Here is a 72,089-nt window from a genome sequence, read left to right on the forward strand (position 1 = left end):
CCTCCAGTGCTGTGAGGTACTGACATCATTTGTGGGAGGGGTTTCACCGCAATATCAGCCATACAGAGCCTCCTGATGATCCGTTTGAGAAAAGATAAAGATTTCTCATGGGAAAGGGGTATCAGCTACTGACTGGGATGAAGTTCAGTTCTTGGTTATGGTTTCTCTTTAACTGCACCTAGTGCCTAATCTGAATGCCAGATATAGTTAACGGTCTGAGCCTACTTATGTAGTTGTGTCTGCTTTTCAGTTACAAATTAATGCTACAGATGCTGGAAAGCGAACAGAAGCGGACACAACTGCGTCAGTGGGCTCAGGATCTAAAGGGCGGTGGAGGGACTGGCGCAGATAGCAGCGATGGGGGTAAGTTATAAGGTGTATGTGTTAGCCATAGGTTGGGGGGGGGCGGTGTTTGGAGTAGGTAGGAATAGAGTAGTGTTAGGAGTAGTTTAGTGTTAGGTTTAGGTATTGGGGGGGTTAGTGTGACAAGGTAAAGTGATTGTAGAATATCTGCAAATTTACCGATATTTTACTATCTGCATTATCCAGCACCCAATAGTAAAATATTGGCAGTATTTTTTTTTTAGTTTTAAATGTTCAGAGATCTGCATATGTAAAGTCCCTGCGTTTCCCTGCCAGCCAATCTCAACAGTACAAAGCAAAGACATGGCAATAGCTATGAAGCAGAGGGGGCTCGGGTGGTACTTGATGTATTCACCATTAACTTTTTTTGTAATCCTCCACCCAATGAATTTGTCTAAGTGCCCATTAACTATGCAGTGTAGATCAAATGGGAATTTAAATTGCCCAATTAACTCATATCCATAGGGTAGGGGCATCTGGCATTGCTTAAGAATGCCTACATATGAGGGCCCCATAATCTTTAGCTATGCCACTGGTACAAAGCTGTGAAGGTGCTCTTCATGTAATGCTCTTCAATCCATAGATTTAACCACGTAAGTCTATCTGGACGGATATACCAGCTTCCGCCGCCCTCCGTTAGCTCCCATTCATTGATCTATGTTCCCATTCATTGATCTCGGGGCTAAGTCCCCCGGCAGAAAAAAACGACAGTCTCTTATCAGAGGCTGCGGTCTTTGTGCGGAAAAAACGTTTCCCGTCCTCTGTATGCTTCCTGGAAGTGAGAACGTTCGCTTCCAGGACTTAGTAGTAAAACTACACCCACATAATTTTATTTTTTTTTAAATAAACACATATTGCATTTAAAATTAACTGTTTCCCTCCCACACCAAAAATTGCCCAGATACGCCCCTGGATGGACGCAAATTGAAAAAAATGCACCTTTATTTCCAAATAAAATATCGGCGCAATAAATTGTGATAGGGACATAATTTAAACGGTCTAATAACCGGGACAAATGTCCAAATAAAATACATGGGTTTTAATTACGGTAGCATGTATTAATTTCAAACTATAATGGCCAAAATCTGAGAAATAATGATTTTTTTTCCATTTCTTTCTTAATCTTCCTGTTAAAATGGATTGAGAATAAAATAATTCTTAGCAGAATGTACCACCCAAAGAAAGCCTAAATGGTGGCGGAAAAAAACAAGATTTAGATAATTTCAATGTGATAAGTAGTGATAAAATTATTTGCAAATGAATGGGAGGTGAAAGTTGCTCGGATGCATAAGGTGAAACAACACTGTAGGCTGAAGTGGTTAATGTCTATAATGAATTATCTTCTGATCTAATAAAAAATGTCACAGAACCCTTTTTCTACTGGTTGTCATGATGTTTGAGAGAATTAAGTTAGCTGAAAGGCAATTGTTTCCTGCAAGGAAAACATAAGAACAACCTCCCCAGGGTATTGGAACTCCCTCCGCCAGCTCCTCCTGGGTCCATGGATTGCACAAGGGCTCTGGGGGGCAGCTCGGCTATCCCTTTCTTCCAGAGCTCCCCCATACCATGGACCAGGTGGACTGTGTCAGGAACCGGCCCCGTGGCAATCCTACAAAGACATTTCCTGATGGGGTTTGACCAAGATAGAGAAGGAGCAGTCCTATTTAAAGGACAACTGTAGTGAGAAATATACGGAGGTTGCCATAGTTATTTCTTTTTAAACTATACCAGTTTGATCCTGCTAATCCTCTGCCTCTAATACTTTTAGCCATAGACCCTGAACAAGCATGCAGCAGATCAGGTGTCTCTGACATTATTGTCAGATCTGACAAGATTAGCTGCATGCTTGTTTCTGGTGTGATTCAGAACCCGCTGCAGGCAAATAGATCAGCAGGGCTGCCAAGCAACTGGTATTGTTTAAAAGGAAATGAATATGGCAGCCTCCATATAACATTCACTATAGTTGTCCTTTAAACTAAAACAAGGCTCTCGCCTTCAGCCACACTCTGCAAGACTCAGCCACCACTAGCTACTGCTGGAAAAACCATACACACACAGATTCCTGTACCGAAGGAGATCTGCCACTGTCTATGGCACGCATGACAATTTCATGCTCTACTGCCAAGCTGCACACTCAGGCTGGCGTCATGTATCTTGGTTTAGCCTCGGGCTTTAGGCCAAAGTACAAGATGCCACACTTGCGCACACACACAATGCAATCTCACACAGTAGCAATAAACAATCAGAGCATACAATCAGGCACTGAACTGTAACACAATACACTGCAGTCTCTCGCTAGGAGATGTCAGTTTTCTGCTTTAGTACACAGAAGTTAGCTTATTAAATAAGGATTTAATATTCCCAAAAGGGGGACAAAGCAGAAGGAAATAGATGCAATAATATTTACAAAAAACAAGTAAAAAACGTATAAATACATTCGCTTATCAAAATAAAAGGAATAAATTAGAGATTGAACGTTACCAACATAAGATCCAACGCAACGTTTAGTGCAGGAGAACGTGATTCTGACAATAGATCAGTGCACTCCTAGTGTGTTGCTAACTCCTGGGATGTACCATTTCTGAATTTTGAAGGCTGATTCTTATAGGCCAGAATGTACCCTAGGGCTACCCAAACTCCTGATCCAAAAAGAATCAAATTTCCTCCTTGGTACATCCAGGCCTAACTCTTTCATGCAAAGAGTTTTATCCTGGGAGATCATTTTTAATCTTCTCTTTTAATGCGGACTGGAACTCAGAAGTATTCTCTGCTCTAAAAGATACACAACAACATAATAACCTTTAAGCAAAAAACATTTCTTTGTTACAGCTGATACAAATCTCACAATAAATCTGCAGTTTCTACTTCCTGATTCATGGAAGCAAACATATTGTTAGCATCCAGTGCTTTCAAATGGGCTGATCTGCCATCTCTGCCTATAGCAGTCATGTGACACCGGAGAGATCAGGTTACAATTTGTGATTAGACACAAATGTGGGGGAATTAGGCTAAACTCTCTAAATACATACAGGGTGAATTTCTGTATGTTTTTCTTCAGTCCTGTGCAAGAGTTGAGGTCCACTTTAAATAACTTTTCAGCACATTGCAAATGACAAGTACCAAAAAGTAGGTGAAGTACCCACAAGATTATTCTGAGTAATTTCTTTCTTGCTGGTGGTTTAAAATGCATTTTATTGACAAGTTATGAAAATTTCACGTCAGAGTAAAAGCTCATTGTATATGGCCAGGGTCTTTTCACAATTTTGCTTTACCATGTTCCTACTAATCTCACTAACATTAATGGTAAATTTGGTTTTATTAACCGCAGAAGTCATCACTATTTGGCAACCTGCGCTAACCTCTTGGAACACCGGCGCAAGAGCCCGCAGCACACCGTGCCCAAGCTTTTATGCATTGGTGAATGGAAATGTAGATCTTGGAAAGCTATAGGTGTAGTGTACTTGGGCTTTGCAAAGGCTTTTGACACTATTCCCCACAATAGTCTGGTGCAAAAGGTGAGGCTACAGGGACTAGGATAAAATGTGTGTCTGTGGATAGAGAATTGGTTAAGGGATAGAAGTCAAAGAGTGGTGGTAAATGTAACATACTCAAAATGGGAAACTGTTAGCAGTGGGGTACCGCAGGGGTCAGTACTTGGTCTAATTCTTTTCAATTTATTTATTAATGATCTACTACACGGAATACAGAGTAATGTAGCCATCTTTGCAGATGATAAAAAATTATGCAAAATTATCAACAGTAAGACTGATAGCGACATATTACAACAGGACCTTTTTGGCAGATGAAATTTTACATTTATAAACATTGTCATGCACCTTGGACCTATAAATGGTAGATCATCATATAAAATAAATGGCATACAACTGGGATCAGACTTGGAGAAGGATGTAGGAAGACTGGTTGATAACAAGTTAGGTAATCGTATACAATGCCAGGCAGTGATAGCTAAAGCAAATAAAATTCTGGGATGCATAAAAAGGGAAATCATATCTCACGATGCTAGTATACTACTCCCTCTGTATAAATCACTTGTGAGGTCACATATGGAGTATGGAATACAGTTTTGGGCACCACGCTATAGAAAGGACATTGACCTTCTGGAACAGGTACAAAGACGTGCAACTAAATTAATCAGAGGGATGGAAGATCTCGCTTACCAAAAAAGGTTGGACAAACTGGGCTTATTTAGCTTGGAAAAAAAGACGACTGAGAGGTGACCTGATTAACATGTATAAATATATCAGAGGGCAATACAAAAGCTTAGCAGATGAGGTTTTCATCCCTAGGGTTGTACAACAGACAAGGGGACATGATTTGCGTGTGGAGGAAAAAAAAGGTTTTGCCATCTTCTTAGAAAGGGTTCCTCGGCAGTAAGAGTGGTTCAAATCTGGAACATCTTTCCTAAGGAAGTAGCTATGGCAAACTTGATATCTGCATTTAAAGAGGGCTTGGATTGAAGCGCATCCACAGCTATAATTATATTAGGTAAGTCTTATGTATTTTTTTCTTCTGGTTGGACTTGATAGACAAATGTCTTTTTTCAACCATACTAACTATGTAACTAAAATACAGACAATTTTAATAGCACATCCAAGAAGACCAATATGACTGCTGATGCGTTTCAGACACAAGGTTTTTATCCATAGCTCACTAAGTACAAAGGGAAAATTACGTTTATACAAAAGATCCCTCCCATTTGAGACACCCACAGCTTTACAAAAAACTGGACTGGAGTCCTTACTACACATTTAAAATCAATATAAATCACTAATCAATTAAAACTGGATGTGTGTATGCACCCTTAGCAACTGTAGTTTCCCATGATGCATCACTTCCGAATATGTAAACCATATACTTATGCCCCTGAAAGCAAGACTGCCTGTAGCTAATTAAGGGCAACATCAATCCAACATAGATACAGCTTGTTTCAAGCTTTTGCTCCTCATCAGTGCATGGTATGGATTGATATGGCAAGGCTGCATACCCAGAACAGCTGGTGTATAGTGAGCCTGTGGCTAATAAATTGGTCTCTTTATATCCTTAATAACCTCTATGTGGTTCTGTGCCACCATGAACTGTCTGGGTATTCTTTAGTACTGGCCAAAGCCCTATACCATAGTGCCCTATCAAGCCATACCATGCAATGATGAGGACCAAAAAGATCAAAACAGGCTGCATATATGTAGGATTCATGTGGCTCTGTAAAATATATAAGCTACAGGCTTACTATACGTGGTTCAGGGTGTGCAGCCTGTCTTTCAGGGGCATAAAGAGACTGTTTACATATCTGGGAGTGATGCATCATGGGAACCCACAATTGTTCTTTTACAGCTAAATTATCACAAATACATTCCGTTTTAAGAAGGCAAAATTACATTAAGCATTGCTTTTTAATAGAGGGATTTTTGGTCTCTTTAAAGCGTGCATGAACTCTAGCACAGGAGAGAAGGAAAATGCAGATAAATCCACCCTGTTTGAGTTTACGGAGAACAGCCTGTCTAAGGGCCCATTTCTATGAGCAGTTGAAAACACTGGTAACTGCTTGCTGCCTGATAACTGCTCGCTAAGCATACAGTTTAACTGCCCATGGAAAAGGGCCCATATTCTACCTTCTCAGCGAGTAATTAGCCAGTGTAATTTGAGCTGTCAACTGTCTGCCCAGTTGGGAGCTAACACGTAAACACAGGAGGTTAACCCTTTCTGTGCTCACAGGATACCAGAAAGTATTCACACTGCAGCATCTCTGTAGGAGCTCCAAAAGCTGTAGCAAGGAAATGTTTTCCTTTAAAGGTTATTATGCTGTTCTTTATCTTTTAGGGCAAAGAGGAAGTTCTGAGTTCAGGTCTGCTTAAAACCCTATAGATCAGTGATGGCTAACCTTGGCACTCCAGCTGTGGTGGAACTACAAGTCCCATGAGGCATTGCAATACTCTGACAGCTCTAAGCATAACTCGGGGAGGCAGAGGCATGATGGGATTTGTAGTTTTGTCACAGCTGGAGTGCCAAGGTTAGCCATCACTGATCTATAGGGTTTTAGCACTGCTATAGATTGTTCTGGGTTACCATGAGCTGTCTGGGTATTCGTTGGAGGGAAACGTTTGAGGTACACTGGGACTTTGACATCTTCTTTCTTTTCTTTTTTTTTTTTTTCTTTTAGGAAACGAGCAAGGCTCATATTTAAAGGGACTCCGAGAAGTGCAGAAACTATGGAAAGATGCATATCATGTTAAAGCTCTTTTTCTCCTCTTTCCAATGATATATAAACCGCCACCCTACGCCTTTTAGTTTTCGCTATTGAAATTGCCGCGGCCGCGATTTCAATCGCGAAAATAGAGAAAACTAAAAGGCGTAGGGCAACGATTTGGGTGTCTCCAGAAAGAGGAGAAAGAGAGCTTTATAAATGATATCCATCTTTCCATAGTTACTTGTATTACACAGGACGACACTTTCCCCAGTGTCAGCAGCTCTATTCAGCAGAATGGAGCTGCTGACTTTAGGAAAAAGTCGCCCTGTGTAATACAATGTAACTATGGAAAGATGGATATCATTTTAAAGCTCTCTTTCTCCTCTTTCTGGCGACACCTAAATCGTCGCTCTACGTCTTTTAGGGCCCTTTTCCACTAGCAATCGCTAGCGTTCACGCTGAACGCTAGCGATTGCTGAATCGCAATTACCGGCGATTCCCCGACGTTCGCGGCCGCGATTTTGCTATGCTATGCACTGCATAGCAAAATCGCGGCAATAATCGCTCCGCCGCGCGATCGCGATCCGGTCAAAAACGAATCGCGGTAGTGGAAATGACCTACCGCGATTCCTATGCTAAAAGCAAACTGTAGCGATTTGACAAATCACTAGCGGTTTGCGGTTTTGCGATTAAGCAATCGCAAACGCTGTAGTGGAAAAGGGCCCTACGTTTTCTCTATTTTCGCGATTGAAATCGCGGCCGCGGCAAATTCAATCGCGAAAATAGCAAAAACTAAAAGGCGTAGGGCGGCGGTTTATATATCATTGGAAAGAGGAGAAAGAGAACTTTAAAATGACATGCATCTTCCCATAGTTTCTGCACTACTCGGAGTCCCTTTAATTCACTTTTTTTTTTTGCCAACATTTTCTCCTAGATGTTATTTTCACACCTTATCAGTAAAATGCCTTTTAAGCCACCAACAAGCAATAAAATGCCAGCACGTGTCCTGCTGCATTAGTGATTATTTCACAGACATACACAAAAATAAAGGGTGCATTTATGAAAGAAATTATTAAATTTCTCAAATCTACATACGGTAATCCATTTGTGGGCATTACTGCATGTAACGGTGTTCAATAATTATTTCACATAACCACATTCGAATATAATGTGCGCCTTTTATAAAAATGAGAAAAAATAATCAATTTGACCTATCTATCTGACAAGAAATTGCATGGTGTGTACCAAGCATAATGCTAGGTACACACCATATAATTGTCTGGCAGATTTACCTTCTATGGAAATCGATCGAAATTCAGATCGGACGTGTTGGAAATAATCGATCTGGCAGGTAAATGTGCCAGAAAATGTTATCGTGTTTATTTAGCATAAGCACCAGTGATTTGAAATGCTCTCGCTAATCTAGTGTAATGTGTGTATTGTCACTTGTGAAAAGCTCTTGCTAATGCAATGCTATTGTCCATCACTGACAAAAGATTAGTGGCAACTAAAGGCCCATACACACGTCGGATTTCCGTGAACGACAGGTCGTTTGAACGTCCCGTTGTTCACCCGCTAAATCGGGCGTGTGTACAGACTGTCGTTCGCTTGATAAGAGTGAGTTTGAGCGATCCGCCCGCAAACTCTTATCAAGCAAACGACAGTCTGTACACACGCCAGATTTAGTGGGCGAACGACTGAACGACGGGACGTTCAAACGACCCGTCGTTCACGGAAATCCGACGTGTGTATGGGCCTTTAGGCATCAATTCACGGAGCTTTATCAAACACTTTATCAAACGTTTGATAATTTACCTCATGGGTAAAATCTAATTTTGAGTTCACTAAGGTGTTATATATTTATTGAACATTTTATCGGTAAAACATTCGATAAATATATAACACCTTATTTAATTCGAAATTTACATTTTACCCATGAGGTAAATTATCAAACGTTTGATAAAGTGTTTGATAAAGCTCCGTGAATTGAGGCCTTAGTGTCATTTTACTCAGTACACAGTGCATTATACCAGAATATTTTTCAAAATAGAATATTCTTGTATAACATACCATTCTGTGTGCTAACCTACTTGAGTACTGTCTTACACTTATATGTGAAAGAAAAACATAGCTGAGCGACACCACATTAAATATTTTATTCAAAAACCAAACAGTTACCTTGGGTTGTGATGAAACGTCCTCTGCCACAAACAGCAAATCAGAGCAGCCAGACCTCTTTGGCACCAAACAACGCAGGCCCAGGGAAAGCAGGCAGACCCCTCTGACAGCAAGACACATAGGCCCATATACTAATACAAATACTTTTTCTTCTGCGTTTTCTCCTGGGAGATAATTGTTCATCATTAAAATAATAAATGCCAAAAAGTAAGTTAAAAGCACTATCAAAATTATTTTGAGTATTATCTTGCTTGCCGGTGGTGTAAAAGGCATTTTATTCAGAAGATGTGAAAGTATCACCTAGGAGAATACTTAGGAGCAAAAGTAAACTGAATTAGGCCAATACTGCGGCAGTGTTCCCCCAAAAATGCGTTTTCACCTCCTTGGCGGTAACCCCGTGTGTGACACGGGGTAAGCCGCCGGAGGGTGCTGCTCAGGCCCTGATGGGCCCGATTTACATAATTGTTTTTTTCAAACACGCAGCTAGCACTTTGCTAGCTGCGTGTTTGGTCTGATCGCCGCTGCCCGCCGCCAATGCGCCGCTACCCGCCGCGGATACAGGCCCCCCCCCCCCCGCATACCCCTTGCGCAGCCTGGCCAATCGCCGCCAGGCTGCGCTATGGGGTGGATCGGGACTCCCTGTGACGTCATGACGTCGATGACGTCACTCTGGTCGTCGCCATGGCGAGGGGGGAAGTCCTCAAGGAAATCCCGTTCAGAACGGGATTTCATTATGGGCAAGCGGCGCCGGCGGCGATCGGAGGGGACGGGTGGACGCCGCGGGGAGGGGGGAAGCATGTAGCTAGCGCTAGGCTAGCTACATGCTAAAAAAAAAGGTGAAAAAAATCCTCCCGCGGCTCCGCAGCCGCGGGAATTATACCGCCAGGGGGGTTAACCTTCCTGGCGGTAAGCCCGAGCTGAGCTCGGGCTATGCCGCCGGAAGGCACCGCTCAGGCCCCGCTGGGCCGATTTGCATATTTTTTTTTTGCTGCACGCAGCTAGCACTTTGCTAGCTGTGTGCAGTGCCCGATCGCCGCCGCTACCCGCCGATCCGCCGCTATCCGTTGCGCCGCAGCCCCCCCCCCCAGACCCCGTGCGCTGCCTGGCCAATCAGTGCCAGGCAGCTCTATGGGGTGGATCGGAATCCCCTTTGACGTCACGACGTCGGTGACGCCATGGCGACGGGGGAAGCCCTCCAGGAGATCCCGTTCTTTGAACGGGATCTCCTGATCGCCAATTGCCGGAGGCGATCGGAGGGGCTGGGGGGATGCCGCTGAGCAGCGGCTATCATGTAGTGAGACTTTGTCTCGCTACATGAAAAAACAAAAAAAAAATAAAAAAAAAAAGATTTGCTGCCCCCTGGCGATTTTTTAGCAAACCGCCAGGAGGGTTAATGTGCAGCGCATCCCCCTCAATACACATAGTGCGGCAGCATTTCCTCCAAATACATGATGTGCAGCATTTATCATAAAATACAAATAATGCAGAAGCATTTCTTATAAAAACACACAATGTGGAAAACAAAGCAGAGCTAATGATCCTTTGAACTTTCCTGCAATAAAACCTTATCTCATGCTGTCTCTCGCTGTTTTTTGGCTGTTTAGCTATTTAGAAAGCAGGACTGAGTTTGGCTGAATAGCCAAGTGTTTTAACTCTTCCTGCACTGGAAAACAACATGAGACTTTTTTTATTTGCTAATAGTGTTCTATTTGTTATCTGTACAACACATACAATTCATTATCTCATAAGTTTATTTTTGCTTCACTTATTTTTTTCACTTATTTTTTTGATAGTCTTTCAATTACAAAGCGCTGAAATGTTATTTTTCACCAGAAGATTAAAACTTATCTCCTATGAGAAAAAGTTAATTGCATATGGGCCTAAATGTTTATTTAAAAATATCAATAACAATGCATCTTAAATTTTGTATTTTATAAAACTCTCCCAGTTGAAGTTCCAAACAGAATGTTGCATTCTTTACCAAAAGATTGCCTGGGGCCGGTTTTACACTTGACCATTGTGTTTGCGGTGTGCTGCTCCACCCCATCGCATCGCACCAGCATGTTCCTGCCAAACCACAGTCCTTCCTGCCATTTCTCCTCTCACACCAAGCTCTCTGTCTTGTGCCTCTTCCTCTTTATCCCCCCTCCTTCTATGCAATCCCTCTTTTGTATGTCCCCCTTTTCTGACTGTCCTCTGAGGAGCTCACAATCGAATCATACCATAGTCTGATGTCCTGCCATATAATTATTATGTATTTATATAGCACTGACATTTTCTGCAGCACTGTATAGCATTTCATAATGGTTAGCTCTGTCCACATCCTGATGACTCCTTTTCCCTCAAAATCCCCCAAAATTTGCAGCAACATGCTCGGCACCCCAACCCATCAACCCTTCATCAAAACAATTGGTTGTTTGGGGGTGGGGGCTGGGTTGCCTGTAAATAGTCAGCACCGGGTGTCAAATTCCCCAGGTACACCATTGATTATTTATTGTATTTGTAAAGCACCAATATATTATGCAGCGCTGGACAATAAATACATGCAATGATACAAAGGATGACAGATGTAACAGGGTTATACAACATAGGATAAAGTAATACAAGGCAGTCAGGGTGCAAGATGTGATTTGGGGCTGGTTAGGTAGGTCCAGTAATACAAGTATGAGGCGGTCATTGGAAAGAAGCACAATGATGAGGGCACGAGATCATAAAAAATACACTAGGGAAGGGAGGGCACTGTGAAAATTAGCATTGTTATGGACTCCTTTTGACTTAGCAATGGCATAGTTTATATTGTTTATAGACTTGTAAGAGAGTGTTTATGTTGTAGTCATTGTTTTCTGCTTCTGGATGTCTAATGCTACGTACACACATGCGACAACGATCGTTCGTTAAGAACGACGAACGAACTTTTAATTGATGAAAGAACGACCTAAGTAAAGGTAGTTTTAAAATGTGTGTAACGATCTGATCGTTAGAACGAACGTTACATCACAGAAAGCAACTATTGCGCCTGCGCATAAAAATGAGAAGTTCCATGGAGAAATAGTGAAATGCGCATGTCAAGCCTAGTACGAACGATCGTTTCCAACGATGTACTACTTTTGCAAACAATCGTCGTTGGTTTAAATCCGCCGAGACAGAACTTTCTTTTGTAGCGATTTGGCTCGTTCGTCGTTTGCCTTAATAGTCGGTGGTTCGTTTTTTGTAACGATCGTCGTTGGTAAAGATCGGGGAACGATCGTTACAAACGACTATAGTCGCATGTGTGTACGCACCTTATGTCTCCTCCTGGGTGTAACCATTAACAATGAGGATCCTTAGTGGTTTCTGTAAGCTATTGTTCTCTAGTTACAGCTTTGATTCAGGATACTGAATCAATACTTTATATTTTTAAGAATTTATACTGGTTGAACTCGATGGACGTATGTCTTTTTTCAACCAAAATAACTATGTAACTATGTAAGGATGTTGATTTAGTCCAGTCCTGAATATATTACCCTTATCAAAGTGCAATGCTTATTAGAAATCTCATTGATTTGAAACAATTTTCAAAGTGCCTCAGGTGAGATGACAGTGGAGACGATGGCCTGTATTCAAATCAGTTTTTTTTTCAATTTTTTTCTCATAGGTGATGTTTTTTTCACAACTTAAATGCCCTTTAAGCCACCAGCAAACAAGAAAATACTTTTTCATTGACTTTTTCATATTTTTTCAATTGCGGAGTGCCGAAAAGTTATTTTAACTACTTATCGGTAATGGGGTAGTATATCTACACCCTGCAGAACTTTATCTAATGTCCCAGATCTTGTATGAGCAGCACACATGTGTGCACTCCACCTTGCCCCCAATTTCTCCCTGTCCCCTGCTGATAGATCTTAGATTGAAGAATGGGAACATATGTTCCCAAACCCAATCAAAGTGCATATAAATCATGAACGACCAGTGCTGTAATGAACAGCACTGATCATTCAATGAAAGTACGTGTTCACTTTCGGGTTTTTTTTCACAGTCTGAGTACTGAAGATGCAGATAAGCTTGCCTGTGTGTAATGTTAACAAACAACATGGCTGCTGTCATCGTATCACAGGAAGAAATAATCATAGTCTGTTGAAGCTGTTTGCAGCTAGATTTACTGTGTAAACTAAACTTTAGATAAGATATATAGACATGTTACTTGTTATAGTTAGTTTTTCATCTCGGATCCGCTTTAAAGTAATCCTGAAGTGGAAAAAAAACCCCAAAAACCTCATGAATCGTGTTTGTAGTACGGATAACAAATAGTAAATTAGCAGTAAATAAAAGGGTCTCATATTTTAATTTTCAGTTACAGAGCTTTTTTTGTGTGTGTAACATTGCATTATTTTGTATATTTGCAGTTTAGAAACAACACTCAGTCTTTTAAGCTATAAAACAAAGCAGAAATAATGACCCTTTGAACAGTCCTGCAGTAAAACCTTATCTCAAACTGTTTCTCACTTTTTCTTGGCTGCTTAAAGAAACACTGACGTCTCCAAAAATTCAGCTTTGTATTGCAAAAACCTGTTCAACATTATTGCCCTAACTAAAACGCTGCATCCCTGCGACTGAACTCTAACTAAATCCCCCCAAACTCCCCTCGCAAAAGCCACAACTTTGTTGGTCGTGGATTTTGCTGCCCCGGGAGGCAGAGTTTTCAGCTGCAGCTCTGCCTCCATGCTCGGCAATCCGCGCGTATCCCCACCTCTCCCCCGCCCCTCTCAGTGAAGGAAGACTGAGAGGGGCGGGCGGAGGCGGAGATACGCACTGATAGATGTGCATAGAGGCAGAGCTGCAGCTGAAAGCTCTGCCACTCACAGAAGCGCTCCCCGCACTGTGCCCTGGGGAGTTTGGGGGGATTTAGTTAGATTTCAGCGGCGGGGATGCAGCGTTTTAGTTAGGGTAATAATATTGAACAGGTTTTTGCAATAAAAAGCTGAATTTTCGGAGACTTCAGAGTCTCTTTAAGGCCCGATGCACACCAAAACCCGCTACCAGATCTACAAAATGCCAGCAGATTTTGAAACGCTTTTTCTTATTTTTCTGTAGCGTTTCACCTAGCATTTTCCGTTTTTGGGAAGCGTTTTTTGGTGTAGTAGATTTCATATATTGTTACAGTAAAGCTGTTACTGAACAGCTTCTGTAACAAAAACGCCTGCAAAACCGCTCTGAACTGCAGTTTTTCAGAGCGATTTGCGTTTTTCCTATACTTAACATTGGAGGCAGAAACGCCTCCGCATTTTTCAAAACCATTTTTATCTGAAACATGTTGGCCCATATTCTTATAGTTTTTCTCTTGAGTTTTCTCTTAACAGATATTTTCAAACCTTATCAGTAAAAAGCTACCACCAAGCACGAAAATATTTCAAATAAGATTGATATTATATTTTAACCTTATTTTTAGTGTTTTTCCAGTGGCTAAAGAGAGATTAAAAATGATGTCCTAGGATAAAACACAGGAGAAAAAGTGAATGAAATAAGGGCCCTTTAATCTTCAAAATACATGCGTTCTCACATGACAAGATATTGCGTGAAAAGATGCTGCTAAAATAAAAACAGTGCTTACACGTTGATTATGTGTTGGTGCAAAACTTGTGACTAAAAGGGAATCTGAAGTGAAAATAAAATTACAATATAATGAATTGTATGTGTAGTGCAGCTAAAAAATAAAAATTTAGTAGCAAATAATTGAGTCTCATATTGTTTCCAGTACAGGAAGAGTTAAGAAACTTCAGTTGCTATCTATGCAAAAGAGCTTCTCTGAGCTCTCTGACCCAACTTTTCTGAAGCTCTTATACATCAAAGAAACAGTCAGAGACACAGCTTCAGATAAGGTTTTACTGCAGGGGAGTTCACAGGGTCATTAGCTCTGCTCTGTTTCATAGTTTAAAATACAGTGTATGGTTATTAATTGCAAATATGACAGAATTATACAATGTTATTTAAAGAAAAGCGATATAACTGAAAATAAAAAGATGAGACTATTTTCTTTGCTACTAATGTTCTATTAATTATCTGTACCACACACACAAATCATGATATCATAAGTTTATTTTTCGCTTTAGTGTCACTTTAATTAAAAATAATCCTGCCATTACTATCAGCTGTGACAGGATGCTGCGAGAGCAGAGGGGAAGTAGAAGGTGTTCTAGAGAGATTATTTGGATATCCTGTAAATTTCCACTTTAATTAGTCCAGTCTTCATTTTTTTTAGTATGTAGGATAGTAAATTTTCATAAACCAGTACAGGACTCCCTGTACTGTGCATGGATACAGTACAGGGCGTGGGCATCCCTGACATTGCAGCAGGTTGGAGGTTTGTATTGGCAGGCGTTCACAAGTCAGGAACTCCCTGCTTTTGGACTATAAGACGCAGTGTCTTTTTTCCCAACTTTTGGGGAAGAAAAAGTGAGTCTTATAGTCCAAAAAATACAGTACTTTCTTTTGGCACTATATATGTTGAAAGTACCTGGCCGACTAGGTCCTGTACTTCCTTTTGATGTGTAGAAGACGATGTTATTGGACACATCAAGTCTTTGGTGGCTTTACAAACTCCCCTCCCATCCCATAATCGTCCACATGAAACAGGAAGGTTCTGGGAAGGGGCACCATGTGATCAATGATATTTTGGTTTGTAAATATAAATTAATGTATGTTGTATGCATCATTATTTCACTTTGCAGACTTTTTGCTGTTTTCTACTTCAAGTTGTAAATGCCATAATACTACCGGAAAAGACATAATGCAAGAAAAAAATTAATTTTCAGTTGCCTAAGTTTACTATTAAAGTGCATTACCGTTGTAAACTGTAGATTTACCAATTTGTGGATTACAGTCTGCAGAATGTTATTTGTGCTCGCCTATTGTGCTCCATGCTTTGCCACTGGAATTCAAATGCTAACTAATTGTGAGTTTTCAGGGGGTGTTGCCAGGATAAAAAGGCTATTATTATGTAAATAGCGGCGAAAGTATATAGAGAGGCAGCCGCTCAAAAGGCCACATGATGCCACCTCCACTTGTGAGACCACTTCCTGATCAGTAAGCCAAGCAGTAGTTGATCAGCTGACTTTGAAGGCTTGCAGAGGACACATCTTCGCAGACAGCTGCTGGAGAACTTTGGTGAGTTTTTCTTGCGATAGTTATATTTTATTATAGCTGAGTTTCTGAAAAACCTAACAAAATTGCCTGGAGATCTTGTTTGACTTGTGTGGTTGGTGGTGGAGTAGATGTGCATTAAACCTTGGAAACCATACATACAGTTGAGGGCCCATATGCAATTCACTTTAATTCAATTTAACCTAAGTTTTCTTCTAGGAGATTCCATAATTTTTCATCTTCTGTTTAAAATAACTTTTAAGTGCTCTGCAACTGAAAGAAAACCAAAAGTAGGTGAAAAAGTACTGTCAAAATGATATATGAGTATTTTCTTGCTATGGGAAAATATCACTTAGGAGAAAACTCAGGAGAAAAAGTAAATTGCATATGGGCCCAGGGGTCTAATATTAAATTTCACATTAAATTACATTTATTTCTTAAATCTGAGAGCAATGGAAACAACCAAATTAACTTTGTAGTATTAGGACCTCAAATTATATCCACTAAAAACCACAGAGGAGTGCAACTTCATTTGTATAATGAAATCATAATTCCAGATAGATTGGCTGTGTTGTGCTTGCTCTGGTCTCCTCTCCACATCTACATATTTAATGTATGAATGGATATTTAGTGTATGCGTGAATGTTATTCTCATATGATACTACTGATTTGTACTTCTAGAGCTGTGTTTAGTTGATGTGGAGGTTTTGAACTCCTCTAGAACTATTGGGAAAGCTTGTGAGTCAGACAATGGCCCCTTCCATCAGACTGGTAGTCAACTTAAAGTGAACCTGAACTCTTGCAAAGGACATAAGGAAAACAGAGAGAAATGAATCCTGTGTGTTTTTAGTGAGAAGAGCTTGTCTCATTCCCCCTTATCTTCAAGTAATCACAAGTGTATTTTGATCTCTCAGCTGTGTCAGCACAGAAATTCGGCAGTCCTCGGCAAACACAGCTAATATGTAAACACAGAATGTTAACCCTTTGCCTGCTTCCATAAAAGCAGGAAGTAGACACCCTGCAGATTTATTGCAGGAGTTATGTAAGCTGTAACAAAGAAGTGTTTTTCATTAAAGATTATTATGCTACTGTTTATCTTTTAGAGCAGAGAGGAAGTTCTGAGTTCAGGTCCGCTTTAATGTGAGATTCCATATAGCAGGAATAGAGTAACACACGTATGATTTTGATTTGTTGATTTGCCTATATAGACGATGGAAGATACATTAGACTTATGGATTGATTTTGTAGACATAATACTGTTGAAGTAATATTTGCTTATTTACTTTTCTATCTTTAGGTGTGAAGCAGAACAATGAAGCACTCGGAGACCCTCCCTGTCACCCCTAAATTGTCTCCTTCAGTTTCAAGCCACATAAGAAAACACGTTTCTATCTGTGAGTAATTTTTTTTTTATTTGTCAGTTAATTTCATGATAAAGGAACATTCAGCTGTAGAACTATAACAATGTCTAGCAGTGTAGTAGACAGAGAGCCTAGCCCCGCTCCCCCCTGAACCTGTGCCAGTGGTCCCCAGTAGCCGGCACTGTCTACTGTCATGGAGTGCTTAGAATATGTCTGGTTTCCTTCCATAAATGCTACTTGCCTATTCCACTTAATTCAGCCTCCCTTTAAATTCATAAAGTAAAAATATCTTCCAAGTATGTGCAACTAATGAAAGACTGACTTGTAACCTAATGTATAGGCTGCTTGGACTGCAGACCAGCCCAATATTGTTGCTGTACTGGCTTGCAGCTACAGTTTCTACGTGCTTTGAGATACCTTTCCACTGCAATCGGTCTTAATTACCTACAGATCATATTTCGCCTCCTACAACCATATACTCCAATTTCCTATGATTAAACTGCACCCGATTAAAAAAATAATAATCTGTAAAATGTGTCCTGTGTTCTAATGTGGCAAAATACTTGAATACTTGCAGAGATTCAGATTGTATGGTGATAATTTGCATTGTTATGGACCTTTTTTGACTTAGTTTTTACAATGACATTGTTTTGTTTATATTGTCTGTAGAAATGTGAGAGCTTTCATTTTGTAGTTCTTGTTTCCTGTTGGAGGTCTGTGGCTCCTCCTGGGCGTTGCCATTAATACAGGACAATCCATAGTAGTTTCTGTAAGGTGGAACTATTGTTCCCTATTGACATCCAGGCAAGGTTAATGTTTACATAGTCCAGTCCTGAGTATATTACTCATGGCAATGTACAATGCTTGTTGATTGACTTGGAGCACTTTTCAAATGTAAATGCTCCACAGGTGTAATGTATACACAACTTATGTACACAAATAACACAGGAGACAATAGGTTCAGTGAGTTAAAGGGGAGCTTGTCTAGTGACATGTGACAGGATGAGATAGACACCTACTGATGGGCTGAAGAAGATCAAGGTGCAGTCAAAAGGGAGGAATACAATATTTGAGCAGTGCATTTTCCAGCAGATCTGTATCAATTTGATATATCAATTTGATTTGAATAAATTGCATTTTTTACCTTTAGGGCCCATTCACACTGGGGCCCTTTTCCACATTTTTGAAAGCTACTTTTCTAAGCTTTTGTCTCTGTTATTGTAAATAACAATAAATATTGTCTCTGTTCAATGACACATGCATTAAAGCATGTCAGAGCTACCATCTATGAATTATTGACCCTTTTTATCTCTTTCCTGCTTTCAGAAGCCATTTTTTTGCCATGAAAGTGTTTTCTGGCTGTAATTCCTTGTCAGTGAAGGTTACTCTATAGCAGTGATGGCTAACCTTGGCACTCCAGCTTTGGTGGAACTACAAGTCCCATGAGGCATTGCAATACTCTGACCGCTTTAAGCATAACTTGGGGAGGCAGAGGCATGATGGGATTTGTAGTTTTGTCACAGCTGGAGTGCCAAGGTTAGCCATCACTGCTCTATAGTCTGACCCAGTCCTGACCCAAACACAAACTGTCACTTGCATACCTGATTTTAAACTCTTTCAGGCAGAGAAAAAAACCCAGCATAGTTATTTGTGTGTTTGGCACTGTAAATACACGTCTATCTCATCATGACACCTTGTGTATCCTTTAAGATTTGCAGAAATCACAAACGCGCTGCATGTAGCATTTTTGGAACTATTGTGATGGGTTTCTCCTTCACAATATTTATGCAATCTTTTGCTTCCCCCATTGTACTTCTGAATGGTGATGAATTCCTTTTTTCCGATGTGTACAGCATGTTCTGAAGGGTCTGAACACACTACCCTCATGGTCAGTACTAATAAGACCAGCACATATTGATCTGCACGAATGCTGGTGTGATTAAATAACTGACCAATTTTCTGTCTCTTGCAGGTGAAACAAAAGAGTTCTGGCAAACGCAGCGTGTGGAGGGCAAAGTTGATTTCATATTTAAACAAATACAAGAGAGATTGAATCTGCTGTGCAAGAAAATCAAAGCTGGATCGGCGACAGACAGAGGTATGCTGGCAGATCGCAGCCAGTAAAATGCTGCTTTGTCCATTTATTTTGTCTCAATGTCCATAATATGCTAAAGCCAATAGACCTGCTAATACCATTTACAAATATGTATAGGAAGCTACTCATATTTGCACAGAATGGTATATGTCTAAACATGCCTCTAAGTACTCTATTATGTAAGCTGGCCATACAAAGGACTCCACCCTTTAGAAGCCAATTTATTTAAAAGCTTGAAAGTGCTCCAGGCCAATGGATTTTAGCACATATTTTTGTTTCCTATTTGTTTGCTACTAAATAGTACTGCTGTAATGTGTATTTATGACCACTTGTCTTTAGGGGGCAGTGTGAGACAACAGGAGTGGATTTCTGCTTTCAGATTCTGCATTTTATGTTAGCAGGGAGAGAGCAAATCATTCCAAGATATTTACAGCACAATTGGTTCTGCTGACTAAGGTCAGAAGCACTTATCTAAAATGAGATAACTCTATTGAAGCTGCTAAGTGCTAATGGGATAATAACCATTACAGGTTCAGAGAGATCATAGTTTCATTTCTGAGTGCCACCTCTTTTCTACACAATGTTCTATGGCATCAATCTCCTGTGCCTGTTATAAGTCCTTATAGGTTATAGAAAATTTGAAAAAGAGCAGTCGGTTGGTAGGGGGAGAGTTAATCAGTTGCTCTCAGCTATAACTGAAAGAAAACAGATTTTCAAAGTAATGCCCATGTTATCCTATAGCACAGTTTCAACTTAACGTGTTTTAACTGAAATCTTTTTTTACAATGCACTGCTATGGAAAAAACACGGGCTCTAAGGAGTACACTCCCACACAGAAGTTTTGTGCACACAGTTGTGATTATGCATAATGACTCTAAAAGGCACATTTTGGGATTCTAAAATAGAATCTAAACCAGACTTGGGCAAACTCGGCCCTCCAGCTGTTACGGAACTACAAGTCCCACAATGCATTGAAGGAGTCGGACAGCCAAAGTCATAACTCATAAAGGCAAATGCATTGTGGGACTTGTAGTTCCATAACAGCTGGAGGGCCGAGTTTGCCCATACCTGACAGGGCCGGCGCTACCATTAAGGCAAAGGAGGCAGCTGCCCCAGGGCCCCAGAGCTTGTAGGGGCCCCCAGTGGCTACAAGAGGAAAAAAAATTTCAAATCGGCCTTATAGTTTTTGAGAAAATCGATTTTAAAGTTTCAAAGGGAAAAAAAAAAACATTTAAAAACCTGCCGACTTTAATGGTTAATAGCAAATCCACCTTAAATGCTAGAAACCCTAAATTTGCAGGATATGTTAAGCAGATCATTAGGAATAAGAGGAAAAAACAATTTTTCAAAAAGACCTTATAGTTTTTGAGAAAATCGATTTTAAAGTTTAGAAGGAAAAAAGTATAGTTTTAAATGCGGTAAATGTAACTTTTAGTAGCAAACCTAACGGTAGTGTAATTTTACATGCATCAAACGAAAGCACAATAAATTTTCTGACGGGGTTTCCAGGGGTCTATACGCAGCCGCAGCGCTTTGGCCAGGGATCGCTATACAGCCGCAATATGGCTGTATGAAGATCCCTGGCATTTTTTCCTATTTTTCCATTTTTTTTTTATGTTTAGAGTGTGGGAATTAAAAAAAAAAAATTATGTGGGGTCCCCTCTCCTGAAACTTTTAAACCCCCTTGTCCCCCATGCAGGCTGGGATAGCCAGAATGTGGAGCTCTGACCGATTGGGACTTCACACCCTGACTATACCAGCTGCAAAAAAGGTCCCCTAATGCCGATTTTTGTTCCGAGGTATATGTTGGGGGGGCCCCCTAGGTTTATTTTGCCCTGGGGCCCCATTGTTGCTTAAACCGGCCCTGATGCCTGATCTATACTCTATTTGCTTTTACAGTGAGCCAGATACACAGAAATATTTTAGAAAGAGAAATATCTAAAGTGGAATTTCACTTTTAACATTTGATAGAGAAATCTTTCACCCTTCTGAAAATGAGTTTTGCCTGAGCTTATACCACAGTGGTGACAGAAAATGTTGGCACTCCATAGGTACGTATGTTTTTATTGGCAATTTAGGGAAATTTGGAGGCCCAATAATACAGCAGGCGCCAGGGCCACCTGCTATGCAAGCTGTGGATACAAATAGCAAGCCCACCCGCTATTTGTAGTCGCAGTTAGCATACGCCAGCTATTGTATTGGGCGTCCAAATTTCCCTCAATTGGTGATAATATCATGGGTGCTTTTGGGTCACCCAAACTTCTGTAGCGGACGATATTTGTTCTCTACAGCGGTGAAGGCAGTGCGATTATTTACACTCTACGGTTAGGGCTAGGCATTGTGGGGGGTAGGTTACGCATCAGTGGGGATGGGGGTCAGTTAGGGTTAGGTGTCAGTGGGGATCAGTTAAGGTTAGGTATTGGTGTGGGGGGGTGAGTCGGTTAGGGTTACGCATCATGGGGGGATCAGTAAGAGTTAGGCATTGTGGGGGGGGGGAGGGGTTCGGTTAGGGTTAGGCATTGGTAGTGGCAGGGCTTTTACTGTATGGGAATAGGGTTAGGTTTAGTGATAGTATATTATTGGTAAAATGTACCAGTATCTTGCTAGCAGCTATTTCTGCTCCCAAATTTTTTCAGCGCTGATTTTGCATGAATGCTACTAGAGTCCGACTAAACCAAACCTGATCCATACTACAAGCGAATCTTTCTGCTCCGCAGTACATTCCTAGATTGTCCAGTGCTGAGACAAACCACTTTACTTTTCGTTGTTCTGTTTTTATTTTGTTTTGCCCTCATGCATAAAGATTGTGATGATCTGTGTTTTTATCTGTTTAGAATACAGAAGTGCTTTCCTGTTGGCAAATGAAGATTTACAAAGCAAAGCCTCCAACAAGAGCAGTAAGTAAAATAATAAGCATTGAGTAAACATTTACTAAGCATATCTATGGTATCTGTGCCTATGTCCACATCAAATGGCACTGCTGTATATTGTATATTCAAATGTGTATTCATGCCCACTCTTTTCCTAGTATGCATGCATATGGGGTTACATACTCCAGGGACTAGCAGCCACCACCCCCCTGTGGTGATGTCATGACATGCAGCCACTGGCTATGTACAGTATTGACATGTTTGTCCTGTTGCAAAGTAAAGATAAGATGTCTTCATGAGAACAATAGGTCCGCAAGTCCACAGACTTGGCTTTTGCAATGAATGACTTCTTCCATGCAAAGTAACTAAAGTGTCACCGTTACCTAGGCCTCATCCCCACTTGTGTGACACTAGTCTCATTCTCAGCAATGCAGTGTGTGCCACATGCAAAGACTAGAAAAAATAAAAACACTGCTACACAATAAAGCATTTTTAGTTACATTATTTCCTTACCAGTAAATTTGCTTAATGTAAACTCTATTTTTATGGTATATTGATGGAACATACTGTATATTACAACAATACAAGCCATATAACAAAATAAAATGACCTTTTCCTTAAAAAGGAGCTGTCAGCCATACTATCTCAGAAAAAAAATACCTCACATATATAAGTAGATAAATTACATAACATTTGTATTGCACTATCCACGTTTTGATATTAGTGATTTTTCTACAGTAAAAAAAGAGAAAATCCTTCTTAGGATTCTCCATTTTAACTGTGTCTATTTTGAAGCCAATCCTGATGTCATTTCCTCCCTTACTCTTCTCTGCCTGATTGTGTATGCATTGCCCGCCCTCCTCCCAGTCTTCAGGCACCCAGCTCTGCAATAGAAAGTGCATTGCATGAGAAATATTGGCCAATCAGAAAGGAACAGAGGTGTGGGAGGGGAAAACAGGAGGGAAAGAGGCTTCAGCCAATCAGGCTGCATTAGTTCAGTCTGAGGGGAAAGTAGAGAATCAAAAAAGGACATTTCAGCATGCCCTGCAACTTCCTTTGTGCAGCAATGTACCAAATAAGAGTCAGGTAAACTGGGGAATGATCATTTATCTACAAGAAAATAATAGTGATATTTAACTTTTGGATTGCCTGGTTAGCATCCTTATTACTTGTTTACCAGATAAAAATAAAGAATTGATTTTATGCTCAACAGTTACACAGTGTCCTTTCCACCTCTGGCATTAGTTCTTTATGTATAAATAAGATGTCCTAGCATTCTTACTTCCTGCTCCAGTATTTCTCTTACTGCTTTTCTACAAGCTCTGCATACATAGATCTTGATATCAAATTGTCAGCATACCTTAAAATAGGAGTTTCACCTATGCTGAGATACAGAGTGACTCGCAGCAGGAGGGATGCTGAGGGTTCTTGTTACAACACTGGGGCCTGTCCAGCAGATATACCTTAAGGCTAGGCAGTAGGCAGGTATAGATATGCATATCTATATCCTAGAACTTAGGTGAGTGAGGATGTGGGCTGCATGGTTGTGTAGTGGTTACTACTCATGCCTTTCGGTATTAGTTTGAATCCTAGCCAGAGCACTATCTGCAAAGAGTTTGTATGTTCTTCCAGTGTCTGCAGGTAGTGATGGTCATGCTTATGAGAACTCATGGGGAACCATGTGATTTGTTTGATCAGCTGGTTTGCAACGTTCTGATTTGCTGTGCTCACATCATGCTTTTGCACATGACCATGGCTAGCAAATCAGAGACTTGCATATCTCCAGTTTCCTCCCACACCGCACCACATCCCAAAAAACATACAAATAAGTTAATTGGCTTTCCCCTAAAAATTGTCCCTAGACTACAATGGACATATAACTATGGGATGGATTAGATTGTGAGCCCTTGTGATATAACTATATGCTGCAAAAGATGTCAGTGCTATATAAATAATAATAAAAGTTTGCTGTAAACCTTGAAATGTATATAGTTGTTCCAATACGACCAATGTATTGTTCTTCTCAAGAAATCCAGAGCTTAACCTATTCATGCTCCTTGTGTTTTTTTCATACAGGTAAAGATGTTAAGCTGCCGAAAGGAAAAGATCAAACACTCAAAACGAAAGAAAAGCCATCAGCCAGCATCTATGACTTGTAAGTATAAATTGTCTTTATTTAGCTGTTTATTTATAATGTTTAACATGTTTCTTTTAATTGAGTGTCTATTGTGCCATTTAATATATAAACCTAGTCTAGTTCAGCACCTCAAGGCCACAATTGTAGCAAATGAATTACAGTAAAGTCACTATCTTGAAGATAATATCGAAGCAGTTAATTTTACAACCAGAAGCGCTGCAGTAAAATAGCTATGAGTAGCGCACAAGTTAACACTTATAGCTGCTACTTGTGGCTATTTACATTGGTGCCTATGGCGGCGCACAAAGTACCCCTTAGTAGTCGTAGGGTTAGTTATCATTTTGGGGGTAAGTTAAGGTTAGTAATAGGTTTGAGAGGTCCTTTAGGTTGAGACATAGGTTCGGGTATCTTTTAAGGTTAGGCATAAATTAGGGGGTCCTTTAGGGTTATGGATAGGTTAAGGTTAGGCATAGGATGGGGGGTTGGTTAGGGTTAAGTGCGGGAGGGGAGTGGTTTGGTTTAGGCATCGGTAGAGGGAGGGCTCTGTGTCAGAAAAAAAGGTTAGGTTTGGCTGTAGTCAAATATTGGTGAAAATTACCAATATATTATTATTGGAATAGCACGCTGATCCATATTAGAACATCATCAATTTACTGATACTCTACTTGCCGCTATTCCTGGTGCCCATTTTAAATGTATGTACGTGGTAATGTAACTGGTGTGGTCACGCTCTGTTAATCTAGATGTACATTAATCGTGTGATTTTTAGAAAACAATTTTATTTCTTATAAGATCCTTCAGATAGAAAAAAAGATCATACTTAATCAATCCAACTTGTGAAAGTATCTAAACCAGTTACAATAGCATCTGTGAAAAAATCCACCATGCCAATAGCTTTAAAAAAATGATTGATAATGTGATCCTTCAGGATCAGTTGTGCCTACCAGCTTTAATAAAAAACGAACTGAAAAAATGTGGTCGAAAATATGATGATTCACTAAATATTGCACCTTTAGGGTTGGCTCACATGAGCTTCTGCAGGCGTCTGTCCTTGTTGCCAGGATCGACCAACACCTGCATTGAGATGAATGGGAACTCTGCATGTTGCATTCGGTAATTGCTCCCCCCCATGAGTCTCAATATGCGATGCAACGACAGAACGATAGGAACCAATGCCAAACCCTTTTCTGCTCCATTGCAGAAAAGCATTTTAGCATCGGCTAAACATGCCACCCGCAGAAGCCCATTTAAACCAACTTAGGCTAACTGACATGTGTAAACGCCATAATAAATTCAACAACTTTTGTTTTAGTTGAGATTTTGAGTTTATCTGTATTTCCATACTCACTAATGTCAGTCAGGTATGTTTATACTGTACGCTCACATGTTTGTGTTGTTCTCCTTTGCAGTGGAAAAGAGGTGATCCGTCCCATCCCTGACATGCATAGGAATTTATGCGCCATTATAGAGAGTGGTCGTCATGAAGAGCACATATGTGGACCAAAGTGCCTGTCTGGAATCGACCTATATTTCAGCAGAGATGGAAATCCACTGAAATACCCAATCCTGTGTCACTTTAAGCGTTTGCCTGCCAACTCTGACCTTTCCTCTAGGATGCTGAATATCAAATACAAAGCCCCCTGTGGAAAGACCCTGCGGGACTTTAAGGATGTCCGCTCGTACCTCTTCCAGACCAAATGCAACTTTTTATTTCTGGATCATTTTTCATTCAGCAGTTATATTCAGCTGGACAGAAACTATAGAATTCTATTGAAGAGCTCATCTGTGGTGCAGGAAGCTGATATAAGCAGAGAAGTGGAGAACATACCAGTCTCCTTCTGCAATGAAATCGATAACACCAGACCATCTCCTTTTAAATACAGAGAGGCCCCCTGGCCACGTGGATACGCTCTAGATAATTTCACGGATCTCTTTAAAGGATGCTGTGACTGTACCGATGGCTGCCTCGATGTGTAAGAATTTCTCATATTATCATTGAGGTTCCTTTTTCTTTGAAGCTGGGATGTATGCAAAGTGGATGAACATTGAGTTTTGGAAGAAGGAGCTTGTTTTTAAATTACGATAGTGGAATAGAATTAGTGGGTGGACCTAAATGTATGTAAGGTATATAGAGAGAGTCAGGGGCGCCTCTAGCCATTTTGTCACTCCAGGCGAGAAAATCTGTGGCGCCCCCACCCCATGGCACCCTTCCATGAAAATAATCGTAATGCAGCAGCGTTTCACCAGGAAATAATCATAATGCGGCAGCATTTTTCTTCAGAAAATTTGCAATGCGTGCAGTGTTTCACCAGAAAATACACGTAATGTAAGGCTGCAGAAGTGAGCTTACGGGCTGCAGGCCAGTGAACTGATGCGGCGTCTATTAGATGCCACAAAGCTGTTTACCACCTGGGGACACATCATCTGGCGGGGGGGGGGGGGGGGATGACCACTGTCCCCCCTGCACAGCACTCATGACCGACTGGTCGGCCTGGCACCCTCTACAATAGGTCAGAATGAGGCACAAAGGGGGACAGAAGGAGTCACAGGGGGACAGAAGGAGGCACGAAAGGGGAACAGAAGGAGGCAGAGGGGGACAGAGGAAGGCACAGGGGACAAAGGTGGCACATGGGGACTGAGGAGGCACATGGAGACAGAAGGAGGCACAAAGGAATACAGAAGGAGGCACAGGAGAACAGAAGGAGGCAGAGTGGGACTGAAGGAGGAACAGGAGGGCAGAGGTAGCACAAGGGGACAAATAAAGACAAAGGAGACATAAGGAGGCACAGGGGGACAGAAGGAGGCACAAAGGGCACAGAAGGAGGCAGAGATGGCACAAAGGATGAAAGAAGGATGCACAAGGCACAGAAGTGTCAGCTGCCTGCAACTTACGCTAAGTAGATGCAGCATAAGCAAGAAATAGAACACCCACAGGGGTGTGGCTTAATTTTGGGTGGGGCTTAATCCAGCAACATGGCACCCCCCAGGACCAATGGCACTCCAGGCAATGGCCTGTACTGCCTATGCCTAGAGGCGCCCCTGGAGAGAGTTCTTTAAACAGTTGTAAAGGCTTGGCTTCTGCCCACTTTAAATTAAAAAAGGGTGAACAGTAGGGATGGCAATGCTTAGCCTTAGGAGAACTCATGCGGAAGCAAGTATGTGATCACTGTGATCAGCTGATAGATTTGTAAGCCTCTGATTTGTTGGTCATGATCATGCGTTAAACCAGGAAGTCCTCACAGCAAATCAGAGCCTTACAAATCTATCAGCTGATCAAACTGATCACATGCTTCTCCATAGCATTACCATCTCTGGTGAGTAGGCAAGGTCTGGTGCCCTATCTTGAAGGAAAATTGCACAAATGCTGGGTAGCCAAAGCTCCTTAGAAATTGTAGCTACAGTAGCTCCCAACGTTTAAGTTTTTTTCTGTAACCGTAGTCAATGGAAGTGATTTCTTTCTGGTTTGTGAAATAATATGTTTGAGTACTGTTTGGTTATTATACCTCATAATTTTTCCTTTTCTTACTTTATTTTATTTTTTTTAGATCCAAATGTGCGTGCCTGCAGCTGACAGCCCAAGGATATAATCAAAAGATTTCGCCAAATCAAAAAGGAACACCTGGTTATAAGTACAGGCGGCTTCAGAATCCAATCCCCACTGGGTAAGTAGCTGAGCTGACATAGCGGTATATAACATTTTTTTTTTTTTTGCGATAGTGGTCCTTTCAAGAGGAACTCCAGTGAAAATAATGTAATAAAAAAAGTGCTTCATTTTTACAATAATTATGTATAAATGATTTAGTCAGTGTAGCATTGTAAAATCTTTCCTCTCCCTGATTTACATTCAGACATTTACCACATGGTGACATTTTTACTGCTGGCAGGTGATGTCAGTGGAGGGAGATGCTGCTTACTTTTTTGGAAGTTAGACCCAGCTGTAAACAGCTGTTATTTCCCACAATGCAATGAGGTTCACAGACAGCAAACTGTCAGAACCATGGTCCTGACATCACACTGTGGGAGGGTTTCACCCCAATATCAGCCATACAGCGCCCCCTGATGATCCATTTGTGAAAAGGAATAGATTTCTCATGGGAAAGGGGGTATCAGCTACTGATTGGGATGAAGTTCAATTCTTGGTCACGGTTTCTCTTTAACAAAATAAAGGCTTATCATTTAGTATTTTGCATTTTTCACAAATCTCTTTTTATTTTAGTTAGCTGAGCAAACGCACTAGCAAAACAGCCAGAAACATTTCTGCATTTCAATCGCTTAGGTATGTTTCCTGTCACTGAACATTCTGCTTTATTATAGGCTCTATGAATGTAACGTGAGCTGTAGATGCAATCGAACGATGTGTCAGAACCGGGTTGTGCAGCAAGGCCTTCAGGTGAGGCTTCAGGTGTACAAAACCAAAGAGAAAGGCTGGGGAGTGCGCTGCCTGGATGATCTGGACAAAGGCACCTTCGTGTGCATCTATGCAGGTAAGGTCCATCTGTACAAACATCACAATTTCCTTGTATTATCTGCTCTGTGTGAGAGGAGGAAAGAGAGAAAAACATATTTCCTCATTGTTGTGTCCCCTGGCCCTGAGTAGTTTGATGAAAATGTTCACGTTTCCTTATAGGTCGTGTAATGATGAAAGCTGTGGATGCAGGGACACAACAACATACCATTCCATGCCGGATGCCCACTACTGATGATAAACCCAGCTCTGCTTGCTCTAAGAGGAAGCGGCATGCTTCTCATTCAGATTCTGAGATCTCTATCGTCCCACTGACTTCTGCCAACAATCGGAAGCCTGGGGATCCTCCAGTTACTACAAACCCAAAACCTCAGGAGGGTGTGACCAGCAGGTATGGAATTTATGTATGTATGTGTGACTATTAATTTGTACTAAGGCAAAATTCCTTGTTGCTAAGCCATATCTGTTGTGATAAAAAAAAAATGCATATTCTGAAATGGTATATTTTAAGTATTTGTGGGAAAGGATGAGTAAGAACAATTTTCCAAAGGGAAAAATCGTCTCAGCCTGTGCGGGCTGTGTATGCAAGGGGTTAACTCACCAAAGCCGACGCCTCCCTTCCTGTACTCTATACCGCAATCCATTGTCTTACACTTCCTCCTTCTGCCATAGTGGAAGTTCAGGTTTAGAATGTGGAAGTAAAGAAGATGGAACGCAGCATGAGCGCATCAGAAGAAAGGTGGCAGCTTAGGTGAGATAACCTCTACATACACAGCCTGTGCCCCCCTCGCACATTCTGAGACAATTTTTGCCAAATCGTTCTTGCTGTTACTCAGTCACTAAGTGGACTTAGTGTAGAAAATGTGGTTCATAATAATAAATAAAATACATTTAAATTCCTCTATGGTTAAAGAGGCATCACATGACCTATGTGCTTTGTGCTGTAGATTTAAACTCATATCTTCGTGTTTTATTTCTCTTCTATAGAGATAAAGGATTGGATATAAAAAGAGGAAATATGGATTTTTCCTCAATTAGAAGACCTAAAAGCAAGACAGCCATGCTCCAGAAACGCAGGAAGGAGGTCCTTGAAAAGGTAACTGTCATTAATTATCAAGCTATGTACCATTGCAAAAAATAATACAAAGCCAGCAGTCTGCAATACTGTCTACCATTAGGTGGTCAGAGTTTACAGTCCTCACAGTTTTCTAGTTGTTCACCTGCTGTAGTCACAGTGATAACTCTTACAGTATAGTACAGGCAGGTTTCAGTGTCTTGACTGATAATCTTTCTATTGTACATACAGGGTGTGGTCACAGTACAAATTAGTTCTGATGAGGAAGATGATCAACCAGCACCCTCTGCTCCGAAAGCATCAAATGCAAGCAGCTCAAGACACCAAGGTATTGTATGTTCTGTTAAAGACTAAAAGTTAATGACCACTTTTAGTCTTCTGTACCGTTAATGGCCACCTGTTGTTCAACAGCTGCAACGTGTCAGCAGTGCAATGATTGGAGATTCTTCCTATGTGGCAATTACTGTGTCTCATATCTATGACACCATCTAGTGGCGTCTTGAGACAGCTGTATGATCCTTGGGGCACATCTGGCTATGGGAAGGGGGCTGACTTGTACTGGAGGCACATCTGGCTACTGTGGAGGGGGCTGTATTGGGGAGGTGGCTTATACGCAAGTCAATCACTTTTTTTCCTGGTTTCTGAGGGAAAAGTGGGTACCTCGGCTTATACGCGGGTAGGCTTATATGCAGGTATATATTACCTAAAGAGAGCACAGTCCTGTCACCTCAGAACTGTTTCCATTAGTGTCAATAAGAGTTATGCTAGGTACGCACAATCTAGTTTTCTGACAGATTTACTGTCAGATTGATTATTTCCAGCATGTCCGATCTGATTTCCAACCTATTTTCTGAACGATTTTCCGTTCACTTTTATGGAAAATTGATCTGAATATCGATCAGAATTCAGATCTGGCATGTTGGAAATAATCGATCCGACAGTAAATATGTCGGAAAATTGCATTACACAGGATGTAACATGTTTCTGAGATGCGATTTTATTTGCAAAGTTTTTAACAGTTTTTGATTTGCAAAGTTTAGGTTTAGTTTAGGACTGGTACTTGCAGCACCACAAGATTCTGTCTGTTATGTATACTAAATGTGGTCTGTTATTGCTATGTAGTAATGACTAATTTTCATTGTAACTTTGGAAATATGTAGAATATTTCCTTTTAGGCTTCTTGCACACCAAGACGTTGCATTAGGTGGCACGTTAAGGTCGCATAACGTGCACCTAACACAACGTATGGTGCTGCAAGAGCCGACGGTAGGACTCTGGGAGTCCTATAATGTCTCCCAGAGTGGCGCTGATTGGCCAGCGGGACCACGTGATGCGGAGCGAGACACTCCGCATCACGTGGTCCCACCGGCCAATCAGCGCCCGCCAGTGCAGTGAATATTAAGTAGCCATGTGCGTGGCTACTGTAGCTGGCTCTCCCCGCCTCCTCTCCGCCCCCCACTGCGCATGTGCAAACAGTCTAACGCGGCTATAGCCGCTCCAACGCCGTAGCATGCTGCACTTTGCACAGAACGTGCAGCGTTACATGTAACGCAACGTGGGCTGTGTGAACAGCCCACTTGTGTTACATTGCTGTGCGTTGGGGGAGCGTTACAGGCGCACTAACGTGCGCCTGTAACGTCTTGGTGTGTAAGCAGCCTTAAACAATACCAGTTGCCTGGTAGTCCTGCTGATAATTATGGTCAGTTGTGTCTGAATCACACCTGAAACAAGCATGTTGCTAATCTTGTAGGATTTTTTGTCAGAAACATCTGATCTGCATGCTTGTTCGGGGTATATGGCTAAAAGTATTAGAGACATGGGCCCATATGCAATTCACTTTTTCTCCTGAGTTTTCTCCTAGGAGATAATTTTTCATCTTCAATTTAAATTAACCTTTTAGCACTTTGTAAAAAAAAAAGTATCAAAAAGTAGGTGAAAACATACTGTCAAAATTATATTGAGTATTTGTTTGCTTGCTGGGGGTGTAAAAGGCAAATTATTTACAAGTTGTGAAAATATCACCTAGGAGAAAACTTGGGTGAAATAGTGAATTGCATATGGCCCATAATATCAGCAGGATGCCAGGCAACTGGTATTCCCTAAAATTAAATAAATATGTCAGCCCCCATATCCCTCTTACTTCAAGTTCACTTTAAACTAAAAAAAAAAATGAAATGTTTACATGAGAGGTGTGTTTAGTGAGGTTTAGAATACATGCTCAGATTTGCTCTTCTCTAATGAAAGGTGAGAAGCTTGGTGATGTTGCTAAGAACATGGCGAGAGATATGATGAGGACAAATGATACAGGCTACTCGTCAGATAACAGCACCTTATCTACACGGTCCAGTGACAGTTATCCACATCTGGCTGCCTCTAAAGAGAACCTCGCCATTCAACACCCAGACAGTGCAGAAGAGCTCTGCATCATAGATGCTTCCCAGGAAGGGAATGTGGCCCGATTCTTCAATGTAAGTATTGGACACATAATACTAACAATACAGAGTTGCTCTTGAAATGTTTTTAACTGCAGAATGCAAACAAACAGAGCTAAATGGTAGTTTTATGCAGAGAAATAACTGAACAGCAGTGAAACCAGCTAGGAGAAGGCAACACATAAAATCCCCCATGTCAGAAGCTTGAGCATTACACTATTGGGCCATCCTTGATCAGTGTGCGGCTGACAGGCATATTGTGATTATTATTTTTGATTTATATAGTGCCAGCGTCTTTCGTTGTGCTGCTCCATATCCACTTTCTGATTATCAAATTACTTTTAACAGTTACCTGCCCAATCCAATTCACTTTTTCTGCCATTCCCCTTTTACCTCTGGCCAAGTTGTACTCCTTACTAGATAACCTAATAACAAACTGCCTCTAGGAATGAATATTGTATATTACCCCACCTCTTTTCCTCCCCTATTCCTTTAGATTGTAAGCTCACAAGAGCAGGACTCTCTCCCTTTTGAGTCTTGGAATTGTTATACATTTTATTCATCCTGTAGTAGTAGAGTATTGTACCATATTAGCCATCAGTAAAAGCAAGACGTTTGGAATCAGGATGATGCCATTTATTGGCTAACTTAACATTTTAAGTCAGCCAATAACTGGTATCATCCTGATTCAAAAAGTTTTGATTTTATTAATCGTGTTACTTTTGTCACTGTAATTACCAATTCTGTATTTTGTAACCAGTTCTGTATTTTGTATATTGATGTATACAATTGTCTATATTATTATGCACCCCATGTTTGTTTCTTACATTGTACAGAGCCACAGAATATGTTGGCACTTTCTAAATCAATATTAATAAATCTGCATGCTTGTTCATAGTCTATTGCTAAAATGTGAATAAGATCAGGTCCATCATCTACATTGATGATTTAGGCAGACTTGAGAACTATTGAAGCAATTGGAAAATGATACTTTTGGATCTCTTTTATACCAGTGCTTATACTGTTGCCATGGTTTCCAACTAGTTCCTTAAAAACGTTATAGCGGCTGCAAAGTGAAGTTATAATAGCATTTGCTTTAACAAGTGACAGATCTATAAAAACTAATTTTTTTTTTCCTTGTTACATACAGCATAGCTGCTCTCCAAACTTGTTTGTTCAGCACGTATTTGTAGAATCTCATTCCAAGAAGTTCCCGTGGACGGCATTTTTTACTAAGAGGTATGCACCACCCTTTTTGTTTGTAGAGAATAAATTGAACATGTAATGGATCATGCAAAAATCGAAAGCACCTGTGGAAAAAGGATCCCACAAAAAAAGCAATATATAGATTTTATTATTCAATAACATTCACAGAAAGTGCAGTAAACGGGGAAAAGAGTGGATCTGTGTTTGGTATGACTACCCTTCAGCTTAGCAACCATTCAATAAATTACACCTGCACCAAAGACTTTGGATGCCTTATTTAAAGCAAACCTGAACTAATAATTAAAAGTCAAAATAAACATACACATGTCATACTTACCTCCCGCGTAGTCTCCTCATCGGTCTCTTTCTCCTCTCCTGTGTCCTGTTTGTCCACTGTGCTCAATGGAATTCTCCGTCCCACATGTTGAAAATGGCCACTACCCCGTAACAGCTTCCTGGTCAGCACACTGTTAAACTGTAATTTCGCCCACTTGAGCCATAGGGAAACATGGACATTACCTTGCTCATCTGTTGTCCTTTCAGTTATAACTGACAGCAACTGATATATTTCAGTTCTGACAAAATCTTGTCAGAAATGAAAGGGATCGTTGTTACAAGAAAATGGTGAGGTTCTGAGAGGAACTGACGGTGAGGTAAGTATGTTACATTCATTTGCAGTTGTTTATTTAAAATCATTTTACTCGGTTGAGGTTCACTTTGAAGTGTAACTCCAGCGAAAATATTTAATTTTAGTGTATGAAAAGGCTACAATGTTTTTTCTTTTTGTGTCTCTCCTTGAGAAGATTATTATTAAGAGGCTTCCCTCTACTGAGATAAGTACCCATTTGGGGCACTCTAAAGTGTAACTGTGGAGAAAAAAGTGTCTCTTCCTCCTCTACCTGCCCTCTCCAGCGCTGGGACCCCCGGAAAGCTGCTTGTTGATTTCTCGCATACTAGCACGGACCTGCTCAGGTGGGAAAGGCTGAATCTGAACGGGTCCATGCTCCTGCATGAGCCATATGTGCCTGTGCGATAGCACGGTCCCAAAGAGGGTCTGCTTTTTCTGCCTGAGCCCAAGCGGGTCCGTGCTACTGCTTTCCGGAAACAAAACTCTATTTCTGTACGTTGTATGTTGATCATCGTCTTAATATTTGATGTTTTGTTGGAATGTTTATGTTGTTTACACCTTTCCTTTTTCTCTTCCAGCCTTGTGAAAGCCGGCACGGAATTAACCTGGAAATACAATTACGTTATTGGAAGCGCGCCGGACATGGAAATTCCATGCTTGTGTGGATCTAAAACTTGCAGAGGCAAAATTATATGAACTTTTTATACATTTTATAAACAGAAAATCAATTTATATCCTTTGAAAATTACTTTTGATTTTCAATCAGCTGTGGAGTTTGCTGTTGCCAGATTTTTAATACATTTGAGGTTCTTATTTATTATGAATTTGTATAATGTACATATCTTGCCTATTTCCTTTTTTCCTGCATCAGATTTCAGTTGGAAGGACAATATATATATATATTTTTATAAAGCAGATATTTACACTGTATACAGTATACTCCCATGTCTAACTTGTCCCTTTCAGAACCTATTCATCAAGTGTAATAAATATTTTCTTCTTATCCATGTTTTTTGTGTATCCATGTAAATGTTTAGAGGTCTGTCTCTAAAAAGTGTCCCTTCCTAGATCGTGTGATGGCTCCCCCCTGTCTGATGTCTGTGAGGATTTAAAGCGGTTTAACACCCAGCATTACAACTTTGCTTTAAAAGATTGCTTACAGCTTACAAACTATTATGCCAGATTTTTTTTTAAGAAGAAATTCACTGAATGGGTTAAACATGACATTTTAGTGTTGGTTTTAACAAGGAATCCGCATCCATTCTTATCTTTAGTTACAAATGTATCTTTATTTGGAATACAATTAGACCTTTGAAAAGCCTGCCAGGGAAGCCCTCTTTGTTCTCTCAGAGCAGTGTTTGTTTGTTACATTGTAGATAGATACATTTGTAACTAAACAAGCAAGCACGGAGGAGGATTTCTAGCTAAATGCAGCACTAAAATGTCATGTTTAATCCATTCAGTGAATTTCTGCTAAAAAAAAATCTGGCATAATAGTTTATAAGCTGTAAGCAATCTTTTAAAGCAAAGTTGAAATGCTGGGTGTTAGACCACTTTAATAAGCAGAAAAGGAATGTACAAGTGTTCATGGAGAGGCACAATATCAGTTTATTTCATTTGTAATTCTCTAATTTCTTGGCAACAGTCACTCGATTCCTGGGTAATGAAATCATGGTTAGCCAGTCAGAGAAATAGAAATTGCCACTCATTCTTGAAGTAGAAATTCTGTGAGGAGAGCTGCTCATCTCTACCAGAAACCAGCAGTTTATATCTTTGGTCTCTGGAACATAACAATACTTGTAATTTACTTTATAAGTGTCTTAACACCAATTCTAGACAGTGGGCCAGCAAAAACTGGGTGGCCCCAAAAGTATTTTGTGCAGTGTGTCGTCCACCCCCACCCCACCGCTCCGCTCCTCCGCTAGCTTCCCCCAATCGGAAGCCAAGCAGCGACCTAGGAAGTAATTCATTGCATAAAAAGAGAGGTGGCCTTTAACAGTGACAGATGATATTTCAGAAAGTGTATCCTTCTTCAAACTGTATAGGCTCTCTCTGAAGTTACAAAACACCACAAGCAATTATATACTCTCACAGTCAGGTCACATGGACCAATCAAAACCATTAAAAACCTGAAAACCTCCAGCGACCAATCATAGGACCAGGAATAATGAGAGTACCTGGTGGGGAACTGCTATGCAAGGCAGGAACCGTTATACCAGAGCAATTAAAAAAACATCATTGCTAGGTGCACCTATCAGCAGTGGCTGTCTGCGGAGGACCTGATAGGGAACTATGAGCCATCCAATAGAAAGATTAACCCATATTCAGCATGACATAAGGGGCAAAACCGCCCCATAAACATGTGACCATTTGCTCAAGCTTCCTGTGAGGAAACGCGGAAAAGCCGCCGTCTCTCGAGGTGAGGCGGCTGTTTCCGCGTCCAGCATGGCGTCACAACGCGGAAAAAACGCCGCATGCCGCATGGGCAGTGCGGCGGAATCCGCATTGGTAACGGCGGAATCCGCATCAGAGGCGGCCCCCGCACTAGATACATTGCATGACAGTACTGGTGTGGCTGGGACTGATAGTCCACCAGGATTCAGACTTACACGCGCGCGAGCACAGAGGCAGAGTTTAAATAGCAGTTAGAAGGGTGTCAGCTGACCAGCTGGGTCAGCTGACAAATTCCACTGCTCTCATTGGACCAGCAATTAGGGAGGTCCTGGAAAGGTCCTAGAGTATATATATTGCTGGTTGTTCACTTGCTCTTTGTCTGGCGTGCGATCACATATGTGGGAGCACTCAGACCTGTAGTCAGATCCTTAAGTGTGCCGGGACCAGCTGGAGCTGTAATCCTACACTTAGCTAGATTCTGTTGATAGCTAAAGTACTAGTTTGATTGTGATTATATGTTATGACTTTTGCCTGCTTTGACTATCCTCCTGAACTCTGATCTTGTACCTCGATATTTCTGATACTCTGTTGCCGAACCCCGGCTCGTTCCTTGACTCTGTTTCTGCCTCCTGATTTTGTACCCCGATATATCTGATACCTCGTTGCTGAACCCTGCCTGTACTTTGACTCCGCCTTTGCCTCCTGATCTTGTACTTTATCTGTCCGTGTGTGTACGACCTGGCTTGTCCGACCTCGAGAACCGACCTTACCGTTAGAGGCGGTTCCTCGCTCTGTTAGCGATCCTTCCTCCTGAGGGTCACTTTCAGATATACCTTCCTACTGTCAGTCTGACTCCTCCCGTCTTGGAGAGCTCAGGTCTGCGGAAGGAATCTGTGCAGTACTCCTTGCTGCATTAAGGCCTTGTCCTCTAAGTGTTACTGTTACACCAAACACTACACTCTACTCAGGTGAACAGAGGTTAGTTTGTATATCGGATTATCGGTGAGACTGCAGATCACTTATAATCTGGTATATATCTGTATTTCCGGTGATACTGCAGATCACCGGTAATCAGATACTCTCTGCGCCCACCGATCGTTACAGAACGCCAGACCAAAATACAAAATGGACGCAAACACTGATTGTCTGGGTGTACTTGCCGCTTCGGTGGACAACATCAATCAAGTACTGGGCACTCACATAACTCTTATTGATGCCCTATCAGGGTCTGTACAAACCCTCCAGACATCAGTGGATCATGTGCGATCCTCTCCTAGCTCTGACATACGTATGCCTGTACCTGAAAGCTTTTCCGGCCACAGATCTGACTTCCGGAATTTTAGGAGTAGGGTGTTGTCCTATTTTGAGTTGAGACCCCAATCTTCGGGTACTGAGACCCAGAGGGTCACGTTTATTAAAACTTTGTTGTCCGGCGACTCCCAGTCTTGGGCGTATAGCCTGCCCGCCGGAGACAAAGCTCTTACCTCTGTAGAGGAATTTTTTAAAGCTATGGCGGTAATTTACGACGATCCGGACCTTGCCTCGACTTCTGAGCGGAAGCTCAAGCTTTTGCGTCAAGGCGAAGGTCCGGTCGAAGATTACGCGGCCGAGTTTAGGAGGTGGTCAGTTACGGCCAGGTGGGACACCTATGCCCTATTAGATCATTTCTTGTCAGGGCTGTCCGATGAGGTCTCTGATTTGATGTTAAGCCAGCCCGAGCCCAGAACAGTCGATGAGGCCATCTCAGCGGCCATCCGAATCGACCGCAGGCTGCGCTACCAAAAACAGACCAGGGGTAGTTCCCGTCTCAGAGGGGTATCTTACACCACGGTCCCAGTGACTCCACCTACTACTATTTCACCTTCTCCTGTCGTGCCTCCTTCCGAGCCGATGCAGATTGCTCGGTCAAAATTAACCCAGGTAGAGCGAAGACGGAGAATGACCGAACAGCTGTGTTTGTACTGCGGTGAAGGGGGGCATATAGTACAGAACTGCCCCAATAAGCCGGGAAAACGCTGCCGCTTAGGAGTGGTGGGGGGTAACACCCTGGGCGTCCGACTTTTACCCCTAGAAGAAAAACGATTGCTTCTTCCCTGTACCGTTACATGGGAAGATAAGACTGAGGTCACGGAAGCCTTTATCGATTCAGGCTCCGCGGCAAATTTTATGGATTCGGAGTTTGCTAAGAGATTGTGTATTCCGCTCACACCAGTACAACCACCCATCCAGGTTACGGCAGTGGATGACTCTCCTCTGCAAGGGAATCACCCACTGTCTCAGACACCAGAGGTGGGGGTCACCATAGGGGTACTGCACTGGGAAAAGTTACAGTTCTTTGTGTTGCATATGACAACCTCCACCATTATACTCGGCATGCCATGGTTGCACCTTCATTCTCCACACATTGATTGGGCCACCGGCCAACTAATTTCTTGGTCAGCACACTGCTTTCAGCGATGTTTAGGGAAGGTGACATTGGGCCAAACCAGGGTTCATGTTCAGGGGGTACCTGAGCAATATGTGGAATATTCTGATGTATTCTGTCCCAAGGCTGCAGACAAGTTACCCCCACATCGCTCTTTCGATTGCCCCATTGATATACGTTCAGGTTGTATGCCCCCTCGGGGTCATTTGTACAATTTATCTGGGCCAGAGAAATTGGCTATGAAGGAATATATCCGTGACAATTTAGCCAAAGGCTTCATCCGGCCGTCCCGATCGCCTGCTGGAGCAGGTTTCTTTTTCGTTAAAAAGAAAGACGGGGGCCTGCGGCCCTGTATTGATTACCAGGGACTAAATAAGATCACGGTAAAGAATCGCTATCCGTTACCCCTGATAGACGATTTATTTACGCAGGTCACCGATGCTAAGATCTTCTCAAAGCTGGATTTACGGGGCGCGTACAACCTGGTGCGCATTAGAAAGGGCGATGAGTGGAAAACGGCCTTTAACACGCCAGACGGGCATTACGAGTATCTGGTGATGCCCTTTGGGTTATGTAATGCCCCGGCCGTTTTCCAGGAACTCATCAACGAGGTCTTCAGAGAGGTGTTGGGGAGATTTGTGCTGGTCTATCTAGACGATATACTTGTTTTCTCCAACAACCTCTCTGAGCACAGAATACATGTGAAATTTGTACTCAACAAATTAAGACAAAACTCACTTTATGCTAAGATTGAGAAGTGTATTTTTGAAGTCACATCTGTCGCCTTTCTGGGGTACATAATTTCCACCACGGGCCTGTCTATGGACCCCGCCAAAGTCTCCGCTGTTTTGGAATGGCCTCAGCCGGTTGGGTTGAAGTCTTTACAGCGGTTTTTAGGCTTTGCGAATTATTATAGAAGGTTCATAAAGGGGTATTCCACGGTTATCGCACCCCTCACCTGTCTTACGAAAAAAGGGGCAGATACCACCCACTGGTCTCCTGATGCATTAAGTGCTTTCTCCACTTTAAAAGATTTGTTTTGTTCCGCACCCATCCTGAGACATGTAGACACCTCTTATCCTTTTATTGTTGAGGTAGACGCCTCGGAGGTTGGGGTAGGGGCTGTGCTGTCTCAGCGGTCAGGCTTGCAGGGAAGGCTACACCCTTGTGCGTATTTCTCTCGTAGGTTCTCTCCGGCAGAGAGAAACTACGATATAGGCAACAGAGAGCTCTTAGCCATTAAACTTGCCTTTGAGGAGTGGCGTCACTGGCTGGAAGGAGCAGAACATACAATTACTGTATACACGGATCACAAGAATCTAGAATACATCGAGGGGGCTAAGAGATTAAGTCCCCGTCAGGCTCGATGGTCTTTGTTTTTTTCGAGGTTCAGGTTCATAATTACGTATACCCCGGGTAGCAAGAACATTAAGGCAGATGCCCTGTCCAGATGCTTTGAGTTGGAGACAGCACAGCCTTCTGCCCCAGAGACCATTGTCCCACAAAATTTGGTGCTGGCCGTAACAGAGACTTGGGAAGACTGGACAGAGACCTTGAGTCCTTTTCAGCAGGATGTCCCTGAGGGGAAGCCTGAGGGGGTTTTATTTGTGCCTCTGCCATTCCGTCTCCGGGTGCTACAGATATTCCATTCACACAAGAATGCGGGACATCCTGGGGCATCTAGAACGCAGGATCTTGTGGCCAGGTGCGCTTGGTGGCCGTCTCTGGCAGCCGACTGCAAAGAATTTGTTAAGGATTGTGCGGTATGTGCTAAAAGCAAACCCTCCCGGCTGGCACCTGTAGGGAGGTTGCAGCCTTTACCCTCCCCGAATGAACCATGGACCCACTTGTCCATGGATTTTGTGGGTGAGCTTCCCAGATCAGAGGGCATGTCGGTCATTTGGGTGGTAGTCGACCGCTTCAGCAAGATGGCCCATTTTGTGCCCTTGAAAGGACTCCCCTCGGCCCAGGAATTGGCCGACTTGTTTATCAAACACGTGTTCCGGTTACACGGCATTCCGGAAAACATAGTGTCCGATCGGGGAGTCCAATTCGTATCTAAATTCTGGAGGGCATTCTGTCATCAAATGGGCATGAAGCTGTCGTTTTCATCGGGCTACCACCCACAGACCAACGGTCAGACGGAGAGGGTCAACCAGTCGTTAGAGCAGTTTTTGAGATGCTACGTTGCAGAGGCGCAGAATGACTGGGTCAAATTTCTGCCCTTTGCAGAATTTGCACAAAACAATTTGAAAAGTTCTTCCACTGGATTTTCTCCGTTCCAGGTTGTGTCTGGAAGATTGCCCAAATTTTCACCGTTACCAGTGGCCTCCACTCCGTTTCCAGCTCTGGAGGCTTGGCAAAGGTCTTTTAAAGACATTTGGCGGACGGTGAGAGACAGTTTGGAAAAGGCGTTTCTGAGTCAGAAGGGTCAAGCTGACAAGAAACGGTCTTTGGAGTGGAGATTCCAACCAGGAGACTTGGTTTGGGTATCCACACGTCACTTGGCCCTGAAACAGCCCTCAGACAAGTTGGGTCCCAGGTTTGTCGGGCCTTTCCCGATAGCCAGAAGGATCAACAACGTCACTTACGCTGTTGATCTTCCCGCTAGCATGCGTGGGGTAAGGTCCTTCCACGTATCCCTGCTTAAGCCAGCAGTCCATGTGGGTCCCACTCCTCCTCCTCCTGTGTTGGTGGATGACCAACCTGAGTACGAGGTAGAAAAGATTTTAGATTCACGCGTTGTACAAAACTCGGTACAATATCTCGTACATTGGAAAGGGTACGGCATTGAGGAGAGACAATGGGTACCGGGGAGTCGCATGCATGCGGACGAATTAAGGAGGGAATTTCACGCCTTACATCCCGAGAAACCTGGTAGGAGTTGTCCGGAGTCCACTCCTCGGGAGGGGGGTACTGTGAGGAAACGCGGAAAAGCCGCCGTCTCTCGAGGTGAGGCGGCTGTTTCCGCGTCCAGCATGGCGTCACAACGCGGAAAAAACGCCGCATGCCGCATGGGCAGTGCGGCGGAATCCGCATTGGTAACGGCGGAATCCGCATCAGAGGCGGCCCCCGCACTAGATACATTGCATGACAGTACTGGTGTGGCTGGGACTGATAGTCCACCAGGATTCAGACTTACACGCGCGCGAGCACAGAGGCAGAGTTTAAATAGCAGTTAGAAGGGTGTCGGCTGACCAGCTGGGTCAGCTGACAAATTCCACTGCTCTCATTGGACCAGCAATTAGGGAGGTCCTGGAAAGGTCCTAGAGTATATATATTGCTGGTTGTTCACTTGCTCTTTGTCTGGCGTGCGATCACATATGTGGGAGCACTCAGACCTGTAGTCAGATCCTTAAGTGTGCCGGGACCAGCTGGAGCTGTAATCCTACACTTAGCTAGATTCTGTTGATAGCTAAAGTACTAGTTTGATTGTGATTATATGTTATGACTTTTGCCTGCTTTGACTATCCTCCTGAACTCTGATCTTGTACCTCGATATTTCTGATACTCTGTTGCCGAACCCCGGCTCGTTCCTTGACTCTGTTTCTGCCTCCTGATTTTGTACCCCGATATATCTGATACCTCGTTGCTGAACCCTGCCTGTACTTTGACTCCGCCTTTGCCTCCTGATCTTGTACTTTATCTGTCCGTGTGTGTACGACCTGGCTTGTCCGACCTCGAGAACCGACCTTACCGTTAGAGGCGGTTCCTCGCTCTGTTAGCGATCCTTCCTCCTGAGGGTCACTTTCAGATATACCTTCCTACTGTCAGTCTGACTCCTCCCGTCTTGGAGAGCTCAGGTCTTCGGAAGGAATCTGTGCAGTACTCCTTGCTGCATTAAGGCCTTGTCCTCTAAGTGTTACTGTTACACCAAACACTACACTCTACTCAGGTGAACAGAGGTTAGTTTGTATATCGGATTATCGGTGAGACTGCAGATCACTTATAATCTGGTATATATCTGTATTTCCGGTGATACTGCAGATCACCGGTAATCAGATACTCTCTGCGCCCACCGATCGTTACACTTCCCTCCCTGCTTACACAACACAAAGTTGCCAAAGAACAGGGAAGCGTCGTCGGGGAAAAAGCCGCTGCCCACACAAACAAGTGTGGAGAGATTGAATTACCTTCGTTTCAATTTTTTGGTTCTTTCACTGGTCACACTTTTAGTTGACAGCCTTTACACCTCCATCCCACATGATGGGCAGTGGCGTAGCTAAGCAGCTGTGGGTCCCGATGCAAGTTTACATTGGGACCCTCATGCACTCAATACATAACAATTGATACAGCGTACCAAAACCTGCTAATGGCAACTACAGTGTCAGAGGTGCAAGAAGGGGATGGGGAACAGTTTGTTAATGATTACCACTATTCAAAGTATCTGTAGAAGTGATTACTATGAGCACAGGACCAATAGAGAGCTAATACTATGGTTGAGGGAGGGCCCTTTGCGTTCGCAACCTCTGCAACCCCTATTGCTATGCCCCTGATGATGGGAGTGTGGAAGTGATTGACTGATATCTGTTGTTCTGTGTGGGTGGAGGTGGTTTACAGCCATGTCTGGGTGTGTGGTTGTTTACCCAATGGGTTGCACTATTAGTACACCGGGGTTTTCTGCGGTTAGATGATTTATTGCTTAATATTGCTTGTTATATTTACCACCAGTACCAATCTGGAACCAGGATCCAGCTTTAAGCATGCTTAACCAGCATGCTGCAGATTCTCGGATCACTCAGCACCGCTCCACACAACATGCACAGCAGAGACCTGACTGTTGAGCTCGGCCAATCCCACCTCACCACAGCAGAGACCTGACTGTTGAGCTCGGCGAATTCCACCTCACCACAGCAGAGACCTGACTGTTGAGCTCGGCGAATTCCACCTCACCACAGCAGAGACCTGACTGTTGTGTTCAGGGAACCCACCTCACCACAGCAGAGACCTGACGGTTGTGTTCAGCGAACTCACCTCACCTCACCACAGCATAGACCTGACTGTTGTGTTCAGGGAACCTACCTCACCACAGCAGAGGCCTGACTGTTGTGTTCAGGGAACCTACCTCACCACAGCAGAGACCTGACTGTTGTGTTCAGGGAATCCACCTCACCACAGCAGAGACCTGACTGTTGTGTTCGGCGAATCCCACCTCACCACAGCAGAGACCTGACTGTTGTGTTCGACGAATCCCACCTCACCACAGCAGAGACCTGACTGTTGTGTTCGGTGAATCCCACCTCACCACAGCAGAGACCTGACTGTTGTGTTCGGTGAATCCCACCTCACCACAGCAGAGACCTGACTGTTCAGCTCGGCGAATCCCACCTCGACACAGCAGAGACCTGACTGTTGTGTTCAGGGAACCCACCTCACCACAGCAGAGACCTGACTGTTGTGTTCGGTGAATCCCACCTCACCACAGCAGAGACCTGACTGTTGAGCTCGGCGAATCCCACCTCACCACAGCAGAGACCTGACTGTGTAGCTCGGCGAATCCCACCTAACCACAGCAGAGACCTGACTGTTGAGCTCGGCGAATCCCACCTCACCACAGCAGAGACCTGACTGTTGAGCTCGGCGAATCCCACCTCACCACAGCAGAGACCTGACTGTTGAGTTCGGCGAATCCCACCTCACCACAACAGAGACCTGACTGTTGAGTTCGGTGAATCCCACCTCACCACAGCAGAGACCTGACTGTTGTGTTCAGGGAACCCACCGCACCACAGCAGAGACCTGACTGTTCTGTTCAGGGAACCCACCTCACCACAGCAGAGACATGACTGTTGTGTTCAGGAAACCCACCTCACCACAGCAGAGACCTGACTGTTGTGTTCGGCGAATTCCACCTCACCACAGCACAGACCTGACTGTTGAGCTCGGCAAATCCCACCTCGACACAGCAGAGACCTGACTGTTGAGCTCGGCGAATCCCACCTCACCACAGCAGAGACCTGACTGTTGTGTTCAGGGAACCCACATCACCACAGCAGAGACCTGACTGTTGTGTTCAGGGAACCCACCTCACCACAGCAGAGACGTGACTGTTGAGTTCGGCGAATCCCACCTCAACACAACAGAGACCTGACTGTTGAGTTCGGTGAATCCCACCTCACCACAGCAGAGACCTGACTGTTGAGTTCGGTGAATCCCACCTCACCACAGCAGAGACCTGACTGTTGTGTTCGGTGAATCCCACCTCACCACAGCACAGACCTGACTGTTGTGTTCGGTGAATCCCACCTCACCACAGCAGAGACCTGACTGTTCAGCTCGGCGAATCCCACCTCGACACAGCAGAGACCTGACTGTTGTGTTCAGGGAACCCACCTCACCACAGCAGAGACCTGACTGTTGTGTTCGGTGAATCCCACCTCACCACAGCAGAGACCTGACTGTTGAGCTCGGCGAATCCCACCTCACCACAGCAGAGACCTGACTGTGTAGCTCGGCGAATCCCACCTAACCACAGCAGAGACCTGACTGTTGAGCTCGGCGAATCCCACCTCACCACAGCAGAGACCTGACTGTTGAGCTCGGTGAATCCCACCTCACCACAGCAGAGACCTGACTGTTGAGTTCGGCGAATCCCACCTCACCACAACAGAGACCTGACTGTTGAGTTCGGTGAATCCCACCTCACCACAGCAGAGACCTGACTGTTGTGTTCAGGGAACCCACCTCACCACAGCAGAGACCTGACTGTTGTGTTCAGGGAACCCACCTCACCACAGCAGAGACATGACTGTTGTGTTCAGGAAACCCACCTCACCACAGCAGAGACCTGACTGTTGTGTTCGGCGAATTCCACCTCACCACAGCACAGACCTGACTGTTGAGCTCGGCAAATCCCACCTCGACACAGCAGAGACCTGACTGTTGAGCTCGGCGAATCCCACCTCACCACAGCAGAGACCTGACTGTTGTGTTCAGGGAACCCACCTCACCACAGCAGAGACCTGACTGTTGTGTTCAGGGAACCCACCTCACCACAGCAGAGACGTGACTGTTGAGTTCGGCGAATCCCACCTCAACACAACAGAGACCTGACTGTTGAGTTCGGTGAATCCCACCTCACCACAGCAGAGACCTGACAGTTGAGTTCGGTGAATCCCACCTCACCACAGCAGAGACCTGACTGTTGAGCTCGGTGAAATCCACCTCACCACAGCAGAGACCTGACTGTTGAGCTCGGCCAAATCCACCTCACCACAGCAGAGACCTGACTGTTGAGCTCGGCCAATCCCACCTCACCACAGCAGAGACCTGACTGTTGAGCTCGGCCAATCCCACCTCACCACAGCAGAGACCTGACTGTTGAGCTTGGCGAATTCCACCTCACCACAGCAGAGACCTGACGGTTGTGTTCAGCGAACTCACCTCACCACAGCATAGACCTGACTGTTGTGTTCAGAAAACCCACCTCACCACAGCAGAGACCTGACTGTTGAGCTCGGCGAATCCCACCTCACCACAGCAGAGACCTGACTGTGTAGCTCGGCGAATCCCACCTAACCACAGCAGAGACCTGACTGTTGAGCTCGGCGAATCCCACCTCACCACAGCAGAGACCTGACTGTGTAGCTCGGCGAATCCCACCTAACCACAGCAGAGACCTGACTGTTGAGTTCGGCGAATCCCACCTCACCACAAAAGAGACCGGACTGTTGAGTTCGGTGAATCCCACCTCACCACAGCAGAGACCTGACTGTTGAGCTCGGCAAAACCCACCTCACCACAGCAGAGACCTGACTGTTGAGCTCGGCAAAACCCACCTCACCACAGCAGAGACCTGACTGTTGAGCTCGGCCAATCCCACCTCACCACAGCAGAGACCTTACTGTTGTGTTCAGCGAACTCACCTCACCACAGCATAGACCTGACTGTTGTGTTCAGGGAACCCACCTCACCACAGCAGAGACCTGACTGTTGTGTTCGGCGAATTCCACCTCACCACAGCACAGACCTGACTGTTGAGCTCGGCGAATCCCACCTCACCACAGCAGAGACCTGACTGTTGTGTTCGGCGAATCCCACCTCACCACAGCAGAGACCTGACTGTTAAGCTCGGCGAAACCCACCTCACCACAGCAGAGACCTGACTGTTGAGCTCGGCCAATCCCACCTCACCACAGCAGAGACCTGACTGTTGTGTTCAGCGAACTCACCTCACCACAGCATAGACCTGACTGTTGTGTTCAGGGAACCCACCTCACCACAGCAGAGACCTGACTGTTGTGTTCGGCGAATTCCACCTCACCACAGCACAGACCTGACTGTTGAGCTCAGCGAATCCCACCTCACCACAGCAGAGACCTGACTGTTGTGTTCGGCGAATCCCACCTCACCACAGCAGAGACCTGACTGTTGAGCTCGGCGAATCCCACCTCGACACAGCAGAGACCGGACTGTTGTGTTCAGGGAACCCACCTCACCACAGCAGAGACCTGACTGTTGAGCTCGGCGAATCTCACCTCACCACAGCAGAGACCTGACTGTGTAGCTCGGCGAATCCCACCTATCCACAGCAGAGACCTGACTGTTGAGCTCGGCGAATCCCACCTCACCACAGCAGAGACCTGACTGTTGAGTTCGGTGAATCCCACCTCACCACAGCAGAGACCTGACTGTTGAGCTCGGCCAATCCCAACTCACCACAGCAGAGACCTGACTGTTGAGTTCGGCGAATCCCACCTCACCACAACAGAGGCCTGACTGTTGAGTTCGGTGAATTCCACCTCACCACAGCAGAGACCTGACTGTTGAGTTCGGTGAATCCCACCTCACCACAACAGAGACCTGACTGTTGAGTTCGGTGAATCCCACCTCACCACAGCAGAGACCTGACTGTTGAGATCGGTGAATAACACCTCACCACAGCAGAGACCTGACTGTTGAGCTCGGCCAATCCCACCTCACCACAGCAGAGACCTGACTGTTGTGTTCAGTGAACTCACCTCACCACAGCATAGACCTGACTGTTGTGTTCAGGAAACCCACCTCACCACAGCAGAGACCTGACTGTTGTGTTCGGCGAATTCCACCTCACCACAGCAGAGACCTGACTGTTGAGCTCGGCGAATCCCACCTCACCACAGCAGAGACCTGACTGTTGTGTTCAGTGAACTCACCTCACCACAGCAGAGACCTGACTGTTGTGTTCAGTGAACTCACCTCACCACAGCATAGACCTGACTGTTGTGTTCAGGAAACCCACCTCACCACAGCAGAGACCTGACTGTTGTGTTCGGCGAATCCCACCTCACCACAGCAGAGACCTGACAGTTGAGCTCGGCGAATCCCACCTCACCACAGCAGAGACCTGTCTGTTGAGCTCGGCGAATCCCACCTCACCACAGCAGAGACCTGACTGTTGAGTTCGGTGAATCCCACCTCACCACAGCAGAGACCTGACTGTTGAGCTCGGCGAATCCCACCTCACCACAGCATAGACCTGACTGTTGTGTTCAGAAAACCCACCTCACCACAGCAGAGACCTGACTGTTGAGCTTGGCGAATCCCACCTCACCACAGCAGAGACCTGACTGTTGAGCTCGGCCAATCCCACCTCACCACAGCAGAGACCTGACTGTTGAGCTTGGCGAATTCCACCTCACCACAGCAGAGACCTGACGGTTGTGTTCAGCGAACTCACCTCACCACAGCATAGACCTGACTGTTGTGTTCAGAAAACCCACCTCACCACAGCAGAGACCTGACTGTTGAGCTCGGCCAATCCCACCTCACCACAGCAGAGACCTGACTGTTGAGCTCGGAGAATCCCACCTCGACACAGCAGAGACCTGACTGTTGTGTTCAGGGAACCCACCTCACCACAGCAGAGACCTGACTGTTGTGTTCAGGGAACCCACCTCTAAACAGCAGAGACCTGACTGTTGTGTTCAGGGAACCCACCTCACCACAGCAGAGACCTGACTGTTGTGTTCAGGGAACCCACCTCACCACAGCAGAGACCTGACTGTTGTGTTCAGGGAACCCACCTCACCAAAGCAGAGATCTGACTATTGAGTTCGGCGAATCCCACCTCACCACAGCAGAGACCTGACTGTTGTGTTCGGCGAATTCCACCTCACCACAGCAAAGACCTGACTGTTGAGCTCGGCGATTCCCACCTCACCCCAGCAGAGACCTGACTGTTGAGCTCGGCAAATCCCACCTCACCACAGCAGAGACCTGACTGTTGAGCTCGGCAAATCCCACCTCACCACAGCAGAGACCTGACTGTTGAGTTCGGCGAATCCCACCTCACCACAGCAGAGACCTGACTGTTGAGCTTGGCGAATCCCACCTCACCACAGCAGAGACCTGACTGTGTAGCTCGGTGAATCCCACCTAACCACAGCAGAGACCTGACTGTTGTGTTCGGCGAATCCCACCTCACCACAGCTGAGACCTGACTGTTGTGTTCGGCGAATCCCACCTCACCACAGCACAGACCTGACTGTTGAGCTTGGCGAATCCCACCTCACCACAGCAGAGACCTGACTGTTTTGTTCGGCGAATCCCACCTCACCACAGCAGAGACCTGACTGTTGTGTTCAGGGAACCCACCTCACCACAGCAGAGACCTGACTGTTGTGTTCAGGGAACCCACCTCACCACAGCAGAGACATGACTGTTGTGTTCAGAGAACCCACCTCACCACAGCAGAGACCTGACTGTTGTGTTCGGCGAATTCCACCTCACCACAGCACAGACCTGACTGTTGAGCTCGGCGAATCCCACCTCACCACAGCAGAGACCTGACTGTTGTGTTCGGCGAATCCCACCTCACCACAGCAGAGACCTGACTGTTGAGCTCGGCGAATCCCACCTCGACACAGCAGAGACCTGACTGTTGAGCTCGGCGAATCCCACCTCACCACAGCAGAGACCTGACTGTTGAGCTCGGCGAATCCCACCTCACCACAGCAGAGACCTGACTGTTGTGTTCGGTGAATCCCACCTCACCACAGCAGAGACCTGACTGTTGAGCTCAGCGAATCCCACCTCACCACAGCAGAGACCTGACTGTTGAGCTCGGCGAATCCCACCTCGACACAGCAGAGACCTGACTGTTGAGTTCGATGAATCCCACCTCACCACAGCAGAGACCTGACTGTTGAGCTCGGCGAATCCCACCTCACCACAGCAGAGACCTGACTGTTGTGTTCGGTGAATCCCACCTCACCACAGCAGAGACCTGACTGTTGAGCTCAGCGAATCCCACCTCACCACAGCAGAGACCTGACTGTGTAGCTCGGCGAATCCCACCTAACCACAGCAGAGACCTGACTGTTGAGCTCGGCGAATCCCACCTCACCACAGCAGAGACCTGACTGTTGAGTTCGGCGAATCCCACCTCACCACAACAGAGACCTGACTGTTGAGTTCAGTGAATCCCACCTCACCACAGCAGAGACCTGACTGTTGAGCTCAGCGAATCCCACCTCACCACAGCAGAGACCTGACTGTGTAGCTCGGCGAATCCCACCTAACCACAGCAGAGACCTGACTGTTGAGCTCGGCGAATCCCACCTCACCACAGCTGAGACCTGACTGTTTTGTTCGGCGAATCCCACCTCACCACAGCAGAGACCTGACTGTTGAGTTCGGCGAATCCCACCTCACCACAACAGAGACCTGACTGTTGAGTTCAGCGAATCCCACCTCACCACAGCAGAGACCTGACTGTGTAGCTTGGCGAATCCCACCTAACCACAGCAGAGACCTGACTGTTGAGCTCGGCGAATCCCACCTCACCACAGCTGAGACCTGACTGTTTTGTTCGGCGAATCCCACCTCACCACAGCAGAGACCTGGCTGTTGAGTTCGGTGAATCCCACCTCACCACAGCAGAGACCTGACTGTTGTGTTCAGGGAACCCACCTCACCACAGCAGAGACCTGACTGTTGTGTTCACGGAACCCACCTCACCACAGCAGAGACATGACTGTTGTGTTCAGGGAACCCACCTCACCACAGCAGAGACCTGACTGTTGAGTTCGGCGAATCCCACCTCACCACAGCAGAGACCTGACTGTTGTGTTCGGCGAATCCCACCTCACCACAGCAGAGACCTGACTGTTGAGCTCGGCGAATCCCACCTCACCACAGCAGAGACCTGTCTGTTGAGCTCGGCGAATCCCACCTCACCACAGCAGAGACCTGACTGTTGTGTTCGGCGAATCCCACCTCACCACAGTAGAGACCTGACTGTTGAGCTCGGCGAATGCCACCTCGACACAGCAGAGACCTGACTGTTGAGCTCGGAGAATCCCACCTCACCACAGCAAAGACCTGACTGTTGTGTTCAGGGAACCCACCTCACCACAGCAGAGACGTGACTGTTGAGTTCGACGAATCCCACCTCAACACAACAGAGACCTGACTGTTGAGTTCGGTGAATCCCACCTCACCACAGCAGAGACCTGACTGTTGAGCTCGGCGAATCCCACCTCACCACAGCAGAGACTTGACTGTTGAGCTCGGCGAAATCCACCTCACCACAGCAGAGACCTGACTGTTGAGCTCGGCCAATCCCACCTCACCACAGCAGAGACCTGACTGTTGAGCTCGGCCAATCCCACCTCACCACAGCAGAGACCTGACTGTTGAGCTCGGCGAATCCCACCTCACCACAGCACAGACCTGACTGTTGAGCTCGGCGAATCCCACCTCACCACAGCAGAGACCTGACTGTTGTGTTCGGCGAATCCCACCTCACCACAGCAGAGACCTGACTGTTGAGCTCGGCGAATCCCACCTCACCACAGCAGAGACCTGACTGTTGTGTTCAGGGAACCCACCTCACCACAGCAGAGACCTGACTGTTGTGTTCAGCGAACTCACCTCACCTCACCACAGCAGAGACCTGACTGTGTAGCTTGGCGAATCCCACCTAACCACAGCAGAGACCTGACTGTTGAGCTCGGCGAATCCCACCTCACCACAGCTGAGACCTGACTGTTTTGTTCGGCGAATCCCACCTCACCACAGCAGAGACCTGGCTGTTGAGTTCGGTGAATCCCACCTCACCACAGCAGAGACCTGACTGTTGTGTTCAGGGAACCCACCTCACCACAGCAGAGACCTGACTGTTGTGTTCACGGAACCCACCTCACCACAGCAGAGACATGACTGTTGTGTTCAGGGAACCCACCTCACCACAGCAGAGACCTGACTGTTGAGTTCGGCGAATCCCACCTCACCACAGCAGAGACCTGACTGTTGTGTTCGGCGAATCCCACCTCACCACAGCAGAGACCTGACTGTTGAGCTCGGCGAATCCCACCTCACCACAGCAGAGACCTGTCTGTTGAGCTCGGCGAATCCCACCTCACCACAGCAGAGACCTGACTGTTGTGTTCGGCGAATCCCACCTCACCACAGTAGAGACCTGACTGTTGAGCTCGGCGAATGCCACCTCGACACAGCAGAGACCTGACTGTTGAGCTCGGAGAATCCCACCTCACCACAGCAAAGACCTGACTGTTGTGTTCAGGGAACCCACCTCACCACAGCAGAGACGTGACTGTTGAGTTCGGCGAATCCCACCTCAACACAACAGAGACCTGACTGTTGAGTTCGGTGAATCCCACCTCACCACAGCAGAGACCTGACTGTTGAGCTCGGCGAATCCCACCTCACCACAGCAGAGACTTGACTGTTGAGCTCGGCGAAATCCACCTCACCACAGCAGAGACCTGACTGTTGAGCTCGGCCAATCCCACCTCACCACAGCAGAGACCTGACTGTTGAGCTCGGCCAATCCCACCTCACCACAGCAGAGACCTGACTGTTGAGCTCGGCGAATCCCACCTCACCACAGCACAGACCTGACTGTTGAGCTCGGCGAATCCCACCTCACCACAGCAGAGACCTGACTGTTGTGTTCGGCGAATCCCACCTCACCACAGCAGAGACCTGACTGTTGAGCTCGGCGAATCCCACCTCACCACAGCAGAGACCTGACTGTTGTGTTCAGGGAACCCACCTCACCACAGCAGAGACCTGACTGTTGAGTTTGGCGAATCCCACCTCAACACAACAGAGACCTGACTGTTGAGTTCGGTGAATCCCACCTCACCACAGCAGAGACCTGACTGTTGAGCTCGGCGAATCCCACCTCACCACAGCAGAGACCTGACTGTTGTGTTCGGTGAATCCCACCTCACCACAGCAGAAACCTGACTGTTGAGCTCAGCGAATCCCACCTCACCACAGCAGAGACCTGACTGTGTAGCTCGGCGAATCCCACCTAACCACAGCAGAGACCTGACGGTTGAGCTCGGCGAATCCCACCTCACCACAGCAGAGACCTGACTGTTGAGTTCAGCGAATCCCACCTCACCACAACAGAGACCTGACTGTTGAGTTCGGTGAATCCCACCTCACCACAGCAGAGACCTGACTGTTGAGCTAAGCGAATCCCACCTCACCACAGCAGAGACCTGACTGTGTAGCTCGGCGAATCCCACCTAACCACAGCAGAGACCTGACTGTTGAGCTCGGCGAATCCCACCTCACCACAGCTGAGACCTGACTGTTTTGTTCGGCGAATCCCACCTCACCACAGCAGAGACCTCACTGTTGAGTTCGGCGAATCCCACCTCACCACAGCAGAGACCTGACTGTTGTGTTCAGGGAACCCACCTCACCACAGCAGAGACATGACTGTTGTGTTCAGGGAACCCACCTCACCACAGCAGAGACCTGACTGTTGTGTTCGGCGAATTCCACTTCACCACATCACAGACCTGACTGTTGAGCTCGGCGAATCCCACCTCACCAAAGCAGAGACCTGACTGTTGTGTTCGGCGAATCCCACCTCACCACAGCAGAGACCTGACTGTTGAGCTCGGCGAATCCCACCTCGACACAGCAGAGACCTGACTTTTGAGCTCGGCGAATCCCACCTCACCACAGCAGAGACCTGACTGTTGTGTTCAGGGAACCCACCTCACCACAGCAGAGACGTGACTGTTGAGTTCGGCGAATCCCACCTCAACACAACAGAGACCTGACTGTTGAGTTCAGTGAATCCCACCTCACCACAGCAGAGACCTGACTGTTGAGCTCGGCGAATCCCACCTCACCACAGCAGAGACCTGACTGTTGTGTTCGGTGAATCCCACCTCACCACAGCAGAGACCTGACTGTTGAGCTCAGCGAATCCCACCTCACCACAGCAGAGACCTGACTGTTGAGCTCGGCGAAATCCACCTCACCACAGCAGAGACCTGACTGTTGAGCTCGGCCAATCCCACCTCACCACAGCAGAGACCTGACTGTTGAGCTCGGCCAATCTCACCTCACCACAGGAGAGACCTGACTGTTGAGCTTGGCGAATTCCACCTCACCACAGCAGAGACCTGACGGTTGTGTTCAGCGAACTAACCTTACCTCACCACAGCATAGACCTGACTGTTGTGTTCAGAAAACCCACCTCACCACAGCAGAGACCTGGCTGTTGAGCTCGGCGAATCCCACCTCACCACAGCAGAGACCTGACTGTGTAGCTCGGCGAATCCCACCTAACCACAGCAGAGACCTGACTGTTGAGCTCGGCGAATCCCACCTCACCACAGCAGAGACCTGACTGTTGAGTTTGGCGAATCCCACCTCACCACAACAGAGACCTGACTGTTGAGTTCGGTGAATCCCACCTCACCACAGCAGAGACCTGACTGTTGAGCTCGGCCAATCCCACCTCACCACAGCAGAGACCTGACTGTTGTGTTCAGCGAACTCACCTCACCACAGCATAGACCTGACTGTTGTGTTCAGGGAACCCACCTCACCACAACAGAGACCTGACTGTTGTGTTCGGCGAATTCCACCTCACCACAGCACAGACCTGACTGTTGAGCTCGGCGAATCCCACCTCACCACAGCAGAGACCTGACTGTTGAGCTCGGCGAATCCCACCTCACCACAGCAGAGACCTGACTGTTGAGCTCAGCGAATCCCACCTCGACACAGCAGAGACCTGACTGTTGTGTTCAGGGAACCCACCTCACCACAGCAGAGACCTGACTGTTGTGTTCAGGGAACCCACCTCACCACAGCAGAGACATGACTGTTGTGTTCAGGGAACCCACCTCACCACAGCAGAGACCTGACTGTTGAGCTCGGCGAATCTCACCTCACCACAGCAGAGACCTGACTGTGTAGCTCGGCAAATCCCACCTATCCACAGCAGAGACCTGACTGTTGAGCTCGGCGAATCCCACCTCACCACAGCAGAGACCTGACTGTTGAGTTCGGTGAATCCCACCTCACCACAGCAGAGACCTGACTGTTGAGCTCGGCCAATCCCACCTCACCACAGCAGAGACCTGACTGTTGAGTTCGGCGAATCCCACCTCACCACAACAGAGGCCTGACTGTTGAGTTCGGTGAATCCCACCTCACCACAGCAGAGACCTGACTGTTGAGTTCGGTGAATCCCACCTCACCACAACAGAGACCTGACTGTTGAGTTCGGTGAATCCCACCTCACCACAGCAGAAACCTGACTGTTGAGATCGGTGAATAACACCTCACCACAGCAGAGACCTGACTGTTGAGCTCGGCCAATCCCACCTCACCACAGCAGAGACCTGACTGTTGTGTTCAGTGAACTCACCTCACCACAGCATAGACCTGACTGTTGTGTTCCGCGAATCCCACCTCACCACAGCACAAACCTGACTGTTGAGCTTGGCGAATCCCACCTTCCCACAGCAGAGACCTGACTGTTGAGCTCGGCCAATCCCACCTCACCACAGCAGAGACCTGACTGTTGAGCTTGGCGAATTCCACCTCACCACAGCAGAGACCTGACGGTTGTGTTCAGCGAACTCACCTCACCACAGCATAGACCTGACTGTTGTGTTCAGAAAACCCACCTCACCACAGCAGAGACCTGACTGTTGAGCTCGGCCAATCCCACCTCACCACAGCAGAGACCTGACTGTTGAGCTCGGAGAATCCCACCTCGACACAGCAGAGACCTGACTGTTGTGTTCAGGGAACCCACCTCACCACAGCAGAGACCTGACTGTTGTGTTCAGGGAACCCACCTCACCACAGCAGAGACCTGACTGTTGTGTTCAGGGAACCCACCTCACCAAAGCAGAGATCTGACTATTGAGTTCGGCGAATCCCACCTCACCACAACAGAGACCTGACTGTTGTGTTCGGCGAATTCCACCTCACCACAGCACAGACCTGACTGTTGAGCTCGGCGAATCCCACCTCACCACAGCAGAGACCTGACTGTTGAGCTCGGCGAATCCCACCTCACCACAGCAGAGACCTGACTGTTGAGCTCAGCGAATCCCACCTCGACACAGCAGAGACCTGACTGTTGTGTTCAGGGAACCCACCTCACCACAGCAGAGACCTGACTGTTGTGTTCAGGGAACCCACCTCACCACAGCAGAGACATGACTGTTGTGTTCAGGGAACCCACCTCACCACAGCAGAGACCTGACTGTTGAGCTCGGCGAATCTCACCTCACCACAGCAGAGACCTGACTGTGTAGCTCGGCAAATCCCACCTATCCACAGCAGAGACCTGACTGTTGAGCTCGGCGAATCCCACCTCACCACAGCAGAGACCTGACTGTTGAGTTCGGTGAATCCCACCTCACCACAGCAGAGACCTGACTGTTGAGCTCGGCCAATCCCACCTCACCACAGCAGAGACCTGACTGTTGAGTTCGGCGAATCCCACCTCACCACAACAGAGGCCTGACTGTTGAGTTCGGTGAATCCCACCTCACCACAGCAGAGACCTGACTGTTGAGTTCGGTGAATCCCACCTCACCACAACAGAGACCTGACTGTTGAGTTCGGTGAATCCCACCTCACCACAGCAGAAACCTGACTGTTGAGATCGGTGAATAACACCTCACCACAGCAGAGACCTGACTGTTGAGCTCGGCCAATCCCACCTCACCACAGCAGAGACCTGACTGTTGTGTTCAGTGAACTCACCTCACCACAGCATAGACCTGACTGTTGTGTTCCGCGAATCCCACCTCACCACAGCACAAACCTGACTGTTGAGCTTGGCGAATCCCACCTTCCCACAGCAGAGACCTGACTGTTGAGCTCGGCCAATCCCACCTCACCACAGCAGAGACCTGACTGTTGAGCTTGGCGAATTCCACCTCACCACAGCAGAGACATGACGGTTGTGTTCAGCGAACTCACCTCACCACAGCATAGACCTGACTGTTGTGTTCAGAAAACCCACCTCACCACAGCAGAGACCTGACTGTTGAGCTCGGCCAATCCCACCTCACCACAGCAGAGACCTGACTGTTGAGCTCGGAGAATCCCACCTCGACACAGCAGAGACCTGACTGTTGTGTTCAGGGAACCCACCTCACCACAGCAGAGACCTGACTGTTGTGTTCAGGGAACCCACCTCACCACAGCAGAGACCTGACTGTTGTGTTCAGGGAACCCACCTCACCAAAGCAGAGATCTGACTATTGAGTTCGGCGAATCCCACCTCACCACAGCAAAGACCTGACTGTTGAGCTCGGCGATTCCCACCTCACCCCAGCAGAGACCTGACTGTTGAGCTCGGCAAATCCCACCTCACCACAGCAGAGACCTGACTGTTGAGTTCGGCGAATCCCACCTCACCACAGCAGAGACCTGACTGTTGAGCTCGGCGAATCCCACCTCACCACAGCAGAGACCTGACTGTGTAGCTCGGCGAATCCCACCTAACCACAGCAGAGACCTGACTGTTGTGTTCGGCGAATCCCACCTCACCACAGCTGAGACCTGACTGTTGTGTTCGGCGAATCCCACCTCACCACAGCTCAGACCTGACTGTTGAGCTTGGCGAATCCCACCTCACCACAGCAGAGACCTGACTGTTTTGTTCGGCGAATCCCACCTCACCACAGCAGAGACCTGACTGTTCAGCTCAGCGAATCCCACCTCACCACAGCAGAGACCTCACTGTTGAGCTCGGCGAATCCCACCTCAACACTGCAGAGACCTGACTGTTGTGTTCGGCGAATCCCACCTCACCACAGCAGAGACCTGACTGTTGTGTTCGGCAAATCCCACCTCACCCCAGCAGAGACCTGACTGTTGTGTTCGGCGAATCCCACATCACCCCAGCAGAACCCTGACTGTTGTGTTCGGCAAATCCCACCTCACCACAGCAGAGACCTGACTGTTGTGTTAAGGGAACCCACCTCACCACAGCAGAGACCTGACTGTTGTGTTCAGGGAACCCACCTCACCACAGCAGAGACCTGACTGTTGAGTTCGGCGAATCCCACCTCACCACAGCAGAGACCTGACTGTTGTGTTCGGCGAATCCCACCTCACCACAGCAGAGACCTGACTGTTGAGCTCGGCGAATCCCACCTCACCACAGCAGAGACCTGTCTGTTGAGCTCGGCGAATCCCACCTCACCACAGCAGAGACCTGACTGTTGAGTTCGGTGAATCCCACCTCACCACAGCAGAGACCTGACTGTTGAGCTCGGCGAATCCCACCTCACCACAGCAGAGACCTGACGGTTGTGTTCAGGGAACCCACCACACCACAGCAGAGACCTGACTGTTGTGTTCAGGGAACCCACCTCACCACAGCAGAGACCTGACTGTTGTGTTCAGGGAACCCACATCACCACAGCAGAGACATGACTGTTGTGTTCAGGGAACCTACCTCACCACAGCAGAGACCAGACTGTTGTGTTCAGGGAATCCACCTCACCACAGCAGAGACCTGACTGTTGTGTTCAGGGAATCCACCTCCCCACAGCAGAGACCTGACTGTTGTGTTCAGGGAACCCACCTCACCACAGCAGAGACCTGACTGTTGTGTTCACGGAACCCACCTCACCACAGCAGAGACATGACTATTGTGTTCAGGGAACCCACCTCACCACAGCAGAGACCTGACTGTTGTGTTCGGCGAATTCCACCTCACCACAGCACAGACCTGACTGTTGAGCTCGGCGAATCCCACCTCACCACAGCAGAGACCTGACTGTTGTGTTCGGCGAATCCCACCTCGACACAGCAGAGACCTGACTGTTGTGTTCAGGGAACCCACCTCACCACAGCAGAGACGTGACTGTTGAGTTCGGCGAATCCCACCTCAACACAACAGAGACCTGACTGTTGAGTTCGGTGAATCCCACCTCACCACAGCAGAGACCTGACTGTTGAGCTCGGCGAATCCCACCTCACCACAGCACAGACCTGACTGTTGAGCTCGGCGAATCCCACCTCACCACAGCAGAGACCTGACTGTTGTGTTCGGTGAATCCCACCTCACCACAGCAGAGACCTGACTGTTGTGTTCAGGGAACCCACCTCACCACAGCAGAGACCTGACTGTGTAGCTCGGCGAATCACACCTAACCACAGCAGAGACCTGACTGTTGAGCTCGGCGAATCCCACCTCACCACAGCAGAGACCTGACTGTTGAGTTCGGCGAATCCCACCTCACCACAACAGAGACCTGACTGTTGAGTTCGGTGAATCCCACCTCACCACAGCAGAGACCTGACTGTTGAGCTCAGCGAATCCCACCTCACCACAGCAGAGACCTGACTGTGTAGCTCGGCGAATCCCACCTAACCACAGCAGAGACCTGACTGTTGAGCTCGGCGAATCCCACCTCACCACAGCTGAGACCTGACTGTTTTGTTCGGCGAATCCCACCTCACCACAGCAGAGACCTGACTGTTGAGTTCGGCGAATCCCACCTCACCACAACAGAGACCTGACTGTTGTGTTCAGGGAACCCACCTCACCACAGCAGAGACCTGACTGTTGTGTTCACGGAACCCACCTCACCACAGCAGAGACATGACTGTTGTGTTCAGGGAACCCACCTCACCACAGCAGAGACCTGACTGTTGTGTTCGGCGAATTCCACCTCACCACAGCACAGACCTGACTGTTGAGCTCGGCGAATCCCACCTCACCACAGCAGAGACCTGACTGTTGTGTTCGGCGAATCCCACCTCACCACAGCAGAGACCTGACTGTTGAGCTCGGCGAATCCCACCTCGACACAGCAGAGACCTGACTGTTGAGTTCGGCGAATCCCACCTCACCACAGCAGAGACCTGACTGTTGTGTTCAGGGAACCCACCTCACCACAGCAGAGACGTGACTGTTGAGTTCGGCCAATCCCACCTCAACACAACAAAGACCTGACTGTTGAGTTCGGTGAATCCCACCTCACCACAGCAGAGACCTGACTGTTGAGCTCGGCGAATCCCACCTCACCACAGCAGAGACCTGACTGTTGTGTTCGGTGAATCCCACCTCACCACAGCAGAGACCTGACTGTTGAGCTCAGCGAATCCCACCTCACCACAGCAGAGACCTAACTGTTGAGCTCGGCGAAATCCACCTCACCACAGCAGAGACCTGACTGTTGAGCTCGGCCAACCCCACCTCACCACAGCAGAGACCTGACTGTTGAGCTCGGCCAATCCCACCTCACCACAGCATAGACCTGACTGTTGTGTTCAGGGAACCCACCTCACCACAGCAGAGACCTGACTGTTGTGCTTGGCGAATCCCACCTCACCACAGCTGAGACCTGACTGTTTTGTTCGGCGAATCCCACCTCACCACAGCAGAGACCTGACTGTTCAGTTCGGCGAATCCCACCTCACCACAACAGAGACCTGACTGTTGAGTTCGGTGAATCCCACCTCACCACAGCAGAGACCTGACTGTTGTGTTCAGGGAACCCACCTCACCACAGCAGAGACCTGACTGTTGTGTTCACGGAACCCACCTCACCACAGCAGAGACATGACTATTGTGTTCAGGGAACCCACCTCACCACAGCAGAGACCTGACTGTTGTGTTCGGCGAATTCCACCTCACCACAGCACAGACCTGACTGTTGAGCTCGGCGAATCCCACCTCACCACAGCAGAGACCTGACTGTTGTGTTCGGCGAATCCCACCTCACCACAGCAGAGACCTGACTGTTGAGCTCGGCGAATCCCACCTCGACACAGCAGAGACCTGACTGTTGTGTTCAGGGAACCCACCTCACCACAGCAGAGACGTGACTGTTGAGTTCGGCGAATCCCACCTCAACACAACAGAGACCTGACTGTTGAGTTCGGTGAATCCCACCTCACCACAGCAGAGACCTGACTGTTGAGCTCGGCGAATCCCACCTCACCACAGCACAGACCTGACTGTTGAGCTCGGCGAATCCCACCTCACCACAGCAGAGACCTGACTGTTGTGTTCAGGGAACCCACCTCACCACAGCAGAGACCTGACTGTGTAGCTCGGCGAATCCCACCTAACCACAGCAGAGACCTGACTGTTGAGCTCGGCGAATCCCACCTCACCACAGCAGAGACCTGACTGTTGAGTTCGGCGAATCCCACCTCACCACAACAGAGACCTGACTGTTGAGTTCGGTGAATCCCACCTCACCACAGCAGAGGCCTGACTGTTGAGCTCAGCGAATCCCACCTCACCACAGCAGAGACCTGACTGTGTAGCTCGGCGAATCCCACCTAACCACAGCAGAGACCTGACTGTTGAGCTCGGCGAATCCCACCTCACCACAGCTGAGACCTGACTGTTTTGTTCGGCGAATCCCACCTCACCACAGCAGAGACCTGACTGTTGAGTTCGGCGAATCCCACCTCACCACAACAGAGACCTGACTGTTGAGTTCGGTGAATCCCACCTCACCACAGCAGAGACCTGACTGTTGTGTTCAGGGAACCCACCTCACCACAGCAGAGACCTGACTGTTGTGTTCACGGAACCCACCTCACCACAGCAGAGACATGACTGTTGTGTTCAGGGAACCCACCTCACCACAGCAGAGACCTGACTGTTGTGTTCGGCGAATTCCACCTCACCACAGCACAGACCTGACTGTTGAGCTCGGCGAATCCCACCTCACCACAGCAGAGACCTGACTGTTGTGTTCGGCGAATCCCACCTCACCACAGCAGAGACCTGACTGTTGAGCTCGGCGAATCCCACCTCGACACAGCAGAGACCTGACTGTTGAGCTCGGCGAATCCCACCTCACCACAGCAGAGACCTGACTGTTGTGTTCAGGGAACCCACCTCACCACAGCAGAGACGTGACTGTTGAGTTCGGCCAATCCCACCTCAACACAACAAAGACCTGACTGTTGAGCTCGGCGAATCCCACCTCACCACAGCAGAGACCTGACTGTTGTGTTCGGTGAATCCCACCTCACCACAGCAGAGACCTGACTGTTGAGCTCAGCGAATCCCACCTCACCACAGCAGAGACCTGACTGTTGAGCTCGGCGAAATCCACCTCACCACAGCAGAGACCTGACTGTTGAGCTCGGCCAATCCCACCTCACCACAGCAGAGACCTGACTGTTGAGCTCGGCCAATCCCACCTCACCACAGCATAGACCTGACTGTTGTGTTCGGCGAATTCCACCTCACCACAGCACAGACCTGACTGTTGAGCTCGGCGAATCCCACCTCACCACAGCAGAGACCTGACTGTTGTGTTCGGCGAATCCCACCTCACCACAGCAGAGACCTGACTGTTGAGCTCGGCGAATCCCACCTCACCACAGCAGAGACCTGACTGTTGAGCTTGGCGAATCCCACCTCGACACAGCAGAGACCGGACTGTTGTGTTCAGGGAACCCACCTCACCACAGCAGAGACCTGACTGTTGTGTTCAGGGAACCCACCTCACCACAGCAGAGACATGACTGTTGTGTTCAGGGAACCCACCTCACCACAGCAGAGACCTGACTGTTGAGCTCGGCGAATCTCACCTCACCACAGCAGAGACCTGACTGTGTAGCTCAGCGAATCCCACCTATCCACAGCAGAGACCTGACTGTTGAGCTCGGCGAATCCCACCTCACCACAGCAGAGACCTGACTGTTGAGTTCGGTGAATCCCACCTCACCACAGCAGAGACCTGACTGTTGAGCTCGGCCAATCCCACCTCACCACAGCAGAGACCTGACTGTTGAGTTCGGCGAATCCCACCTCACCACAACAGAGGCCTGACTGTTGAGTTCGGTGAATCCCACCTCACCACAGCAGAGACCTGACTGTTGAGTTCGGTGAATCCCACCTCACCACAACAGAGACCTGACTGTTGAGTTCGGTGAATCCCACCTCACCACAGCAGAGACCTGACTGTTGAGATCGGTGAATAACACCTCACCACAGCAGAGACCTGACTGTTGAGCTCGGCCAATCCCACCTCACCACAGCAGAGACCTGACTGTTGTGTTCAGTGAACTCACCTCACCACAGCATAGACCTGACTGTTGTGTTCCGCGAATCCCACCTCACCACAGCACAGACCTGACTGTTGAGCTCGGCGAATCCCACCTTCCCACAGCAGAGACCTGACTGTTGAGCTCGGCCAATCCCACCTCACCACAGCAGAGACCTGACTGTTGAGCTTGGCGAATTCCACCTCACCACAGCAGAGACCTGACGGTTGTGTTCAGCGAACTCACCTCACCACAGCATAGACCTGACTGTTGTGTTCAGAAAACCCACCTCACCACAGCAGAGACCTGACTGTTGAGCTCGGCCAATCCCACCTCACCACAGCAGAGACCTGACTGTTGAGCTCGGAGAATCCCACCTCGACACAGCAGAGACCTGACTGTTGTGTTCAGGGAACCCACCTCACCACAGCAGAGACCTGACTGTTGTGTTCAGGGAACCCACCTCACCACAGCAGAGACCTGACTGTTGTGTTCAGGGAACCCACCTCACCAAAGCAGAGATCTGACTATTGAGTTCGGCGAATCCCACCTCACCACAGCAGAGACCTGACTGTTGTGTTCGGCGAATTCCACCTCACCACAGCAAAGACCTGACTGTTGAGCTCGGCGATTCCCACCTCACCCCAGCAGAGACCTGACTGTTGAGCTCGGCAAATCCCACCTCACCACAGCAGAGACCTGACTGTTGAGTTCGGCGAATCCCACCTCACCACAGCAGAGACCTGACTGTTGAGCTCGGCGAATCCCACCTCACCACAGCAGAGACCTGACTGTGTAGCTCGGCGAATCCCACCTAACCACAGCAGAGACCTGACTGTTGTGTTCGGCGAATCCCACCTCACCACAGCACAGACCTGACTGTTGAGCTTGGCGAATCCCACCTCACCACAGCAGAGACCTGACTGTTTTGTTCGGCGAATCCCACCTCACCACAGCAGAGACCTGACTGTTTAGCTCAGCGAATCCCACCTCACCACAGCAGAGACCTCACTGTTGAGCTCGGCGAATCCCACCTCAACACTGCAGAGACCTGACTGTTGTGTTCGGCGAATCCCACCTCACCACAGCAGAGACCTGACTGTTGTGTTCGGCGAATCCCACCTCACCCCAGCAGAGACCTGACTGTTGTGTTCGGCGAATCCCACATCACCCCAGCAGAACCCTGACTGTTGTGTTCGGCAAATCCCACCTCACCACAGCAGAGACCTGACTGTTGTGTTAAGGGAACCCACCTCACCACAGCAGAGACCTGACTGTTGTGTTCAGGGAACCCACCTCACCACAGCAGAGACCTGACTGTTGAGTTCGGCGAATCCCACCTCACCACAGCAGAGACCTGACTGTTGTGTTCGGCGAATCCCACTTCACCACAGCAGAGACCTGACTGTTGAGCTTGGCGAATCCCACCTCACCACAGCAGAGACCTGTCTGTTGAGCTCAGCGAATCCCACCTCACCACAGCAGAGACCTGACTGTTGAGTTCGGTGAATCCCACCTCACCACAGCAGAGACCTGACTGTTGAGCTCGGCGAATCCCACCTCACCACAGCAGAGACCTGACGGTTGTGTTCAGGGAACCCACCTCACCACAGCAGAGACCTGACTGTTGTGTTCAGGGAACCCACCTCACCACAGCAGAGACCTGACTGTTGTGTTCAGGGAACCCACATCACCACAGTAGAGACATGACTGTTGTGTTCAGGGAACCTACCTCACCACAGCAGAGACCTGACTGTTGTGTTCAGGGAATCCACCTCACCACAGCCGAGACCTGACTGTTGTGCTCAGGGAATCCACCTCCCCACAGCAGAGACCTGACTGTTGTGTTCGGCGAATCCCACCTCACCACAGCAGAGACCTGACTGTTGTGTTCAGCAAACTCACCTCACCACAGCATAGAGCTGACTGTTGTGTTCAGGGAACCCACCTCACCACAGCAGAGACCTGACTGTTGTGCTCGGCGAATCCCACCTCACCACAGCTGAGACCTGACTGTTGAGTTCGGCGAATCCCACCTCACCACAACAGAGACCTGACTGTTGAGTTCGGTGAATCCCACCTCACCACAGCAGAGACCTGACTGTTGTGTTCAGGGAACCCACCTCACCACAGCAGAGACCTGACTGTTGTGTTCACGGAACCCACCTCACCACAGCAGAGACATGACTGTTGTGTTCAGGGAACCCACCTCACCACAGCAGAGACCTGACTGTTGTGTTCGGAGAATTCCACCTCACCACAGCACAGACCTGACTGTTGAGCTCGGCGAATCCCACCTCACCACAGCAGAGACCTGACTGTTGTGTTCGGCGAATCCCACCTCACCACAGCAGAGACCTGACTGTTGAGCTCGGCGAATCCCACCTCGACACAGCAGAGACCTGACTGTTGTGTTCAGGGAACCCACCTCACCACAGCAGAGACGTGACTGTTGAGTTCGGCGAATCCCACCTCAACACAACAGAGACCTGACTGTTGAGTTCGGTGAATCCCACCTCACCACAGCAGAGACCTGACTGTTGAGCTCGGCGAATCCCACCTCACCACAGCACAGACCTGACTGTTGAGCTCGGCGAATCCCACCTCACCACAGCAGAGACCTGACTGTTGTGTTCGGCGAATCCCACCTCACCACAGCAGAGACCTGACTGTTGAGCTCGGCGAATCCCACCTCACCACAGCAGAGACCTGACTGTTGTGTTCAGGGAACCCACCTCACCACAGCAGAGACGTGACTGTTGTGTTCGGCGAATCCCACCTCACCACAGCAGAGACCTGACTGTTGAGTTCGGCGAATCCCACCTCACCACAACAGAGACCTGACTGTTGAGCTCAGCGAATCCCACCTCACCACAGCAGAGACCTGACTGTGTAGCTCGGCGAATCCCACCTAACCACAGCAGAGACCTGACTGTTGAGCTCGGCGAATCCCACCTCACCACAGCAGAGACCTGACTGTTGAGTTCGGCGAATCCCACCTCACCACAACAGAGACCTGACTGTTGAGTTCGGTGAATCCCACCTCACCACAGCAGAGACCTGACTGTTGAGCTCAGCGAATCCCACCTCACCACAGCAGAGACCTGACTGTGTAGCTCGGCGAATCCCACCTAACCACAGCAGAGACCTGACTGTTGAGCTCGGCGAATCCCACCTCACCACAGCTGAGACCTGACTGTTTTGTTCGGCGAATCCCACCTCACCACAGCAGAGACCTGACTGTTGAGTTCGGTGAATCCCACCTCACCACAGCAGAGACCTGACTGTTGTGTTCACGGAACCCACCTCACCACAGCAGAGACCTGACTGTTGTGTTCACGGAACCCACCTCACCACAGCAGAGACATGACTGTTGTGTTCAGGGAACCCACCTCACCACAGCAGAGACCTGACTGTTGTGTTCGGCGAATTCCACCTCACCACAGCACAGACCTGACTGTTGAGCTCGGCGAATCCCACCTCACCACAGCAGAGACCTGACTGTTGTGTTCGGCGAATCCCACCTCACCACAGCAGAGACCTGACTGTTGAGCTCGGCGAATCCCACCTCGACACAGCAGAGACCTGACTGTTGAGCTCGGCGAATCCCACCTCACCACAGCAGAGACCTGACTGTTGTGTTCAGGGAACCCACCTCACCACAGCAGAGACGTGACTGTTGAGTTCGGCCAATCCCACCTCAACACAACAGAGACCTGACTGTTGAGTTCGGTGAATCCCACCTCACCACAGCAGAGACCTGACTGTTGAGCTCGGCGAATCCCACCTCACCACAGCAGAGACCTGACTGTTGTGTTCGGTGAATCCCACCTCACCACAGCAGAGACCTGACTGTTGAGCTCAGCGAATCCCACCTCACCACAGCAGAGACCTGACTGTTGAGCTCGGCGAAATCCACCTCACCACAGCAGAGACCTGACTGTTGAGCTCGGCCAATCCCACCTCACCACAGCAGAGACCTGACTGTTGAGCTCGGCCAATCCCACCTCACCACAGCAGAGACCGGACTGTTGTGTTCAGGGAACCCACCTCACCACAGCAGAGACGTGACTGTTGAGTTCGGCGAATCCCACCTCAACACAACAGAGACCTGACTGTTGAGTTCGGTGAATCCCACCTCACCACAGCAGAGACCTGACTGTTGAGCTCGGCGAATCCCACCTCACCACAGCAGAGACCTGACTGTTGTGTTCGGTGAATCCCACCTCACCACAGCAGAGACCTGACTGTTGAGCTCAGCGAATCCCACCTCACCACAGCAGAGACCTGACTGTTGAGCTCGTCGAAATCCACCTCACCACAGCAGAGACCTGACTTTTGAGCTCGGCCAATCCCACCTCACCACAGCAGAGACCTGACTGTTGAGTTCGGCGAATCCCACCTCACCACAACAGAGACCTGACTGTTGAGTTCGGTGAATCCCACCTCACCACAGCAGAGACCTGACTGTTGAGTTCGGTGAATCCCACCTCACCACAGCAGAGACCTGACTGTTGAGCTCGGCGAAACCCACCTCACCACAGCAGAGACCTGACTGTTGAGCTCGGCCAATCCCACCTCACCACAGCAGAGACCTGACTGTTGTGTTCAGCGAACTCACCTCACCACAGCATAGACCTGACTGTTGTGTTCAGGGAACCCACCTCACCACAGCAGAGACCTGACTGTTGTGTTCGGCGAATCCCACCTCACCACAGCAGAGACCTGACTGTTGAGCTCGGCGAATCCCACCTCACCACAGCAGAGACCTGACTGTTGAGCTCGGCGAATCCCACCTCGACACAGCAGAGACCGGACTGTTGTGTTCAGGGAACCCACCTCACCACAGCAGAGACCTGACTGTTGTGTTCAGGGAACCCACCTCACCACAGCAGAGACATGACTGTTGTGTTCAGGGAACCCACCTCACCACAGCAGAGACCTGACTGTTGAGCTTGGCGAATCTCACCTCACCACAGCAGAGACCTGACTGTGTAGCTCGGCGAATCCCACCTATCCACAGCAGAGACCTGACTGTTGAGCTCGGCGAATCCCACCTCACCACAGCAGAGACCTGACTGTTGAGTTCGGTGAATCCCACCTCACCACAGCAGAGACCTGACTGTTGAGCTCGGCCAATCCCACCTCACCACAGCAGAGACCTGACTGTTGAGTTCGGCGAATCCCACCTCACCACAACAGAGGCCTGACTGTTGAGTTCGGTGAATCCCACCTCACCACAGCAGAGACCTGACTGTTGAGTTCGGTGAATCCCACCTCACCACAACAGAGACCTGACTGTTGAGTTCGGTGAATCCCACCTCACCACAGCAGAGACCTGACTGTTGAGATCGGTGAATAACACCTCACCACAGCAGAGACCTGACTGTTGAGCTCGGCCAATCCCACCTCACCACAGCAGAGACCTGACTGTTGTGTTCAGTGAACTCACCTCACCACAGCATAGACCTGACTGTTGTGTTCAGGAAACCCACCTCACCACAGCAGAGACCTGACTGTTGTGTTCCGCGAATCCCACCTCACCACAGCACAGACCTGACTGTTGAGCTCGGCGAATCCCACCTTCCCACAGCAGAGACCTGACTGTTGAGCTCGGCCAATCCCACCTCACCACAGCAGAGACCTGACTGTTGAGCTTGGCGAATTCCACCTCACCACAGCAGAGACCTGACGGTTGTGTTCAGCGAACTCACCTCACCACAGCATAGACCTGACTGTTGTGTTCAGGGAACCCACCTCACCAAAGCAGAGATCTGACTATTGAGTTCGGCGAATCCCACCTCACCACAGCAGAGACCTGACTGTTGTGTTCGGCGAATTCCACCTCACCACAGCAAAGACCTGACTGTTGAGCTCGGCGATTCCCACCTCACCCCAGCAGAGACCTGACTGTTGAGCTCGGCAAATCCCACCTCACCACAGCAGAGACCTGACTGTTGAGTTCGGCGAATCCCACCTCACCACAGCAGAGACCTGACTGTTGAGCTCGGCGAATCCCACCTCACCACAGCAGAGACCTGACTGTGTAGCTCGGCGAATCCCACCTAACCACAGCAGAGACCTGACTGTTGTGTTCGGCGAATCCCACCTCACCACAGCACAGACCTGACTGTTGAGCTTGGCGAATCCCACCTCACTACAGCAGAGACCTGACTGTTTTGTTCGGCGAATCCCACCTCACCACAGCAGAGACGTGACTGTTCAGCTCAGCGAATCCCACCTCACCACAGCAGAGACCTCACTGTTGAGCTCGGCGAATCCCACCTCAACACTGCAGAGACCTGACTGTTGTGTTCGGCGAATCCCACCTCACCACAGCAGAGACCTGACTGTTGTGTTCGGCGAATCCCACCTCACCCCAGCAGAGACCTGACTGTTGTGTTCGGCGAATCCCACATCACCCCAGCAGAACCCTGACTGTTGTGTTCGGCAAATCCCACCTCACCACAGCAGAGACCTGACTGTTGTGTTAAGGGAACCCACCTCACCACAGCAGAGACCTGACTGTTGTGTTCAGGGAACCCACCTCACCACAGCAGAGACCTGACTGTTGAGTTCGGCGAATCCCACCTCACCACAGCAGAGACCTGACTGTTGTGTTCGGCGAATCCCACCTCACCACAGCAGAGACCTGACTGTTGAGCTCGGCGAATCCCACCTCACCACAGCAGAGACCTGTCTGTTGAGCTCGGCGAATCCCACCTCACCACAGCAGAGACCTGACTGTTGAATTCGGTGAATCCCACCTCACCACAGCAGAGACCTGACTGTTGAGCTCGGCGAATCCCACCTCACCACAGCAGAGACCTGACGGTTGTGTTTAGGGAACCCACCTCACCACAGCAGAGACCTGACTGTTGTGTTCAGGGAACCCACCTCACCACAGCAGAGACCTGACTGTTGTGTTCAGGGAACACACATCACCACAGCAGAGACATGACTGTTGTGTTCAGGGAACCTACCTCACCACAGCAGAGACCTGACTGTTGTGTTCAGTGAATCCACCTCACCACAGCCGAGACCTGACTGTTGTGTTCAGGGAATCCACCTCCCCACAGCAGAGACCTGACTGTTGTGTTCGGCGAATCCCACCTCACCACAGCAGAGACCTGACTGTTGTGTTCAGCAAACTCACCTCACCACAGCATAGAGCTGACTGTTGTGTTCAGGGAACCCACCTCACCACAGCAGAGACCTGACTGTTGTGCTCGGCGAATCCCACCTCACCACAGCTGAGACCTGACTGTTTTGTTCGGCGAATCCCACCTCACCACAGCAGAGACCTGACTGTTGAGTTCGGTGAATCCCACCTCACCACAACAGAGACCTGACTGTTGAGTTCGGTGAACCCCACCTCACCACAGCAGAGACCTGACTGTTGTGTTCAGGGAACCCACCTCACCACAGCAGAGACCTGACTGTTGAGTTCGGCGAATCCCACCTCACCACAGCAGAGACCTGACTGTTGTGTTCGGCGAATCCCACCTCACCACAGCAGAGACCTGACTGTTGAGCTCGGCGAATCCCACCTCACCACAGCAGAGACCTGTCTGTTGAGCTCGGCGAATCCCACCTCACCACAGCAGAGACCTGACTGTTGAGTTCGGTGAATCCCACCTCACCACAGCAGAGACCTGACTGTTGAGCTCGGCGAATCCCACCTCACCACAGCAGAGACCTGACGGTTGTGTTTAGGGAACCCACCTCACCACAGCAGAGACCTGACTGTTGTGTTCAGGGAACCCACCTCACCACAGCAGAGACCTGACTGTTGTGTTCAGGGAACACACATCACCACAGCAGAGACATGACTGTTGTGTTCAGGGAACCTACCTCACCACAGCAGAGACCTGACTGTTGTGTTCAGTGAATCCACCTCACCACAGCCGAGACCTGACTGTTGTGTTCAGGGAATCCACCTCCCCACAGCAGAGACCTGACTGTTGTGTTCGGCGAATCCCACCTCACCACAGCAGAGACCTGACTGTTGTGTTCAGCAAACTCACCTCACCACAGCATAGAGCTGACTGTTGTGTTCAGGGAACCCACCTCACCACAGCAGAGACCTGACTGTTGTGCTCGGCGAATCCCACCTCACCACAGCTGAGACCTGACTGTTTTGTCGGCGAATCCCACCTCACCACAGCAGAGACCTGACTGTTGAGTTCGGTGAATCCCACCTCACCACAACAGAGACCTGAGTGTTGAGTTCGGTGAATCCCACCTCACCACAGCAGAGACCTGACTGTTGTGTTCAGGGAACCCACCTCACCACAGCAGAGACCTGACTGTTGTGTTCACGGAACCCACCTCACCACAGCAGAGACATGACTGTTGTGTTCAGGGAACCCACCTCACCACAGCAGAGACCTGACTGTTGTGTTCGGCGAATTCCACCTCACCACAGCACAGACCTGACTGTTGAGCTCGGCGAATCCCACCTCACCACAGCAGAGACCTGACTGTTGTGTTCGGCGAATCCCACCTCACCACAGCAGAGACCTGACTGTTGAGCTCGGCGAATCCCACCTCGACACAGCAGAGACCTGACTGTTGTGTTCAGGGAACCCACCTCACCACAGCAGAGACGTGACTGTTGAGTTCGGCGAATCCCACCTCAACACAACAGAGACCTGACTGTTGAGTTCGGTGAATCCCACCTCACCACAGCAGAGACCTGACTGTTGAGCTCGGCGAATCCCACCTCACCACAGCACAGACCTGACTGTTGAGCTCGGCGAATCCCACCTCACCACAGCAGAGACCTGACTTTTGAGCTTGGCGAATCCCACCTCACCACAGCAGAGACCTGACTGTTGTGTTCAGGGAACCCACCTCACCACAGCAGAGACGTGAC

The 72,089-nt window shown here is 47.6% G+C and overlaps 1 protein-coding gene across 1 annotated transcript; it reads left to right on the forward strand.

The window, feature by feature from the left end:
* The first annotated feature begins 17,174 nt into the window (after positions 1–17,174).
* LOC137544825 (histone-lysine N-methyltransferase SETDB2-like) lies at positions 17,175–34,845 on the forward strand. The gene is made up of 13 exons (XM_068265918.1): positions 17,175–17,256; positions 19,196–19,321; positions 22,153–22,215; positions 24,265–24,343; positions 25,735–26,298; positions 27,871–27,987; positions 28,640–28,809; positions 28,953–29,181; positions 29,778–29,886; positions 30,097–30,193; positions 32,110–32,333; positions 33,448–33,536; positions 34,710–34,845. The coding sequence occupies exons 1-13, from the start codon at positions 17,175–17,177 to the stop codon at positions 34,825–34,827; spliced, it is 2,067 nt and encodes a 688-aa protein (XP_068122019.1). The 3' UTR covers positions 34,828–34,845.
* Positions 34,846–72,089: the final 37,244 nt, after the last annotated feature.

Source organism: Hyperolius riggenbachi, chromosome 2 (genome assembly GCF_040937935.1).
Source record: "Hyperolius riggenbachi isolate aHypRig1 chromosome 2, aHypRig1.pri, whole genome shotgun sequence".
NCBI lineage: Eukaryota > Metazoa > Chordata > Amphibia > Anura > Hyperoliidae > Hyperolius > Hyperolius riggenbachi.

Coding starts and splice junctions, on each gene's coding strand:
- LOC137544825 (XM_068265918.1), top strand. CDS start 17,175: ATGAAGCACTCGGAGACCCTCCCTGTCACCCCTAAATTGTCTCCTTCA. Junction 24,344..25,734: donor TCAGCCAGCATCTATGACTT/GTAAGTATAAAT, acceptor TCTCCTTTGCAG/TGGAAAAGAGGTGATCCGTC. Junction 27,988..28,639: donor CAGAATCCAATCCCCACTGG/GTAAGTAGCTGA, acceptor GCTTTATTATAG/GCTCTATGAATGTAACGTGA.